Below are 72,089 nucleotides of genomic sequence, written 5' to 3'. Positions count from 1 at the left end.
CCACAGACATGGCGGAAACCTTTTTTGTAGGGTCACATTATTTATGAGTAGTTAGCAGTACATGGATATGACGTCACTTAAGACAATGGTGTTATGTATTAATGCGCCACTGCGATCATGAGAATATACAAACTGCATCGATCCGATGCTAAAAAGGTGCGATTTTAGGATGTGTAAGAAACAGATTACTGTACTCGTGCCTGTCAGACCGTACCATTGATCTTACAACTCGTTGTTACAAAGCTTTCGCTCGTTAGATACGTTTTGAAACAACTTGTCGTAAGAGCAATGGTATCTACACTCGTGTAGTAATCTCTATTTATCATGTGAAAAATATGGCTGAGGATCCTGTTCAAGGCATTTTTATGAAAAAGAAATACAGAGAATTGATAATTGATAAATCTGATATGGTTAGAATTGACAGGGTTAGGGTTAGGGTTAGGGTTAGAACTGATAAGTCTGCTGATAGTATGTGGCGAGTGGAGAAAACACTTAAGAAAAGAAAGAGAGATGGCCAGAAGGTGGGAAGGCATTCTGTAGAAGGGACGCTATGATAACATGAACACTACGCAGTATAGAAAAGACCACGTGTTATATCGAGGATAGATACGAGGCCTTCAACTCCCAGTAGTGTAAAGACCATTTGTTATATCGAGGATAGATACGGGGCTTTCAGCTCCCAGTAGTGTGAAGACCTTGTGTTATATCGAGGATAGATACGAGGCTTTCAGCTCCCAGTAGTGTGAAGACCACGTGTTATATCGAGGATAGACAGAAGGCCTTCAGCCCTGAGTAATGCTAATGTGTGTATTGCGAGAATTAAACACACTCGCTTTTACCGTGAATGTTTCAGCAGTTTTCATCAATGACACCGAGAACCCCTGTTATAATGTCAAAGTCTGTTTTTTTTCCCGATGGATGAAAACACGTCACTCGCTGTTAGTGTCCATGGCTTACAAATGAGAAGTTGTCAGACAAACCTCGAAGTAATTTCGCTGAATAAATGACATCTGTAATTATGGCGTCGGCATCAGCAGGAAGCCATGCGTCGTCCACGATGTCAACAAAGTTCCAGGAGTCCGTGCAGCGCGGTCGGCGGCTGACACAGATCTGTCATGGCCGTTGATGTGTTTATGTGGAAGTTCCAGATAGAATTGTTGCATTTCCCATCAGACACCGGGGCGCTAATGCACGCGCGGCCAGATCCTGATTGGGAAAACAGATGCCACTTGTTTCACATTGTACATCACATATTGTCTCACATTGTACATCACGTCCTTGTCTCACATAGTACATCACGTCCTTGTCTCACATTGTACATCACGTCCTTGTCTCACATAGTACATCACGTCCTTATCTCACATTGTACTGAAGTGATGTAGCATGTAAGACACTGACGTAATGTACCAAATAAGACTATGAAGTGATGTAGCATATAAGACATTGACGTAATGTACCAAGTAAGACTATGAAGTGATGTAGCATATAAGACACTGACGTGATGTAGCAAGTAAGACTATGAAGTGATGTAGCATGTAAGACACTGACGTGATGTACCATGTAAGACTATGAAGTGATGTAGCATGTAAGACACTGAAGTGATGTACCATGTAAGACACTGAAGTGATGTAGCATGTAAGACTGTGAAGTGATGTACCATGTAAGACACTGACGTGATGTACCATATAAGACACTGACGTGATGCACCATGTAAGATACTGATTTGATGTACCATGTAAGACACTGAAGTGATGTAGCATATAAGACACTGACGTGATGCACCATATAAGACACTGACGTGATGTACCATATAAGACACTGACGTGATGTAGCATGTAAGACACTGAAGTGATGTAGCATGTAAGACACTGACGTGATGTTCCATATAAGACACTGACGTGATGTACCATGTAAAACACTGAAGTGATGTAGCATATAAGACACTGAAGTGATGTACCATGTAAGACACTGAAGTGATGTAGCATGTAAGACACTGACGTGATGTACCATATAAGACACTGACGTGATGTACCATATAAGACACTGAAGTGATGTAGCATGTAAGACACTGACGTGATGTACCATATAAGACACTGACGTGATGCACCATGTAAGATACTGATTTGATGTACCATGTAAGACTGTGAAGTGATGTACCATGTAAGACACTGACGTGATGTACCATATAAGACACTGACGTGATGTACCATGTAAGATACTGATTTGATGTACCATGTAAGACACTGAAGTGATGTAGCATGTAAGACACTGACGTGATGTACCATATAAGACACTGACGTGATGTACCATGTAAGACACTGAAGTGATGTACCATGTAAGACACTGACGTGATGTACCATATAAGACACTGACGTGATGTAGCATGTAAGACACTGAAGTGATGTAGCATGTAAGACACTGACGTGATGTACCATATAAGACACTGACGTGATGTACCATATAAGACACTGACGTGATGTACCATATAAGACACTGACGTGATGTAGCATGTAAGACACTGACGTGATGTACCAAGTAAGACTATGAAGTGATGTAGCATATAAGACATTGACGTGATGTACCAAGTAAGACTATGAAGTGATGTAGCAAGTAAGACTATGAAGTGATGTACCATGTAAGACACTGACGTAATGTACCAAGTAAGACTATGAAGTGATGTAGCATGTAAGACACTGAAGTTATGTACCATATAAGACACTGACGTGATGTACCATATAAGACACTGAAGTGATGTAGCATGTAAGACACTGAAGTGATGTACCAAGTAAGACTATGAAGTGATGTACCATGTAAGACACTGACGTGATGCACCATATAAGACACTGACGTGATGTACCATATAAGACACTGACGTGATGTACCAAGTAAGACTATGAAGTGATGTAGCATGTAAGACTATGAAGTGATGTACCATGTAAGACACTGAAGTGATGTAGCATGTAAGACACTGACGTGATGTACCATATAAGACACTGACGTGATGTACCATGTAAGACACTGAAGTGATGTACCATGTAAGACACTGACGTGATGTACCATATAAGACACTGACGTGATGTAGCATGTAAGACACTGAAGTGATGTAGCATGTAAGACACTGACGTGATGTACCATATGAGACACTGACGTGATGTACCATATAAGACACTGACGTGATGTACCATATAAGACACTGACGTGATGTAGCATGTAAGACACTGAAGTGATGTACCATGTAAGACTATGAAGTGATGTACCATGTAAGACACTGACGTGATGCACCATATAAGACACTGACGTGATGTACCATATAAGACACTGACGTGATGTACCATGTAAGACACTGAAGTGATGTAGCATGTAAGACTATGAAGTGATGTAGCATGTAAGACACTGACGTGATGTACCATATAAGACACTGACGTGATGTACCATGTAAGACACTGACGTGATGTACCAAGTAAGACTATGAAGTGATGTAGCATGTAAGACACTGACGTAATGTACCAAGTAAGACTATGAAGTGATGTAGCATGTAAGACACTGACGTGATGTACCATATAAGACACTGACGTGATGTACCATATAAGACACTGACGTGATGTACCATATAAGACACTGACGTGATGTACCATGTAAGACACTGACGTGATGTACCAAGTAAGACTATGAAGTGATGTAGCATATAAGACATTGACGTGATGTACCAAGTAAGACTATGAAGTGATGTAGCAAGTAAGACTATGAAGTGATGTACCATGTAAGACACTGACGTAATGTACCAAGTAAGACTATGAAGTGATGTAGCATGTAAGACACTGAAGTTATGTACCATATAAGACACTGACGTGATGTACCATATAAGACACTGAAGTGATGTAGCATGTAAGACACTGAAGTGATGTACCAAGTAAGACTATGAAGTGATGTACCATGTAAGACACTGACGTGATGCACCATATAAGACACTGACGTGATGTACCATATAAGACACTGACGTGATGTACCAAGTAAGACTATGAAGTGATGTAGCATGTAAGACTATGAAGTGATGTACCATGTAAGACACTGACGTGATGCACCATATAAGACACTGACGTGATGTACCATATAAGACATTGACGTGATGTACCAAGTAAGACTATGAAGTGATGTAGCATGTAAGACTATGAAGTGATGTAGCATGTAAGACACTGATGTGATGTACCATATAAGACACTGACGTGATGTACCAAGTAAGACTATGAAGTGATGTAGCATGTAAGACACTGACGTAATGTACCAAGTAAGACTATGAAGTGATGAAGCATGTAAGACACTGACGTGATGTACCATATAAGACACTGACGTGATGTACCATGTAAGACACTGACGTGATGTACCATATAAGACACTGAAGTGATGTACCATGTAAGACACTGACGTGATGTACCAAGTAAGACTATGAAGTGATGTAGCATATAAGACATTGACGTGATGTACCAAGTAAGACTATGAAGTGATGTAGCAAGTAAGACTATGAAGTGATGTACCATGTAAGACACTGACGTAATGTACCAAGTAAGACTATGAAGTGATGTAGCATGTAAGACACTGAAGTTATGTACCATATAAGACACTGACGTGATGTACCATATAAGACACTGAAGTGATGTAGCATGTAAGACACTGAAGTGATGTACCATGTAAGACTATGAAGTGATGTACCATGTAAGACACTGACGTGATGCACCATATAAGACACTGACGTGATGTACCATATAAGACACTGACGTGATGTACCAAGTAAGACTATGAAGTGATGTAGCATGTAAGACTATGAAGTGATGTAGCATGTAAGACACTGACGTGATGCACCATATAAGACACTGACGTGATGTACCATATAAGACATTGACGTGATGTACCAAGTAAGACTATGAAGTGATGTAGCATGTAAGACTATGAAGTGATGTAGCATGTAAGACACTGATGTGATGTACCATATAAGACACTGACGTGATGTACCAAGTAAGACTATGAAGAGATGTAGCATGTAAGACACTGACGTAATGTACCAAGTAAGACTATGAAGTGATGTAGCATGTAAGACACTGACGTGATGTACCAAGTAAGACTATGAAGTGATGTAGCATATAAGACATTGACGTGATGTACCAAGTAAGACTATGAAGTGATGTAGCATGTAAGACACTGAAGTGATGTACCATATAAGACACTGACGTGATGTACCATATAAGACACTGAAGTGATGTAGCATGTAAGACACTGAAGTGATGTACCATGTAAGACTATGAAGTGATGTACCATGTAAGACACTGACGTGATGCACCATATAAGACACTGACGTGATGTACCATATAAGACACTGACGTGATGTACCATGTAAGACACTGAAGTGATGTAGCATATAAGACTATGAAGTGATGTAGCATGTAAGACTATGAAGTGATGTAACATGTAAGACACTGACGTGATGTACCAAGTAAGACAGTGACGTGATGTATTTTGTTTGGGAAATTTGGAAAACAGATTTCCCGCAAAACAGAATTCAAACAAAGCAAATGTCACACATCAGATTTCCCAGAAACCACGTGACATTATACGACAGCTCCTTATAGACTCGCGTTCACATTGTTAATTGCACGTGACTCTTGCTGTATTTTTGTCATGTGACATTGTTTTTGTATTCAGAACAGAAAGAAGTTAATTGTTCCGAACACATTCCATCAACTGGCTTTTGTTAATCAAGTCATCAGAGAAAACTTGGACGTCGGAGACAAACAAGGCTGTGGTCCATGTTGAGGTCGTGTCCTGCTGGTAATTAAGTTAGCGGCACCTGTCAAGCCAATCACCTACCGGACCAATCAGACGTGTTCCACACGAAACAATCTAAGAATCTGCCATCTTGTTCGACAGCTGGAAATAATTAAATAAATGAACATATATATTTTTCATAAAGACGAAAAAAATAAAGCAACTTGAAAGTAACATGGAGATCTGTGTCCACATGTATTGAACAGGCAATGGGTGTATTCTCCAGGGTCTGAGCTGGCGGTGAGCGGCAATTGGTGGGCAATGGAACATCTTGCATCATGGTACATCCCTGTCTTACATGGTGCATCACGTCCTTGTCTTACATGGTGCATCACGTCCTTGTCTTACATGGTACATCACATCCCTGTCTAACATGGTGCATCACGTCTTTGTCTTACATGGTGCATCACGTCCTTGTCTTACATGGTGCATCACGTCCTTGTCTAACATGGTGCATCACGTCTTTGTCTTACATGGTGCATCACGTCCTTGTCTTACATGATACATCCTTGTCTTACATGGTGCATCATGTCCTTGTCGTACATGGTGCATCACATCCCTGTCTAACATGGTGCATCACGTCCTTGTCTTACATGGTGCATCACGTCCCTGTCCTACATGGTGCATCACGTCCTTGTCTTACATGGTGCATCACGTCCTTGACTTACATGGTGCATCACGTCCCTGTCTAACATGGTGCATGACGTCTTTGTCTTACTTGGTGCATCACGTCTTTGTCTTACATGGTGCATCACGTCCTTGTCTTACATGGTGCATCACGTCCTTGTCTTACATGGTGCATCACGTCCTTGTCTTACTTGGTGCATCACGTCCCTGTCTTACATGGTGCATCACGTCCTTCTCTTACATGGTACGCCACTTCCTTGTCTTACATGGTGCATCACCAGGTGATGTATTGGATAAAGTAATACGTGGTGATGTATTGGATTAAGTAATACAAGGTGATGTATTGGATCAAGTATTACAAGGTGATGCATTGGATCAAGTAAAACAAGGTGATGTATTGGATCAAGTAATACATGGTGATGTATTAGATCAAGTAAAACAAGATGATGTATTGGATCAAGTCATACATGGTGATGTATTGGATCAAGTAATACAGGGTGATGTATTGCATCAGGTAATATAATGTGATGTATTGGAACAAGTATTACGTGGTGATGTATTGGATCAAGTAAAACAAGGTGATGTATTGGATCAAGTAATACCAGGTGCTGTATTGAATCAAATAATACCGGGTGATGTATTGAAACAAGTATTACATGGTGATATATTGGATCAAGTAAAACAAGGTGATGTATTGGATCAAGTAATACAAGGTGATGTATTGGATCAAGTAATACATGGTGAAGTATTGGATCAAGTAATACATGGTTATGTATTGGATCAAGTAATACATGGTGATGTACTGGATCAAGGAATACATGGTGATGTACTGGATCAAGTAATACAGGGTGATGAATTGGATCAAGTAAAACAATGTGATGTATTGGATCAAGTATTAACATGATGATGTATTGGATCAAGTAATACCAGGTTATGTGTTGGATCAAGTAATACATGGTGATGTATTGGATGAAGTAATACAAGGCGATGTATTGGATCAAGTAATACATGGTGATGTATTGGATCAAGTAATACATGGTGATGTACTTGATCAAGTAATACATGGTGATGTATTGGATCAAGTAATACAATATGATGTATTGGATCAAGTATTAACATGGTGATGTATTGGATCAAGTAATACCAGGTTATGTGTTGGATCAAGGAATACAGGGTGATGTATTGGATTAAGTAATACATGGTGATGTATTGGATCAAGTAATACATGGTGATGTATTGGATCAAGTAATACTTTATGATGTATTGGATGAAGTAATACATTGTGATGGATTGGATCAAATAATACATGGTGATGTACTGGATCAAGAAAAACATGGTGATGTATTGGATCAAGTAATACAATATGATGTATTGGATCAAGTATTAACATGGTGATGTATTGGATCAAGTAATACCAGGTTATGTGTTGGATCAAGTAATACAGGGTGATGTACTGGATCAAGTAATACATGGCGATGTATTGGATCAAGTAATACATGGTGATGTATTGGATCAAGTAATACATGGTGATGTATTGGATCAAGTAATACATTGTGATGTATTGGATTAAGTAATACAAGGTGATGTATTGGATCAAGTAATACATGGTTATGGATTGGATCAAGTAATACATGGTGATGCATTGGATCAGGTTATACAAGGTGATGTATTGGATCAAGTATTACGTGGTGATGTATTGGATCAAGTAAAACAAGGTGATGTATTGGATCAAGTAATACCAGGTGCTTTATTGGATCAAGTAATACATGGTGATGTGTTGGATCAAGTAATACATTGTGATGTATTGGATCAAGTATTAAATGGTGATGTATTGGTTCAAGTAAAACATGGTGATGTATTGGATCAAGTAATACCAGGTGATGTATTGGATCAAGTAATGCATGGTGATGTACTTGATCAAGTAATACATGGTGATGTACTGGATCAAGTAATACAAGGTGATGTATTGGATCAAGTATTAACATGGTGATGTATTGGATCAAGTAATACATGGTGATGTATTGGATCAAGTAATACATGGTGATGTATTGGATCAAGTAAAACAAGCTGATGTATTGGATCAAGTAATACAGGGTGATGTATTGGATCAAGTAAAACAAGGTGATGTATTGGATCAAGTAATACATGGTGATGTATTGGATCAAGTAAAACAAGATGATGTATTGGATCAAGTCATACATGGTGATGTATTGGATCAAGTAATACATGGTGATGTATTGGATCAAGTAATACATGGTGATGTATTGGATCAAGTAATACATGGTGATCTATTGGATCAAGTAATACAATATGATGTATTGGATCAAGTATTAACATGGTGATGTATTGGATCAAGTAATACCAGGTTATGTGTTGGATCAAGGAATACAGGGTGATGTATTGGATTAAGTAATACATGGTGATGTATTGGATCAAGTAATACATGGTGATGTATTGGATCAAGTAATACTTTATGATGTATTGGATGAAGTAATACATTGTGATGGATTGGATCAAATAATACATGGTGATGTACTGGATCAAGAAAAACATGGTGATGTATTGGATCAAGTAATACAATATGATGTATTGGATCAAGTATTAACATGGTGATGTATTGGATCAAGTAATACCAGGTTATGTGTTGGATCAAGTAATACAGGGTGATATACTGGATCAAGTAATACATGGCGATGTATTGGATCAAGTAATACATGGTGATGTATTGGATCAAGTAATACATGGTGATGTATTGGATCAAGTATTAACATGGTGATGTATTGGATCAAGTAATACCATGGTTATGTGTTGGATCAAGTAATACATTGTGATGTATTGGATCAAGTATTAACATGGTGATTTATTGGATCAAGTGATACATGGTGATGTACTTGATCAAGTAATACATGGTGATGTATTGGATCAAGTAATACATTGTGATGTATTGGATTAAGTAATACAAGGTGATGTATTGGATCAAGTAATACATGGTTATGGATTGGATCAAGTAATACATGGTGATGCATTGGATCAGGTTATACAAGGTGATGTATTGGATCAAGTATTACAATATGATGTATTGGATCAAGTATTAACATGGTGATGTATTGGATCAAGTAATACCAGGTTATGTGTTGGATCAAGTAATACAGGGTGATATACTGGATCAAGTAATACATGGCGATGTATTGGGTCAAGTAATACATGGTGATGTATTGGATCAAGTAATACATGGTGATGTATTGGATCAAGTATTAACATGGTGATGTATTGGATCAAGTAATACCATGGTTATGTGTTGGATCAAGTAATACATTGTGATGTATTGGATCAAGTATTAACATGGTGATTTATTGGATCAAGTGATACATGGTGATGTACTTGATCAAGTAATACATGGTGATGTATTGGATCAAGTAATACATTGTGATGTATTGGATTAAGTAATACAAGGTGATGTATTGGATCAAGTAATACATGGTTATGGATTGGATCAAGTAATACATGGTGATGCATTAGATCAGGTTATACAAGGTGATGTATTGGATCAAGTATTACGTGGTGATGTATTGGATCAAGTAAAACAAGGTGATGTATTGGATCAAGTAATACCAGGTGCTTTATTGGATCAAGTAATACATGGTGATGTGTTGGATCAAGTAATACATTGTGATGTATTGGATCAAGTATTAAATGGTGATGTATTGGATCAAGTAAAACATGGTGATGTATTGGATCAAGTAATACCAGGTGATGTATTGGATCAAGTAATGCATGGTGATGTACTTGATCAAGTAATACGTGGTGATGTACTGGATCAAGTAATACAAGGTGATGTATTGGATCAAGTATTAACATGGTGATGTATTGGATCAAGTAATACCAGGTTATGTGTTAGATCAAGTAATACAGGGTGATGTACTGGATCAAGTAATACATGGTGATGTATTGGATCAAGTAATACAATATGATGTATTGGATCTAAGTATTAACATGGTGATGTATTGGATCAAGTAATACCAGGTTATGTGTTGGATCAACTAATACATGGTGATGTATTGGATTAAGTAATACATGGTTATGTATTGGATTAAATAAAACAAGGTGATGTATTGGATCAAGTAAAACAAGGTGATGGATTGGATCAAGTAATACCAGGTGATGTATTGGATCAAGTAATACATGGTGATGTATTGGATCAGGTAATACAAGGTGATGTATTGGATCAAGTATTACGTGGTGATGTATTGGATCAAGTAAAACAAGGTGATGTACTGGATGAAGTAATACATGGTGATGTATTGGATGAAGTAATACATGGTGATGTATTGGATCAAGTAATACATGGTGATGTATTGGATCAAGTAATACCAGGTTATGTGTTGGATCAAGTAATACATGGTGATGTATTGGATGAAGTAATACATGGTCATGTATTGGATCAAGTAAAACAAGGTGATGTATTGGATGAAGTAATACATGGTGATGTATTGGATGAAGTAATACATGGTCATGTATTGGATCAAGTAATACCAGGTGATTACTGGATCAAGTAATACATGGTTCTATTTGCGGTATAAATGATGGAGCCCTTATCGAGTTTAGTACGGATCTCTACACGTGAATGGCAGTCGCGTGATCACCTCCCCACTTGGAATTGGAAACAACTTTTAATACAGTCAGTGCCTACAGACATTTTGTTGTAAGATATTTGATATGTGGTAAGAAATAAGATGATGATCAAATAGGATTCCCAACTCTTTGGCTCCCTTGACAGCTTCACTGGGAGTGCCCGCTCCGTGTGTGTCGCTATGTGGATTATAGTTTCCACACAATCCTGTGATTATGTTTACCTCAACCTGATATATTAAACTCATCGACAAACAATGATCCATAAACAGTCATTTGATACTTCAGATAAACTATTAATTGTAACACTAAACAACCTTACTACCTATGCTACCTTGTGTTTTGTTTGTTTGTTGTTTAACGCCACACTCAGCAATATTCCAGCTATATGACGGCGGTCTGTAAATAATCGGGTCTGGGCCAGACAATCCATGCAATTGGGATATGATGACATGCATCAACCAAGTCAGCGAGCCTGAGCAGACGATCCCGTTAGCCGCCTCTTACGACAAGCATAGTCGCCTTTTACGGCAAGCATGGGTTGCTGAAGACCTCTTCTATCCCGGATCTTCACGTGTCTGCTACCTTGAAGGGGCACCCTGATCTTGATCGTCAACATGATCCCTCACTAACCTGGAAATGCCTTTCTGTTAAAAAGTGTGATATAAAATTGGCAATCAGCCTCTCAACCATGAAACTCTTTCATCTTCCCAGGACGTATCGTACACATAAAGACATGGTGTGTAGTTGATGACAGCATTTTTCAGAAATGTTTCTCGTCTAACCAAATGGTCAATGGTAATTCTCCTGTTTTCAAAAAAGAAAATAATATTTGGAGCAAGATTATTGTGTTTCTAAGTACCCGATTAATGTGTTATTGACTACTCTTCTGGTGAGCACTACTGCTGGTTTATACTCTTCAAAACATGTAAGGCACTGGATAATTTTTGTAAATTTATTGTACCTAATAAAATCGATATATTTAATTTAATATCATAGATACAAATGTGAAATTTTGGATCTCGAAAGTCACATGTTGTCGTACAAGGTATTGAAGACTGTTCATTGTCATGTCACATAAGGCCACAAGGTGGCGCTGAACTCGGTGTCCCGTGTGACCGCCCCGGGCAGCAATCACGGCTCTGCATCTCCTCGGCACTGACTAGATAAGTGTATGAATGTCCTGCGGAATTCTGGGAGTATGTGCGGCGTGGTCTGACGTTGGCGTTCACGTCGATCTAGTTCATCACAGAGGTGTTCCATTGGGTTGAGATCTAGAGATCTCGACGGCCAGGGCAAAACGTTGATGTTGGCATTAAAAAGTTAGTCTATCGTGACACTTGCTGTGTGCGGTGGAGCGTTGTCCTATTGAAACAGCTGTCAAATTTCTCTGAACCACAACCATGTCAGATCTAGTGATGTAGGATGTAGCTGGGGTACGTGTCTAGTGAGTTGTTCCCCATACATATAGCTGGGGTACGTGTATGGTGAGTTGTTCCCCATTGATGTAGCTGAACACTTCATTTAGTGACTGTATATTTCTTGTGTTAGATTCAAGTTTCATTGATGTTCAGAAGGATATTCTTGTGTGCTTTGTTTACATTCACCCTGATAATAGCTCTTTGGTGACAGATATCCGAGGACTCAAAGGTATTGATTATTTAGAGTACTGTTTACTAGAAATGCTAAGAGATTACCCAGACGTTCATGTTATGATGGCAGGAGACTTTAACGCACGCATTGGTTTACTGCCTGACTATATATTATGTGATGACGATAATGATTACATTCCATGTTTACGTGACATGAACTATGAAAGTGACGTCTTCTCAATTCTAAGGAAATCGAGAGACGCTTACGTTAAAGACTTTGGAAAACAGCTTATCGCTTTCTGTTGCACATACGGGATTCACTTTCTAAATGGACGTTTTACCAGCGATGCACATGGATCATTCACGTGTTTTGCAAACACTGGGGCCAGCGTTGTCGATTATATTGTTGCTTCAACTGATTTATTTTATTCATTATCAGACTTTACTGTTCAGACACGTACTGAATCAGACCATTTCCCAGTTACCTGTAGTCTTAAGTGTAGACCTAATGTGATAAAACCTCCAGATCAAATAGAAAAAAGTGTTTCAATACCGAAATATATATGGCGCTCTGAGAATGTTGAACTTTTTTGTGTATCTTTGAAAGACAGATTACTTGAGATGCCAGTTGGAGATATATCTCAGTGTTCTACATCTTCTCAAAAAGCTGAACATTTGACATCTATAATTCAAGAGTGTGCTGAGGACAGTGGTATGGCTGTATGCAACAGTCGTAACACTAACATTAGCAGGTGTGCTTCTTCGCCGTGGTTTGATGCAGAATGTGAAAATATGAAACGCTACAAATACAAACAGTTAGACATGTTTAGAATTAGTGGAGATAAAGATACTTTAAAGAACTTTCATGTAGTCCGCAATAGATTCAGAGAAATATGCCGGCAAAAAAAGGATGTATTTGAAGAATCTGCTATTGTAAATATTCTTAACTCCTGTAATGATAAGAGAAATTCAAAAACATTTTGGTCCGAACTGAAATTTCACCTACGGAAGCCACCCGTAACAGCACCCAGTATTGGTGTTTCTCAGTGGACTGATTACTTTAAAACTGTTTTGAATATTACTGATAATGTAACTGATGTAGAGTTTGTTGCGTTCTGCAAAGCTGTTATTACAGAGCATCCAGTAAATAGCATGAATTGTCATGTGTGTAACGATGAGGGTGTTGACAGTTTGTTAAATCAAGATATAACGGCTGAGGAGGTTTCAGAAGCCATAGATTCCCTCAAATATGGTAAAGCAGCTGGTCCTGATGGTATTTTACCAGAGATGATAAAGTATGGCAGTGATGTTTTAATTCCACATCTTCTAGTTCTTTTTAACAACATTCTACGCAGTGGTAGTTTTCCAGATCAATGGTCTAAAAGTATTATCTTCCCTCTCCATAAGAAAGGTAATGTTCATGTTGTTAACAATTATAGAGGCATTTCCTTGATGGATATTTGTGGTAAGGTTTTTACCCAGGTTTTGAATAATAGATTAAAGCATTTTGTTAAGTTATATGATAAGCTCCCGGAATGTCAGGCTGGCTTCCGAAAAGGATATTCCACAGTGGATAACATGTTTATTCTTCAATCATTAGTGCAGAAATATTTGTCTAAGTCAAAAGGAAGATTTTACTGTATGTTCATAGACTTTCAGAAAGCTTTCGACTCAATTAACAGGGATCTTCTTTGGTTTGTTCTGCATTCAAAAGGAATTCACGGGAAACTATTTACTATCATACAGGACATTTATTCTAAAACTCTCGCTTGTGTTAAAATTTCAAAGAGTAGCATCTCAGATTATTTTAACAGTCTCAGTGGTGTACGACAAGGGTGCGTTTTAAGTCCTCTTTTGTTTTCGTTATTCATAAACCAGTTGGAAGAGGACATCCAGCAGTGTGGTGGTAGGGGGATATTTGTACACGAGGATTTACTGGAATTGGTTCTTCTCTTATATGTGGATGACTTGTGTATTTTTGCGGATTCAGTTCTTGAACTACAGAAGAAGATTGATGTTTTACACAAATTTTGTAACAAATGGGGTCTAAAAGTTAACATGGATAAAACTGATATCTTAGTTTTTCGTAATGGTGGTAAGTTAAGGAACTACGAGAAATGGAAACTGGGGCGTATGCCTGTCAAGGTTTCTACATATTACAGTTATTTGGGTATTATATTTTCAAACAGGCTGTGTTGGTCGAAAACAGTTCAGACATTAGTTTTGAAAGCAAGTAAAGCTTTAATTCCTATAAAACAGCTTAGTTATAAACTTCGAAATATCGCTCCAAAAGTGTTGTTTAAAATGTTCGACTCTCAGATTAAACCTATTATTTTATATGGTTCAGAGATTTGGGGGGTTCATAAATGGTTGCTACTCGAACGTTTCCAAGCAAAGTTTTGTAAATTTGTTTTGGGTGTCGGTTCCAAATCTACGAATGTTGCAGTGCTCGGAGAATGTGGTCGATATGGTATTTATATTGATTCTTACACAAGATGTTTAAGATACTAGTTTAAGCTTCTTAATATGTCTCAAGAGAGATTTCCAAAACGGGTTTACGATATGTTAGTTAGCTTTGATGCCGTTGGTAGGAATACATGGGTTTCGGCTATTAAGAATATGTTATATTCTCATGGCTTCGGACATGTGTGGGAATTTCAAGGTGCTGGTGATCCTGAATATTTTATAAGTGAGTTTATACTTAGGGTTAAGGACTGTCATGCACAAACATGGTATTCTGAATTGTCTGGACGCTCGAAATTAGAACTGTATTCATTATTTCAGACATCATTATCACCTGAACCGTATCTATTAAATGTAGTATCAAAAGAAAAGCGACGTATGCTTACCCTTTTACGTATTGGAGAACTGGGAATTATGCATAATACAGGAAGGAGGGATGGCACCGATAAGACACTCCGGTTTTGTCCATTGTGCAAGTTAAGGGCAGTTGAAAATGAAATTCATTTCATTCTTGTTTGCCCTATTTATGAAGATATTCGTTCAAAATATTTCCCATATTTAGACTTCATTACTATTAATAATCGTAAAGACACACTGGTTAGAATTTTAAACTCTTCTGATGTAAACCGCCTTGAGAACTTAGCCAATTATGTTAAAAATGCTATCTGTCTTCGTTCTTCTTACCTGTAAATATTATTTCATGCAGCACTTGATGTGAAACTAATTTGTATATATGTGTACGTGGGCCTGAGGCCTTATTACCAAATAAACTGATTGATTGAGTTGTTCCCCATAGATGTAGCTGGGGTAAGTGTCTGGTGAGTTGTTCCCCATAGATGTAGCTGGGGTACGTGTCTGGTGAGTTGTTCCCCATAGATGTAGCTGGGGTACGTGTCTGGTGAGTTGTTCCCCATAGATGTAGCTGGGGTACGTGTCTGGTGAGTTGTTCCCCATAGATATAGCTGGGGTACGTGTCTGGTGAGTTGTTCCCCATAGATGTAGCTGGGGTACGTGTCTAGTGAGTTGTTCCCCATAGATGTAGCTGGGGTACGTGTCTGGTGAGTTGTTCCCCATAGATATAGCTGGGGTACGTGTCTGGTGAGTTGTTCCCCATAGATATAGCTGGGGTACGTGTCTGGTGAGTTGTTCCCCATAGATATAGCTGGGGTACGTGTCTGGTGAGTTGTTCCCCATAGATGTAGCTGGGGTACGTGTCTAGTGAGTTGTTCCCCATAGATGTAGCTGGGGTACGTGTCTGGTGAGTTGTTCCCCATAGATATAGCTGGGGTACGTGTCTGGTGAGTTGTTCCCCATAGATATAGCTGGGGTACGTGTCTGGTGAGTTGTTCCCCATAGATATAGCTGGGGTACGTGTCTAGTGAGTTGTTCCCCATAGATGTAGCTGGGGTACGTGTCTGGTGAGTTGTTCCCCATAGATGTAGCTGGGGTACGTGTCTGGTGAGTTGTTCCCCATAGATGTAGCTGGGGTACGTGTCTGGTGAGTTGTTCCCCATAGATGTAGCTGGGGTACGTGTCTGGTGAGTTGTTCCCCATAGATATAGCTGGGGTACGTGTCTGGTGAGTTGTTCCCCATAGATATAGCTGGGGTACGTGTCTGGTGAGTTGTTCCCCATAGATGTAGCTGGGGTACGTGTCTGGTGAGTTGTTCCCCATAGATGTAGCTGGGGTACGTGTCTGGTGAGTTGTTCCCCATAGATATAGCTGGGGTACGTGTCTGGTGAGTTGTTCCCCATAGATATAGCTGGGGTACGTGTCTAGTGAGTTGTTCCCCATAGATGTAGCTGGGGTACGTGTCTGGTGAGTTGTTCCCCATAGATATAGCTGGGGTACGTGTCTAGTGAGTTGTTCCCCATAGATATAGCTGGGGTACGTGTCTAGTGAGTTGTTCCCCATAGATGTAGCTGGGGTACGTGTCTGGTGAGTTGTTCCCCATAGATGTAGCTGGGGTACGTGTCTGGTGAGTTGTTCCCCATAGATGTAGCTGGGGTACGTGTCTGGTGAGTTGTTCCCCATAGATATAGCTGGGGTGCGTGTCTGGTGAGTTGTTCCCCATAGATGTAGCTGGGGTACGTGTCTGGTGAGTTGTTCCCCATAGATGTAGCTGGGGTACGTGTCTGGTGAGTTGTTCCCCATAGATATAGCTGGGGTAAGTGTCTGGTGAGTTGTTCCCCATAGATATAGCTGGGGTACGTGTCTGGTGAGTTGTTCCCCATAGATGTAGCTGGGGTACGTGTCTAGTGAGTTGTTCCCCATAGATGTAGCTGGGGTACGTGTCTAGTGAGTTGTTCCCCATAGATGTAGCTGGGGTACAGATAATTGACGTGGGGATTGTGAGAGTATGCGGGAAGTACCAAACTTAACCAAGCTGTTCATAAAATGGCCTTGTCCGACATTGCCGAGGTCGGATTCTATTCAGGAATTATTATTATAATTAAAATTATAGTAACTGATTTTAAAGCTTGCACATTTTATCAACATCCTTAAAGGGGCTGTCCATACGTGATGTTGAGGAGAAATAAAAAGACGAGTGGGATTCGTTTATTGTACAATAAAACTTGGAGTACGGGGGAGTACGACACATACGGAGGAAGCGGGTGTACCAGTTAAAACACAGAGGGGTGTGTGAATGTAAGACTGACTCTAGTGTCTGAAGAAGTGACTATAGAACACACTAGACAGGCTGAAGTCATAACACAGTTATTACACAGACGGAAGGAGTTTGTGTTTGGGTTAGGAAGCCGTGGATGGAGCATTGTTAATGGTGTCCTACATCAGCTGATCCTGTGATCACCGCGTGCAAGACATGTTCCGTAGTGCCCGAGAAAACGCAGCGAGGTAACGCTGTTCTCATCTCCCGCCATCTTGGCGAGTTCCTTCGCCTGCAGCGGTATATGCACATTTCACACTTGATTAGCCATGGTGGTCACGTGATGTACTCCGGCTGCAAGCAGTACAATAACTAGAATATGACAGATTGGATTTAAAACTAGTTGGGAATATTAAAAGATGATAAGTATTACAGAACAACACAATGTAAAAATGGGCTAGAGATCGTCAGTCACTGAAGATTCAGTCGATGAAGCTGTCGTCAGTGGGAGATGAAGGTGTCGTCAGTGAGGGATGAAGGTGTCGTCAGTAGGGGATGAAGCTGTCGTCAGTGAGAGATGAAGGTGTCGTCAGTGAGAGATGAAGGTGTCGTCAGTGAGGGATGAAGGTGACGTCAGTGAGAGATGAAGCTGTCGTCAGTGAGAGATGAAGGTGACGTCAGTGAGGGATGAAGGTGTCGTCATTGAGGGATGAAGGTGTCGTCAGTGGGGGATGAAGCTGTCGTCAATGAGGGATGAAGGTGTCGTCAGTGAGGGATGAAGGTGTCGTCAGTAGGGGATGAAACTGTCGTCAGTGAGAGATGAAGGTGTCGTCAGTGAGAGATGAAGGTGTCGTCAGTGGGGGATGAAGGTGTCGTCAGTGAGGGATGAAGGTGTCGTCAGTGAGGGATGAAGGTGTCGTCAGTGAGGGATGAAGGTGTCGTCAGTGAGGGATGAAGGTAACGTCAGTGGGGGATGAAGCTGTCGTCAGTGAGAGATGAAGGTAACGTCAGTGGGGGATGAAGCTGTCGTCAGTGAGAGATGAAGGTAACGTCAGTGAGGGATGAAGGTGTCGTCAGTGGGGGATGAAGGTGACGTCAGTGAGGGATGAAGGTAACGTCAGTGAGGGATGAAGGTGTCGTCAGTGGGGGATGAAGCTGTCGTCAGTGAGAGATGAAGGTAACGTCAGTGGGGGATGAAGGTGTCGTCAGTGAGGGATGAAGGTGTCGTCAGTGAGGGATGAAGGTGTCGTCAGTGAGGGATGAAGGTGTCGTCAGTGAGGGATGAAGGTAACGTCAGTGGGGGATGAAGCTGTCGTCAGTGAGAGATGAAGGTAACGTCAGTGGGGGATGAAGCTGTCGTCAGTGAGAGATGAAGGTAACGTCAGTGAGGGATGAAGGTGTCGTCAGTGGGGGATGAAGGTGACGTCAGTGAGGGATGAAGGTAACGTCAGTGAGGGATGAAGGTGTCGTCAGTGGGGGATGAAGCTGTCGTCAGTGAGAGATGAAGGTAACGTCAGTGGGGGATGAAGCTGTCGTCAGTGAGAGATGAAGGTAACGTCAGTGAGGGATGAAGGTGTCGTCAGTGGGGGATGAAGGTGTCGTCAGTGAGGGATGAAGGTAACGTCAGTGGGGGATGAAGCTGTCGTCAGTGAGAGATGAAGGTAACGTCAGTGGGGGATGAAGCTGTCGTCAGTGAGAGATGAAGGTGTCGTCAGTGGGGGATGAAGGTGTCGTCAGTGAGAGATGAAGGTAACGTCAGTGGGGGATGAAGCTGTCGTCAGTGAGAGATGAAGGTAACGTCAGTGAGGGATGAAGGTGTCGTCAGTGGGTGATGAAGGTGTCGTCATTGAGGGATGAAGGTGTCGTCAGTGAGGGATGAAGGTGTCGTCAGTGAGGGATGAAGGTGTCGTCATTGAGGGATGAAGGTGTCGTCAGTGGGGGATGAAGGTGTCGTCAGTGAGGGATGAAGGTGTCGTCAGTGGGGGATGAAGGTGTCGTCAGTGGGGGATGAAGGTGTCGTCGGTGTCGTCAGTGGAGGATGAAGGTGTCGTCAGTGAGGGATGAAGGTGTCGTCAGTGAGGGATGAAGGTGTCGTCAGTGGGGGATGAAGCTGTCGTCAGTAGGGGATGAAGCGGTCGTCAGTGAAAGACCACTTCCATTGAAGACAACCTCCATGGATAAGACCACCTCCATTAATTAGACTACATCTATTGATTAGACCACCTCCATGGATTAGACCACATCCATTGATTAGACGACATCTATTATTAGACCACCTCCATGGATTAGACCATCTCCATTAATTAGACCACATCCATTGATTAGACCACATCCATTGATAAGACCGCCTCCATGGATTAGACCGCCTCCATGGATTAGACCACCTCCATGCATTAGACCACCTCCATTGGTTAGACCACATTCATTGATTAGACCACCTCCATGGATTAGACCACCTACATGGGTTAGACCGCCTCCATGGATTAGACAAGCCTCCATGGATTAAACCACCTCCATTGATTAGACCACATCCATTGATTAGACCACATCCATTGTTTAGACCACCTCCATGGATTAGAACACTCCATTGATTAGACCACATCCATTGATTAGAACACCTCCATTGATTAGACCACCTCCATGGATTAGACCGCCTCCATGGATTAAACCACCTCCATGGATTAGACCGCCTCCATGGTTTAGACCACCTCCATGGATTAGACCGCCTCCATGGATTAGACCGCCTCCATGGATAAAACCACCTCCATTGATTAGACCACCTCCATGGATTAGACCACATCCATTGATTAGACCGCCTCCATGGATTAGACCACCTCCATGGATTAGACCACATCCATTGATTAGACCACATGCATTGATTAAACCACCTCCATTGATTAGACCACCTCCATGGACTAGACCACATTCATTGATTGGACCACATCCATTGATTAGACCACATTCATTGATTAGAGCACCTCCATGGATTAGACCACCTACATGGATTAGACCACCTCCATTGATTAGACCACCTCCATGGATTAGACCACATCACACCCAAACTGTTGGACAGGGACAAATACGATGCCAAGATTAACGCTACGACAGGGAGTATACTCAACAACAAAAGTTCCTGTGACACCAATATTTTAGTGTATTTTTCAAACAAGTAAAGTTTGGTTTTCAATATTGTAGTTTATGTATGGAATCAAGTCACAAAAACGCAACTGCTACAGAAAAACATGCATTCCATGTAAAAGTTGACTTTTATGCACGCCCCATGCATTTCACTACCCAAGAATGGGCATAAAAACGTGCGTTAACGGGATTCCATATGCATTGTGTAACATCGTGCTGACAACAACCACTCGGAAAACAACAAAATTGCGCAATTATTACGACTACGCTGGACGGCCATGCAGTGGGGACAAGTTCTATTTACTGACGTGTCTCGTTTTCACCTCAGTCACAGCGATGGACGGATTCGAGTGTACCGACGTCGAGGTGAACGTTACGTCAATCATTGTGTCATGGAAGAAGATCGGTTCGGGGGCGTCAGCGTTATGGTATGGGGTGGGATTACAGCAAGACAGAGGACCCGTTTGATAGTGGTAGAGGGAAATCTCAATGAACAGCGCTACCGCGACGAGATCATCGGCCCTGTTGTTCTACCGTTTTTGCGTCGTCGTGGCCCAGGCATCACCTTTCAACATGACAACGCCCGGTCTCATATTGCTCAACTTGTTCAGGATTCTCTTCAACAAAACAACGTGAATGTCATCCCCTGGGCGGCTCGCTCCCCGGATCTATCACCAATCGAGCACATGTGGGATGAAATGGATCGGCGCATTCGACGTCAACCACGTGTTCCACAGACACACCAGGAACTTCGAAACATGCTCCAGCAGATATGGACAGATATCCCCCAGGCCTTTGTGCGACGCTTGGTCCTTTCCATGAGACGAAGATGTGTTGCTTGCATCGCAACCAGAGGTGGGCACACACGCTATTGATTTGTAAATTGACATTTTGTCATGTTCATGTTTGTTTATAAAATCACGCATTTTCTGAAGTCAATATGGCAACTTAAAACATTTGAACTCTTACAGGAGTCTTTTATCTGTTGCAAACCGAAATTGTTTCATATTTGGTAAAAAAACATACCTTGCATTAAATCTTATTCAATGTCACAGGAACTTTTGTTGTTCAGTATACTTCCTGTCTATTTGAAGAAAACTGCACACTGGGCTTTGGCTACATATGAATATCAATCTTATCAAGCGAGAGACGTTATCCGTATAGCGGTGCCCTCGGAGCTTTGTCTAGACAAGCGTTGTGAAAGTCACTGGTGATGTAAAACACCGCTCTGTAGTCGCTGAAGTCGGAGAAGTTGAGATAAACAACGTCGGCAACGTCGGCTCCGTCAGAGTCCGTCAGCTCATACACGGTTAATGACGTCAATATGATGTATCTCACCAAGCTCCTCACAGATGTGTCCGTTCGCGGAGCTCTCTATACTAAACCTTTTCAAAATGAAATATGATGGCATTCCCAAAGACATTAACAAAAGTATAAACGTTACTACATATGGGGTTAGAGGGCAAATTTCAAGTCTTGTAATGGCCGCGCCCACACTGGTGGCAGCGATGTTACCGAGAGTGTAACGAAGGTGTCACGCGCTGGGTAGGAGCTTGGTATCTCACATCAACAATGATGTGTATATGACGTCACGAATGGTGTGTATATGACGTCAAGAATGTTGTATATATGACGTCAATAATGGTGTGGATGACGTCATCAATATGATGCATTCACCATGGGCGCGTCGCTTAGAGTCAGGTACGTTCTAACCGTGCGATTTGTAGTAACAACTTGTAGCATACGATTTGTAGTAGCAACTTGTAGCATACGATTTGTAGTAGCAACTTGTAGCATACGATTTGTAGTAACAACTTGTAGCATACGATTTGTAGTAACAACTTGTAGCATACGATTTGTAGTAACAACTTGTAGCATACGATTTGTAGTGACAACTTGTAGCATACGATTTGTAGTGACAACTTGTAGCATACGATTTGTAGTGACAACTTGTAGCATACGATTTGTAGTGACAACTTGTAGCATACGATTTGTAGTGACAACTTGTAGCATACGATTTGTAGTGACAACTTGTAGCATACGATTTGTAGTAACAACTTGTAGCATACGATTTGTAGTGACAACTTGTAGCATACGATTTGTAGTGACAATAAAGATCGTAACAACTTTGGTTTTTCGTATCTCGCGAGATTTTCATGCATTTCTCGGCAACATGGATTCATCAAGTGATGAAGAGACGCTAGCGTTAATATCCGTCTATCTATATATTTGTAGATGTAGGAGCCAATGGCAGGGATGGAGATGCAGCTGTTTATGCTAATTCTCAGCTTTGCCATGCACTACAGCATAACACCCTAAACATTCCAGCACCCACCACCTTGGAGGGCCGTCGTGAATTAGTTCCCAGCGTTGTTGTGGGAGATGATGCCTTTCAACTAAAGCCTCACTTGATGAAGCCTTATCCCTTGAGGGATTTATCTCATGAGAACAAGATCTTTAATTACAGGCTATCAAGGGCAAGGAGAGTATCTGAAAATGCTTTAGGTTTTCTTGTCAGCAGATTCTTTGTATTTCACAAACCACTACAAGTGTCACCAGAAGTAGCCAGTTCGGTTGTCTTGGCAAGCATTGCTTTACATAACTTTCTTAAATCTAACTCTGATCCTATCTATAACAACCAGCATGATGCAGCTGATGATCAAGGTGTTGTGTGGGGTTTCATGCAGCAGGGTGGGAACAGAAATGCAAGCAATGCAAGGGAAGTACGAGATGAGCTGGCTGATTATTTTATGACTGAAGGTCAAGTTGACTGACAGTGGGATATGGTTGTGTAAACATGTGGAGGGTGAAGTAATTTAGGTGAAATGTAAATTGGGCCACAACGCTCTGGCACACATTACAGCGGAGAGGTTTGTTTTGTCAAGGTTATATATCAGTGTTCTACTTGCCATACATTGTTTGAAAAGCCACTATGATGGCTTGTTTAAGTATTTCAAGTAAACATCAATACTTTTGTCAAAAACAAAGTACAATTAATTTTGACAAATAACACTTATTTTATTTTCATTAACCAGAAGGTGATGTGCATTACAAAATAAGTGCATAAAATATTTTTGAAGTGTAAGAACCGGAGGAAAACATAAGAAATCAAAACCCCTTTATACATCATGGATACACATTCCATATATGGAATTAATAACAGATCGCAGTACTAAATTCCTAACATATCAAATAATGGATGAAAGATAAGTTCCATTGTATGCGAGTCACATACCTCACACATGAAGCATTGATGAAATATGTATTTGCATTGGACTAAGCATGTTCGGAATAATTGTGCCTCATTTTCAAACTCACAATACATCAATATTTGCCCTTTCACTTCTGAACACATAGAAAAATGAACATTTATATTTGAAACATAACTTGTGACAAGGTAATATTTCAGTTATCCGAAAATGAACAGATTTATAAAAACTGGATAATCTCTGAATAATGTTTTTTTCATTTTTATTTTTATTTGAAGGAGTAAATTATTTATTATGAAAGGAGCCTTGAAGAACTTTCAGCTTTATAGTGAATCTAGACTTGCTAAATGTAAAGATTTGTGAATCGGGACAGACTACTAATCAATCAAAAGACAAAATTATTTATTGAACATGCAAGGTAAGTACTTTACAATGAAATTGCTATGCCTCATTTTCAAACTGATACTCCATAATCAGGGTTTGAATTATTAATTTTAGTTCTTGTCTCCTTCTTAGGTTTTCTTCTCTCTTTATTTCCAACCCAACTTGCTGTCCAAAAAGTAAATCAGGGTCATTTAAAAAGTCATTCTTTTTCCTGTTCTTCTGATCAATTAAACTCAAGGTCTTATGCATGAGACTTTCCATGTCTGAACCTTCTGTTGACCTTCGCCTTTTTGACACGTTTCCTGCACTCTCAAGACGGCAAGAATTCTGCAAATACAGCAAATGAAGTTTGTATTGTACATTAAAGTAAATCAATTTAAATCATTTTTAATCGTTTAGTTAAACATGTATCGTAAAAATTCCAAGTTTGGCTTGAATACTCTGGCACATATTTCAGGCCAGAGTTTTGTATTGTAAAGGCCAAATAGTTGTTTCCTACTTGACATACATTGTTTGAATCTTTAATAAGTATATATTATATGTACAAATATAAGTATTGACAAATCACTCACTCTGTAACTTAATCTTAATATTGAAAACACTAACCACTTGTAACTTAATCTTAATATTGAAAACACTAACCACTTGTAACTTAATCTTAATATTGAAAACACTAACCACTTGTAACTTAATCTTAATATTGAAAACACTAACCACTTGTAACTTAATCTTAATATTGAAAACACTAACCACTTGTAACTTAATCTTAATATTGAAAACACTAACCACTTGACTGCAGCAATTGTCAGTGGAGTCTGTGGTGCACTCAGTGTTGCCAGGGCACTCAGTGTTGCCAGGGCACTCAGTGTTGCCAGGGCACTCAGTGTTGCCAGGGCACTCAGTATTGCCAGGGCACTCAGTGTTGCCAGGGCACTCAGTGTTGCCAGGGCACTCAGTGTTGGTGTCAGTATCAGCATCATTGATGGCTGCTGCTCTGCTGGGAATGGAAATTGGTTCCCTCATCTGAATGAAATGTAAATTTCATTTTAATTAACACAAATGGTAATTGGCAACATGATGATTATTGTTATTCATGAACGTGTCATACAGACCACATTCAATGCTTCATAATCATTGTACATTGCAAGAAATAATACAATTTAAATCCAATTTGTTACTTGATGTGCTTATTTCATATTTGTCATGTGAACTTAATTTCCATATCTAATCAGGATAGATAAATATACTATCTTATTATCATATATAAATAAAGGAATTGCACAACCCTCTAAAATTCATCAAAACACCAGCCAGTGTATGGTTCTTTCACTATTTATTCGGCATTTATTCAGATGAATCAAAGCCCAAAAACAGAAAATCACAAGCACCTTAAATTTATTATAATTTGTATCATTGTTGCAAAACTTAAAGGCGTAGATCTATCATAATAACATGATTTTTCGCCAAATCGAAATCGGTGACGTTTTGCGGAGGTGCCGGTTTTTAGCCTGCATATGCTATAGATCTATATATGCTATGGAACAACTTAAGGAGACAACCAGATCACTGACAATTACCAGATTGTTAGCAGAAGGTCTTTGCTGCACATGACATCTCAAGAATGGGTCGAGGACTGCGAAGAACTCCTACGGTGATTGATAAACGTCATCAACACCAGGTCCACCTCTCTCCGACTGCGTTATCTCACGTAGCTCACGGCCATAGTAAGTCCGAAGACTGGCAATTTTTGAAGCAATTTGTTCCACTGAAACACAAATTGTCAGACATTAGGAGGGTAAAGGAATTACGTACGGTTGTAAATCATTGCCAAAAATTTGTCATTATAATTTCATTACTCGTAGAGAAAAACTAAAACCTGCATGTAAACAAAACGCACATGTCGTCTGCTAGGTCAGTGTGACCGAGGCTGAACTCACCTGTTATTCCTCTCACGTGGCATGACATCTGCTGCGCGATCATTGACTGCGCCGCTAGCCTATTGTCCCGCTTGGAATAGGTGACATGTCGGACATTCCATAGGCAGTCCTGTGACAAGTAAAAGCTGATAAACCGCTCAATTTCTTCTCTGGAAAGATCAAGTTTCTTCAGTCGTGGCTCGGACATGATGTCAACACAAACAAAGGGACGTCACTCTGGGCGTCACAGATCTACGCGATATGATTGGTGGAGAGCTTGCGACTTGTAGTAAGAATAAGGACAAGTTCCATGTCTTACTACTCGGCTTCAACTAGTTGTATGCGATTAAAATCGTTACGATTAGAGTGTTCAGACGTTGCAACTGTGTTGCATGCTACAAGTTGTTACTACAAATCGCACCGTGAGAACGCACCTTTTGCAATGCACCCCACGTCAACAATGATGAGTGTTTGACGTCAACAATGGTATATAATTAAATTTTCGTTGTGTTCATGGAAAGTCCTGCATTCTGATTAGCTGAATTGGCCACGTGTTATTGCATTCATTTCCCAATGAATGTAAAAAATTAAGCCACGCCCACCGCTGCGCACTACTTTTATTACTGCGGAATGTCGGGGAATCCCAATATTACAGTCGAGGGAATTCCCTTTCTGCTCACGCGTATCGTCATGCACAGGACATTTAGCGACTTTCATGCATATTCATTGTCCAAACTACCCTTTGAAACCGAAGGCCGAGAATGAATGAAACAGGAAACGTGCAGGCTCGCTCGCCAGTTTTTTTTCCCGCTCGCCTAGGTTCAACTTTCATGTCTTCGTGTTTCATTTCTAACTAGCATTTCTCCAACTGTTTTACCGTAATCAGAGAAATAATGTTTGAATCACGCAGTAAATGACCATGTTATTTGAAACAGCCGCCTTCTCTCGGACATATTTCTTCCGGTTCGTTACAGTCTGACTGTTGCAAGTCTTTTCGCCTCTTGCCTTAATTGACAGGTCAAATGAACATTGTTTTAATCCCACTCTCCGTTGATTGGCTACTGACTGTGTAGGCGTGTCAAGTTATGTGCATAAATTAAACGATCACCTGATTCATGTCACGCCACTGTATGTAGTCCTACACCTGGAATGTTCATCAATGCCGTCATTTTTGTCTGTTTTGATATATGCAACTGTTTTGGGTTAAACTATTGTAGATAAAACATGTTTTACGTTGTCGAATTTAATTATAAGCATTGACTGTGTATTTTTTTCGGTTCATTGAGGTATGAATCGAAAAACCGATGTGCAAACTTTTGTAAGCATCCGCTACGCGGATTCATACAGTTTGCACATCGGTTTTTCGATTCATACCTCAATGAACCGAAAAAAATACACAGTCAATCCTTAATTAATTTTTTAATTTGAAGTTTACACGATAAACGGCTTTTCCATTGGACGAGAGGTCGGTCACATGACCGCGAAATTGACGTTCATAAGTGTATGAACGACACAATTTGACGTTCATACGTTTTTCACGAGACCGTGTTCTTGAAATGACACTGACGGACTACTTCCACATTCCTGGGGAAACCCCTGGGAATTCCCTTGCACGAAAACATACATAAGCGTTCTTTCTGATTATTTAGAACCTTTATTATATACATATGAATGAAAAACTGGAATTTATCAGTGACGATAGATCAAGTTATCAGTCACTAGTGACTGATATAAACAAGGTGCCGGAACTACTTTCTCCTGAATCAAAACATTACGTTTACGTCAGTTGCCGACTGTCTCAACCGCAGGTGCATAACTTCTCTTCAACTGACCACAGGAACTTTTTGACGAGTCCGATGTCTGGAAATAACATCTATGGCAATGTTAATATCAATCTTGCGCCGGACATGCTTCGCCAGACATTAGGCAAGACTGGCGACAGCGAGACGTACCGCCGAGGCAAGTAGAGCCCGCTTGAATTTTTCGGGAATTGAACTTTCCTAATTTAATTCACGACAGCAAGCAACAATGTTTCAGTTAAAATGTTCGGGGTTCTATAACTGTGTTTATGTCAACTTTCATACTTATCTGTGAGAAAATTTGATCAAATTTGGCGGATTTTGTAAGCCTGGAGAGCGCTCAGCTGATCGTTCGACATGGTCACAGTACTAACTGTTTATGTATTCCTACGCCAATAAAATAATCGCTGTTTGAAAATGATTTCTGTTTTCATTTTAAACAGGAATGTTTAATTATGACAAACAAAAATGTCCACGGAACTTAATACTCGATATGAAATAATATATTTCGCATAACATATATTAACAGGGCTATTTTATTCACGAACCATATTCTTTGCGCAAATCCCCTTTATAAGGCGGTGGTAAAGGGGCGACATGGAGAACTTAGTAATTTATCAGACACTGTTTTCGAAAAAATATATAAATTGAAATTAATAAAAATAAAACATGTATATAATAAATAGAAAATTCAATGTGTTTTCTCAAATACCACTTTTATCTCATCTCGTGAAGTGGGGAGAGTCTAATATTTTCACTCGTGGTGGTATTTGAGAAAATTCATTAAATATCCTCTATTTATTCTTGGTCTCAGCGTTTCAGTATACATTGAGAAATGTCAGAGAGCGTGACTGCATGATTGTTCACGAATATCCTTGCTGCGGCCTATCCCAATGAACAAACGAAGAAATGCACATCTAAACTATCATAGTATTGACTCGATCCGTGCCTAGGCTGACATTGACCGTCTCCAGCAATCTATGAATTTACCTTTGTGTCTGTTTGTCGCATCTTTCTTCACTTTTCAATGATCGGCCAGTTGATCAATGATGACTAACACATGTAACCGCCACAGGTTCATTAACAACTTCGGAAATCCTCCCGTCATGTTTATCGTGTCGGCCATTTTGACGTCTTGTACTTGATGTAAACGTATTACGACGCGCTGTCATTGTGACTGACTTACTGAGGTAGTTCTTTACAGACCTTTCTCATCTAATGGGGATGGTCACAATGCTGTCAAAAGTGTGAAATATGTTTATTACTCGCCCGTTGAAAATACCACTGTCCAATAACTATAAGCCGGTATTAAGCAGTGTTTACTTCCTAGGCGCGTGCTTATACCGCGGGAACTAGTTTTATCGACAAATATTGTACAGTTCTCAACATCCATGGGCTTATTCAATGACATGTAGAGATGATATAGATCACTGAGAAATTACGCCATAGAGTATTGTGACGTGTTGGGTTGGGGTTAGACCCCGATTATGTTTCTAGGTTTGTCAGGACCATGCCCGTGCTCGTGGTAAACGTCTCAGACCTGCATCACTTCGGGCTTTCCTCCCACATTAAGCTGACACGCCGTGATGAAACTGTTAACAACGGCGTTAAACCCAACTCACTCACTCACTTGTGATTTGGTAGCTTTTCGTTCAACGAAACGAACTGATAGAAAAGAAATTACTATGATCTTGTTGAGGGCTACGCTTGCTCATAATAGGCGCATCAACATGGTCATATAGAATTTGGTTGACTGATAAATATGCTCGAGTTGGTCCAAAATGAATGGTAGCGTTGCCTCGGGTCATGCAGTTCATAACCCGGGTCGGCAAAGTGCGAGGTGCACGTGCTTCATGAAGACTCGGGGAACATTTCACGTGCTGCACGAAGGGCCGAATCACACAGTGTTCACAGGTGGGCATATTCTGAATATCTTTGAAAATTCCTTTAACTAAACAATGTTTTTTAAGCATTTTAAGTTATATAAATGTTGGACATGGTTTAAGTATTGTAGACCACACGGGCCCCAGTGTCTAATCGTTGAAATGGTTAATTAAACGATAAGACACTAGTTTCTCGTGGTCAAACCTACACATATCACACATGAATAATTAGTATAATTAACTCGCTCATCAAGATCCTACACAAAATACCCCGAATATCACATATGTCTTCTGATCACAGGAAATATGTACTGTGATCTATGTTTCTCGATGAATGCCAGGACACTGCCAGATCCGAGAAAGATGGCGGACACAGGCAGGGGTGTTGAAGAGAGACGTACTCGCCGTTCTTGCTTGCGGCCAAGAACTCGGGCGTCGAGAAATCAATATCGCTCCTGTACGTCCAATTACCAATGTCAGCTATATCAAAACGTACTTCGAATAGCTGCATTAGTTACTAACGCTGTCGGCTTAATTGCGGGGGCGAGCTGGTGTGGATATGTGACCCCCTTCGTGACGTCATGTGACCCCTGCGTGACGTCGTGTGACCCCTGCATGACGTCGTGTGACCCCTGCGTGACATCATAGGTTATCATTAGACGGTAGTATAGCCGTTTCGTAAATAAATAAGCACTTTGTGGTAAAAGCATGACACTTGGCACTGTTGTTGGAAATGACATTCCAAATATTTTCAGAAATATTTTCGAAATTCAATATGGCCGCCATCGAGGAATGACACTCTAGACTTAAAGTATATCTCGTATGGAAATGACCCAGAACCTAAATATATATTATGGAAAATGAACATTTGGTAATGGATTTACCCAACGCTACATCTGTAAAGTAAATAACTATATTAAGGTAGACTATTTGTTTTGATTTAGGTAATCTAAAGTGTGAAAAACAAATTCCTTCTTTTTCAGCATATCTTTAAGACATACTTCATTAAAGCCAATTAACTATACCAATATTGTTTTCTCATGTGCTAAATAACAGAATACACGGATTTAAAGAAAATTTGTATTTATTGAAATATGCTTGTACATGGCTAATGTTTTTGTTGGCTAGTGACAATTAAATGTGATCACATTTGAAAAGTGGTGTACCGATCAAATGTGGGCCCCGTGAAGATCCGGGGTAGAACAGGTCTTCAGAAACCCATGACTTGTCTCCCCCCGTGAAGATCCGGGGTAGAACAGGTCTTCAGAAACCCATAACTTGTCTCCCCCCGTGAAGATCCGGGGTAGAACAGGTCTTCAGAAACCCATGCTTGTCTCCCCCCGTGAAGATCCGGGGTAGAACAGGTCTTCAGCAACCCATGCTTGTCTCCTCCCGTGAATATCCGGGGTAGAATAGGTCTTCAGAAACCCATGCTTGTCTCCCCCCGTGAAGATCCGGGGTAGAACAGGTCTTCAGAAACCCATGCTTGTCTCCCCCCGTGAATATCCGGGGTAGATTGGTCTTCAGAAACCCATGCTTGCCTTAAAAGGCGACTGTGTTTGTCTCTCGTACTCCCCGCTGCATCTCCGATGCTCTTGGCATGACAGAACATTGTGATAGTGTACTCCACAAAGGTCCACAGCCATGTGCTACTGATAATACCCATCCTCTCTCTGTTTCGACCTCCAGACTTCGTCCTCAGCAGTGGCCAGCATGACCCACAAAGCAGCGGATGTAGAGGAATAGAATCAACTAATCTACCTTTGTCAGTGAATAAGTCTTTGCGTGCCACGTCAATTTACTCTTGAACAGATACCGGCCCAATCATCCATTAAGACCACAAAACGCTGACTGCTGATGGTTGTTGTTTACCGCAGCACCCAGCAATATTCCAGCTATATGGCGGCGGTCTGTAAATAATCCAGTCTGGACCAGACAATCCAGTCAATTGGGATACGATTACATGCATCAACCAAGTCAGCGAGCCTGACCACCCGATCCTGTAATCGCCTCTTACGACAAGCATAGTCGCCTTTTACGGCAAGCATAGTCGCCTTTTACGGTAAGCATAGTCGCCTTTTACGGTAAGCATAGTCGCCTTTTACGGTAAGCATAGTCGCCTTTTACGGTAAGCATAGTCGCCCTTTACGGCAAGCATAGTCGCCTTTTACGGCAAGCATAGTCGCCTTTTACGGCAAGCATGGACTGCTGACAAAACCACGGCCACGGAATCCGACAAGGACATCATCGTTTGCCAGTTCCAAACGTAGGTGAGCCACATCTATTCTGTCAAACAATGCAATGACCAGGACAATGGCATCAGTATCAACTGTTCGACTGCAACTCCTATCCTGACCCTGTCTGGCAGCACGTGACGTGTGCAGGAGTCACGTGATGCAGGTCACTGACAACAGTTGGCCCTTTGTTGCACAGAACCTGTTGGCTGTAAATGCTTCAGATTTGTTTATCCTTACAGTTTAGTAAAATAACTTGTCCAACCAAGAGCTTAAACACGCCTGTTCCCGTCGGTTCTCACAAATGCCTCTCCTTTACAGACGTAGTGATAAATATATTCCCAAATGTTCATTTTTCTTAATATATTTAGGCTAGTCTCCAACCCCTCCCATGTTCCCGAAGCAAGAAAGTCCAGTTTCCTCCCTTGCCGAACTAGGCTGGAATTCCTGGGCACGATTGTTGTGCCTCCAGTGGCTTTTACGAGTAAGTCCCTTATAAGCCTCTCCTATGAACCAATCAGATTCCACTTTTCGTATCACTTGCATTTGCTTCAACCAAATGGCGGTGCCCGGTCAAGACAATCTGCTCGATAATCAAGATCTATATAGTGTGATAAAACGGGTTTTACATCGTGAAGTGCATCAAATCACATGAGCACCTTGATTAAAAACATGAAACGATTTGGAAAATATCTGTTGACAACGAGTTGGTGGTGTACATGCTTTGCAAATCTTGCAATCAACCGAAATCTGCACGACAGTTTACGAACTGGATTTCGATTTCGTTCCGCGATTTTGATTGGACTGTGCATAGCCTCGTAGGTGCAGCCAAAACTCCATAATACCAGCCTAGTTCGGCAAGGGTGGAAACTGGACTTTTATAGTCAGTTATCTCCCTTGGCTCAGGAAGACATTGCTGATTGAGGAGAGCCGACGCCGGTCCCATATGTGAGGCCGTCCTCCATGCATGGCTACATCTCGACAGGACGAGAGAGTCGAAGTGTGACACGGCTTGTGAGAAGGTCCTCCACGGCTACATCTCGACAGGACGAGAGAGTCGAAGTGTGACACGGCTTGTGAGGAGGTCCTCCACGGCTACATCTCGACAGGACGAGAGAGTCGAAGTGTGACACGGCTTGTGAGGAGGTCCTCCACGGCTACATCTCGACAGGACGAGAGAGTCGAAGTGTGACACGGCTTGTGAGGAGGTCCTCCACGGCTACATCTCGACAGGACGAGAGAGTCGAAGTGTGACACGGCTTGTGAGGAGGTCCTCCACGGCTACATCTCGACTGGACGAGAGAGTCGAAGTGTGACACGGCTTGTGAGGAGGTCCTCCACGGCTACATCTCGACTGGACGAGAGAGTCGAAGTGTGACACGGCTTGTGAGGAGGTCCTCCACGGCTACATCTCGACTGGACGAGAGAGTCGAAGTGTGACACGGCTTGTGAGGAGGTCCTCCACGGCTACATCTCGACTGGACGAGAGAGTCGAAGTGTGACACGGCTTGTGAGGAGGTCCTCCACGGCTACATCTCGACAGGACGAGAGAGTCGAAGTGTGACACGGCTTGTGAGGAGGTCCTCCATGGCTACATCTCGACAGGACGAGAGAGTCGAAGTGTGAAAGATTGCAGATGAATGATTGCAGATGCCAATAGGTGTGGACATATACAAGACTATACAATAACCGAATAACTGTGGACAATGTAACAAAATCATACAAACTACTAAATAACATAATAAAACATGTAAATAAAACCTACATAAATCGTTCTTATCGTTATTAAAACTAGAGGTGCCGTTTCGCTGGGGTTCCCTTATAGCCTACACCTCACCTGCAACTGTGCCAACTTGCCAAGTTTCATATTTTATCACAACGTGTACAATTGACCTAGGGCTAGGATGAGTCCAAATTTACTACCCGGGTACCCACCCCCCTACTACCCGACCCTACCCGGGTACCCACCGTAGGTCTCAAGAGATACAAAATGTTCGATTGGGAATAATTTTTACCACAGCACTTGCAAAACGTATTTAGATACATGTATTAAACGATCTGGTCATGCAAACTCTGAATTTGAATTAAGTTATATCTAAGGAATGGGTGCATAGTCAGAAAGAAATGCGAACATTAGTGACTTGTTGTGTAACTATAGTGTTCTAGATATTTTTTGTCATAAAACAATATATCACGTGACTAACCACGGGTCCGGGTGGTCGTGTGGGTACCCGGGTCCTATTTAGTACCCACCCGACCCGGGTGACCGAGTTACCCGTCCCAGCCCTAAATTGACCATATGTAACGAAACGGCTCCACTCCACCTAAAGGTGACAAATAAAACATGTGACAGGTTCTTGCAAAGTACCAATTTGATCAACTACTGGCAACTTGGCAACCGCCGAACCACGTGTTCACTCAAGCGTGACGACACGCCTGCACCCAGCTAGGCTCGCTACAGGGTAGTAGTACAGGTTGTCTCCTGATGACATTTTCAAATGTTCAATGACAGATGCCTTCGTTTTGTCTAAAGTTACCAACATCTGCCTTTTTATAAACAGTGAGCTACATTGGAGATCATAACGTTTCCCGAGCGCTCTTCGCTTGACAGGTTTTGGTATTGAGGTCAAGGACGAATTACTTACTCTCCTGGAAAGGAGAGCACAAAACTGGGTGAAAATGGCGGCGGTATATTTTGATGTGCCGTGGGTGAACGCAGTTGTATCAGCCGCACTATTGTAACACACGGAATACCGTTATCAACACAACCAACAAACGGGCGACATCTTCGTTGACGACTGTGGGCGACTGTCAGTAATGGAGTCGCCTGGAGCGGAGGTAGGTCCACATCAATGTATCGTGATGTTATACAATGTTAGAACTGGACAGTGTTGCTCACCTCGCTCTGTCGAGTAGGACATGGTCATGGTGGGGAAGGCGGGGTACAGGGCACGTGCTGGCTCATGGTGTTTGCTGTTGTTGTAATAAACACACGCATTCATATTTGTCAAACGGTAACACTCGCACGCACACAACACAAATACACACACACACACACATACACACACACATACACCAACACACATACGCACACATACATATACCAACACACATACACACACCAGCACATACACACACACATACACCAACACACATACACACACACACATACACCAACACACATACACACACACATGCACCAACACACATACACACACCAGCACACACACACATGTATACACATACACCAAAACACATACACACAGCAGCACACACACACATACTCCAACACACATACTCACACACACCAGCACACACACACCAGCACACACACATACACCAACACACATACTCGCTAACTCACACACACACTCACTCACCAGCACACACACATACACCAACACACATACTCGCTAACTCACACACACACTCACTCACTCACTCACTCACACACCAGCACACACACTCACACACCAGCACACACACTCACACACCAGCACACACACATACACCAACACACACACATACACCAACACACACACATACACCAACACACATAATCTCACACACCAGCACACACACACATACACGCCAGCACACACACATACACCAACATACATAATCTCACACACCAGCACACACACATACACCAACATACATACACACATATACACCAACATACATGCACACACACACACTAACACACATACACACACACATACACCAACACACATAATCTCACACACCAGCACACACACATACACCAACACACACTCACACACACAAGCACACACACATACACCAACACACATACTTACACACACCAACACACATACTTACACACACTAACACACACACCAACACACATACTCACACACACCAACACACATACTCACACACCAACACACATACTCACACACACCAACACACATACTCACACCACCACACATACTCACTCACACACACCAACACACATACTCACACACACCAACACACATACTCACCCACACCAACACACATACTCACACACACCAACACACATACTCACACACACCAACACACATAATCACACACACCAGCACACATACTCACGCACACCAGCAAACACACACCAGCAAACACACACAGACACCAACACACATACTCGCTTACTCACACACACACTCACTCACACACCAGCACACACACTCACAAACCAGCACACACACACATACACCAACACACACACACATACATCAACACACATACTCACACACACCAGCACATACACACATACACCAACATATACACACACACATACACCAACACACATACTCACACACACAAACACACATACTCACACCACCACACATATTCACACACACTTACACCTTTACACACATCAACACCAACACACATACTCACGCACACCAACACACATACTCACGCACGCACTAACATACATACTTACTCAGGACTGTTGGGTAGTCTAGTGGTCTAGTCTAGCACACACACATACACCAACATACATAATCTCACACACCAGCACACACACATACACCAACATACATACACACATATACACCAACACACACACACCAACACACACACACCAACATACACACACAGCAACACACACACCAACACACACACACACCAACACACACACACCAACATACACACACCAACACACATACTCACTCACACCAACACACACACCAACATACACACACCAACATACACACACCAACACACATACTCACTCACACCAACACACACACCAACATACACACACCAACACACATACTCACTCACACCAACACACACACACCAACATACACACATTAACACACACACCAACACACACACACCAACACACACACACCAACATACACACACCAACACACATACTCACTCACACCAACACACACACACCAACACACACACACCAACACACACACACCAACATACACACACCAACATACACACACCAACACACATACTCACTCACACCAACACACACACACCAACACACACACACCAACATACACACACCAACATACACACACCAACACACATACTCACTCACACCAACACACACACACCAACATACACACACTAACACACACACCAACATACACACACCCACACACACACCAACACACATACTCAAGCACACTAACACACACACCAACACAAAACGTGATTTATTTCATGTTAAAACATTTTTCTTTGATGACATCATTCTGGAGAATCAAACATGAACCAGCAGCTCGATGACGTCATACGTCAGATGATGTTAGTTTATAGAGAGAAGTGTCTGATGGGATGTTCCCCGTTGATGTAGCTGAACAATGTAGATAAACGCAATGGCCGACCCACTGCACTAGAAGTGGGAGAGATATGACAATAAGTTTTGGGAGAGATGATTGATGTGAAAATGGGAAGAATATCCAAGAAGTACCAAACCTGATCTGTTTATAAATGGACTTTGCTGAGGTCGGATTTTATTCAGGGAGTCATCATTATTGAAATACAAGTAAATATTTTTGAAGCGTGTACATTTTATTAGCATCCTTTAAGAGGTTGTACATAATATTGATATCTCATGTAAGAATTTATTGTGCAATAAAACACTGCAGGGAGAATAACCCACTCAGAACTGCACCTCTGATGATGTATGGAGTTATCATACCTTCATCGTGTTCATGTCAGAATGATGAGATCTGACTGGTCCAAATGATCTTGATAAAATACTATGTATCCCACCTTGGAGGGAGGTATATTAGTCAGCGTGGAGTTAACTTTGTATACCCCACCATGGGCAAAACGGGCTGCACATGGATTTCTGAGAGGCAGAATAAATCCTTTATACCCTGCTTCCAAGCTGCACGCTTTTCACAAGTCGATGAAAGTAACGTGTCATGGCACAAGTGAACCTCAGCTCAGTCCAACAGCTGTCACACTAAAACATGTCGGTAAGATACACTTGTTACAACTTATAATAATTATGTGATACAGATGTTTGATATGTAGTGATATATGTTACAATATGCCAGTCCATGTTTGGCAGAAAGACTTTAATCATGTTAATAATCTGCTAAACCAACAGATGAACAAGGAGATGGCAACAGAGTATAGTCTGGATGTACATAGAGGTTATCACGCGAGTGTGTTTGGGGATGGTAAATATCCTGCATTAGGAATAAACATTGTATTTAGCGAGCCTTGGCAAGCTAAATACATAGTGTTTATTCCTAATACAGGATATTTACCATCCCCAAACACACAAGTGTGATAACCTCTTTATCATATAATGTCATTCTTTAATTCTGTGCTTGAAAATCGCTTTCCCTCTCTCACAAACATTACCGAAACAGTGTGAGTTTTCCTAGAATGTGCGCATTAATATTTATTACGTCACAGGGTAAGTGATGTGTCAGTCGGACAGTGACAGTAGCCAATATAGTTCCAACTGAAATCTGTTTCTTATACAGTGGCGAAGCAACATATACGCAAAACAACAATTGTTTTTAATTGCCTTTTGCGGCAATCCATCCGTCTGTCCGCTAGAGTAACTGTCCTTTGTCAAAGGGAAGCTACTCTAACCCAAGTCTATGAGACGTCGCGACCACGGTCAGAGGTTGTTGACAGTCGGTCTGTCCTGTCATAACGTTAAGAAGTGCAGTCAGATGTACACACAGCGACAAAACGAAACAAGGTAAAGGTTTCAAGCCACAGAGGTCTACAAGCACAGATATGGCTACTGATCCCGCTTGGCTAGGCCTCGTGCCCTCGCAAAATTGTTTCGAAATTTATATATCCAAAGTTGCCAAAACTTATAAAATGCCTTAGCCTTAGCACAGTTAGACACTGATTTTCAGTATATTAGACTGTTCTTTTGATAATGATAGCAATTATCCCTATAGTTTATCCAGATTCCCGATGGTTAATTCTGACTCGATTGCCGAATGACGAGGGCGACGCCATGTTTGTTTATAAACAGTGAAAGTAGTCCCTACTTGACCTTTGATATTTGCATCTCTATCCGCATATGACCCCAACGGATATCGTTTTTATCCGTTGGCTTTATCCTGCCGAGAAACCTACCCATTGTATGATAACTACATTTACTGATTGTGGACAGTGTCTGCAGCCTGATGACTTGCCATCAGAGATCACCTTTTGTGAAGTATCATACGCAATAGATGCTCTGACAGTTGATAACCCTCCAGGAGATGACGGTATTCCTGCAGATGTCAAAGATACATGTATATTAATTCCATATCTCACTGTGCTGTTTTACCAAGTATTGATCACAGGTAACTTTCCATTATACACCCACACATGGGGAAGGCGTCACAGAACACCCGAATAACTACAGGGGAATCTCACTACTTACACCTCCAGGACAAGAGACTGACTGACTGGAAGATATTTACTTGATGTATTGAACAAGAGACTGACTACGTTCCTGGAAGATATTTACTTGATGTACTAAACAAGAGACTGACTACGTTCCTGGAAGATATTTACTTGATGTACTAAACAAGAGACTGACTACGTTCCTGGAAGATATTTACTTGATGTACTAATCAAGAGACTGACTACGTTCCTGGAAGATATTTACTTGATGTACTTAACAAGAGACTGACTACTTTCCTGGAAGATAAAGATATCATTGGAGAATACCAAGGTTGGGATGACAAAACGCCAGTCCACTGCCGACAACCAATTCATTTACATGCATTAGAACAAACACATTACACATGCAAAAGGTCAATTGTATTTGTGATTTAGACGATATGTATGACAGTCGTATCTTCCTGTATTCACCAAGTCTCACGTTCTGTCAGGGTGTGTGTAATATTCACTAACTCATGCAAGGATAATTCACTTCCTGAAGAATTGAAAGTAAAGATAGGTTTTGTATTCACTGGAGATTCTGACATATTTTCTTCCTTGTGGTTAGTTGTGGATCAAGCAATCACAGACAAGAGTGTACTCACCTGCCGATGTAGTTGGGATGTATCTGTGTGACTGATGTACGATATTCTGTGGTGCACTTGTTGGGAGTGGCTAATATCAGTATCTGCCACCGTGTATATTTCACTCACTCACTCACTCTACCACCCACTCACTCACTCACTCACTCACTCACTCACTCACTCACTCACTCACTCACTCACTCACTCACTCACTCTACTACCCACTCACTCACTCACTCTACTACCCACTCACTCACTCACCCACTCACTCTACTACCCACTCACTCACTCACTCTACTACCCACTCACCCACTCACTCACCCACTCACTCACTCACTCTACTACCCACTCACCCACTCACTCACTCACTCTACTACCCACTCACTCACTCACCCACTCACTCTACTACCCACTCACTCACTCACCCACTCACTCTACTACCCACTCACTCACTCACCCACTCACTCTACTACCCACTCACTCACTCACCCACTCACTCACTCACTCACACTACTACCCACTCACTCACTCACCCACTCACTCTACTACCCACTCACTCACTCACCCACTCACTCACTCACTCTACTACCCACTCACTCACTCACTCACTCTACTACCCACTCACTCACTTACCCACTCACTCACTCACTCTACTACCCACTCACTCACTCACCCACTCACTCACTCACCCACTCACTCACTCACTCACTCACTCTACTACTCACTCACTCACTCTACTACCCACTCACTCACTCACCCACTCACTCACTCACTCACTCACTCACTCTACTACTCGCTCACTCACTCACTAACTCACTCACTCACTCACTCACTCTACTACCCACTCACTCACTCACTCTACTACCCACTCACTCACCCGCCCACTCACTCTTCTACCCACTCACCCACTCACTCACTCACTCTACTACCCACTCACTCACTCACCCACTCACTCTACTACCCACTCACTCACTTACCCACTCACTCACTCACTCTACTACCCACTCACTCACTCTACTACCCACTCACTCACTCTACTACCCACTCACTCACTCACTCACTCACTCTACTACTCGCTCACTCTACTACCCACTCACCCACTCACTCACTCACTCTACTACCCACTCACTCACTTACCCACTCACTCACTCACTCTATTACCCACTCACTCACTCTACTACCCACTCACTCACTCACTCACTCACTCTACTACCCACTCACTCACTCACTCACCCACTCACTCACTCTACTACCCACTCACTCACTCACCCACTCACTCTACTACCCACTCACTCACTCACCCACCCACTCAATCACTCACTCACTCACTCTACTACCCACCCACTCACTCACTCACTCTCTACTACCCACTCACTCACTCACCCACTCACTCACTCACCCACTCACTCACTCACTCACTCACTCTACTACCCACTCACTCACTCACTCTACTACCCACTCACTCACTCACTCTACTACCCACTCACTCACTTACCCACTCACTCACTCACTCACTCACTCACTCACTCTACTACTCGCTCACTCACTCACTCACTCACTCACTCACTCACTCACTCTACTACCCACTCACTCACTCACTCTACTACCCACTCACTCACTCACTCTACTACCCACTCACTCACCCGCCCACTCACTCTACTACCCACTCGGACCGCCTCCGTGGTCTTGTGGTAGAGCGTCCGCCCGGAGAGCGGAAGGTCCAGGGTTCGATCCCGGGCCGCGTCATACAAAAAGACGTTAAAAGATTGTACTTGTTGTTACCCTGTCTGGCGCTCGGCATTAAGGGGCTAAAACAAGGACTGGTCGGCTCGGAGTCAGTATACTGTGTCTGAGTGGGGTATTCATGTTAAACTGCGGCATGGTATCTCAGTGAGCTAGCACTATAAATCGGCATCAGTCCGGACTAGTACAAGCAGCCACACACACACATACACGTGCATGCACGTCGCTATATAAGTGCAATAATCTTGGACGCGACGTTAAACCCCATTTCACCTCACCTCACCTCTACTACCCACTCACCCACTCACTCACTCACTCTACTACCCACTCACTCACTCACCCACTCACTCTACTACCCACTCACTCACTTACCCACTCACTCACTCACTCTACTACCCACTCACTCACTCTACTACCCACTCACTCACTCTACTACCCACTCACTCACTCACTCACTCACTCTACTACTCGCTCACTCTACTACCCACTCACCCACTCACTCACTCACTCTACTACCCACTCACTCACTTACCCACTCACTCACTCACTCTATTACCCACTCACTCACTCTACTACCCACTCATTCACTCTACTACCCACTCACTCACTCACTCTATTACCCACTCTACTACCCACTCACTCACTCACTTACTCACTCTACTACCCACTCAGTCACTCACTCACTCTACTACTCGCTCACTCACTCACTCACTCACCCACTCTACTACCCACTCACTCACTCACTCACTCTACTACTCGCTCACTCTACTACCCACTCACTCACTCACTCACTCACTCTACTACCCACTCACTCACTCACTCACTCTACTACTCACTCACTCTACTACCCACTCACTCACTCACTCACCCACTCTACTACCCACTCACTCACTCACTCACTCACCCACCCACCCACCCACTCACTCACTCACTCACTCACTCACTCACTCACTCACCCTGTTACCACTTGTGTATATGAAAGGTCACCAACCACCTGCATTAATTAGGATGTTGAGTGTATGGGACTAATTAGACCATGGTTTGGCTCAGGTCGGCCTCCCAGTCCATGCTCCATCACTGAAACAATGGCCTCCCAGTCCGCTTTCACGGGGGACCAGGGCCAGTTCCATCATTGTCTGAAAATAACCTGTTCTGCTCCACTGGTGCTACAATGTTCCGCCTTGTTGCCATGGTAACATAAGACAGTTCTCATGATGATCGTACTCTTTGGCCCCTGGCTGCATCAATGAACGCTGAGTGCACGGCCCAGTGCATGCTGGGTACACGGCCCAGTGAATGCTGGGTACATTATGCCTAACAAGCTCACAGTTGTATATCGACTCAACCCTGCTGACATCACCCTATTTTCTACAGCACGATACAGGACATATCACGATACAGCACGATACAGGATATATCTCTATACAGCACAATACAGGATATATCTCTATACAGTTCTACAGTTATACACTCATATAGTTTACCATGTAGGGTAATTACACAAGTGTACAGTTTATACTGACACATTCCACCATGTGGGGTAATTACACAGTGTACAGTTTATACTGATATATTCCACCATGTGGTGTTATTACACAGTGTACAGTTTATACTGATATATTCCACCATGTGAGGTAATTACACAGTGTACAGTTTATACTGATATATTCCATGATGTGGGGTAATTACACAGTGTACAGTTTATACTGATATATTCCACCATGTGGGGTAATTACACAGTGTACAGTTTATACTGACACATTCCACCATGTGGGGTAATTACACAGTGTACAGTTTATACTGATATATTCCACCATGTGAGGTAATTACACAGTGTACAGTTTATACTGATATATTCCACCATGTGGGGTAATTACACAGTGTACAGTTTATACTGATATATTCCATGATGTGAGGTAATTACACAGTGTACAGTTTATACTGATACATTCCACCATGTGAGGTAATTACACAGTGTACAGTTTATACTGATATATTCCACCATGTGGTGTAATTACACAGTGTACAGTTTATACTGATATCTTCCACCATGTGAGGTAATTACACTGCGTACAGTTTATACTGATATATTCCACCATGTGGTGTTATTACACAGTGTACAGTTTATACTGATATATTCCATCATGTGAGGTAATTACACAGTGTACAGTTTATACTGATATATTCCACCATGTGGTGTTATTACACAGTGTACAGTTTATACTGATATATTCCATCATGTGGGGTAATTACACAGTGTACAGTTTATACTGATACATTCCACCATGTGGGGTAATTACACAGTGTACAGTTTATACTGATACATTCCACCATGTGGTGTTATTACACAGTGTACAGTTTATACTGATATATTCCATCATGTGGGGTAATTACACAGTGTACAGTTTATACTGATATATTCCACCATGTGGGGTAATTACACAGTGTACAGTTTATACTGATATATTCCATCATGTAGGGTAATTACACAGTGTACAGTTTATACTGATACATTCCACCATGTAGGGTAATTACACAGTGTACAGTTTATACTGATATATTCCATCATGTGGGGTAATTACACAGTGTACAGTTTATACTGATATATTCCACCATATGGGGTAATTACACAGTGTACAGTTTATTCTGATATATTCCACCATGTGGGGTAATTACACAGTGTACAGTTTATACTGATATATTCCACCATGTGGGGTAATAACACAGTGTACAGTTTATACTGATATATTCCACCATGTGGGGTAATTACACAGTGTACAGTTTATACTGATATATTCCATCATGTGAGGTAATTACACAGTGTACAGTTTATACTGATATATTCCACCATGTGGGGTAATTACACAGTGTACAGTTTATACTGATATATTCCACCATGTGGGGTAATTACACAGTGTACAGTTTATACTGATATATTCCATCATGTGGGGTAATTACACAGTGTACAGTTTATACTGATACATTCCACCATGTGAGGTAATTACACAGTGTACAGTTTATACTGATACATTCCATCATGTGGGGTAATTACACAGTGTACAGTTTATACTGATACATTCCACCATGTAGGGTAATTACACAGTGTACAGTTTATACTGATATATTCCACCATGTGGGGTAATTACACAGTGTACAGTTTATACTGATATATTCCATGATGTAGGGTAATTACACAGTGTACAGTTTATACTGATACATTCCACCATGTAGGGTAATTACACAGTGTACAGTTTATACTGATACATTCCACCATGTGGGGTAATTACACAGTGTACAGTTTATACTGATATATTCCACCATGTGGGGTAATTACACAGTGTACAGTTTATACTGATATATTCCATGATGTAGGGTAATTACACAGTGTACAGTTTATACTGATACATTCCACCATGTAGGGTAATTACACAGTGTACAGTTTATACTGATACATTCCACCATGTGGGGTAATTACACAGTGTACAGTTTATACTGATATATTCCACCATGTGAGGTAATTACACAGTGTACAGTTTATACTGATATATTCCATGATGTGAGGTAATTACACAGTGTACAGTTTATACTGATATATTCCACCATGTAGGGTAATTACACAGTGTACAGTTTATACTGATATCTTCCACCATGTGAGGTAATTACACTGCATACAGTTTATTCTGATATATTCCACCATGTAGGGTTATTACACAGTGTACAGTTTATACTGATATATTCCATCATGTGGGGTAATTACACAGTGTACAGTTTATACTGATATATTCCATGATGTGAGGTAATTACACTGCATACAGTTTATTCTGATATATTCCACCATGTAGGGTTATTACACAGTGTACAGTTTATACTGATACATTCCACCATGTGGGGTTATTACACAGTGTACAGTTTATACTGATATATTCCATCATGTAGGGTAATTACACAGTGTACAGTTTATACTGATATATTCCACCATGTGGGGTAATTACACAGTGTACAGTTTATACTGATATCTTCCACCATGTGAGGTAATTACACAGCATACAGTTTATTCTGATATATTCCACCATGTAGGGTAATTACACAGTGTACAGTTTATACTGATATATTCCACCATGTGAGGTAATTACACAGTGTACAGTTTATACTGATATATTCCATCATGTAGGGTAATTACACAGTGTACAGTTTATACTGATATATTCCACCATGTGGGGTAATTACACAGTGTACAGTTTATACTGATATCTTCCCCCATGTGAGGTAATTACACTGCATACAGTTTATTCTGATATATTCCACCATGTAGGGTAATTACACAGTGTACAGTTTATACTGATATATTCCACCATGTGGGGTAATTACACAGTGTACAGTTTATACTGATATATTCCATCATATGGGGTAATTACACAGTGTACAGTTTATACTGATATCTTCCACCATGTGAGGTAATTACACTGCGTACAGTTTATACTGATATATTCCACCATGTAGGGTAATTACACAGTGTACAGTTTATACTGATATATTCCACCATGTGGGGTAATTACACAGTGTACAGTTTATACTGATATATTCCACCATGTGAGGTAATTACACAGTGTACAGTTTATACTGATATATTCCATCATGTAGGGTAATTACACAGTGTACAGTTTATACTGATATATTCCACCATGTGGGGTAATTACACAGTGTACAGTTTATACTGATATCTTCCACCATGTGAGGTAATTACACTGCATACAGTTTATTCTGATATATTCCACCATGTAGGGTAATTACACAGTGTACAGTTTATACTGATATATTCCACCATGTGGGGTAATTACACAGTGTACAGTTTATACTGATATATTCCATCATGTGGGGTAATTACACAGTGTACAGTTTATACTGATATCTTCCACCATGTCAGGTAATTACACTGCGTACAGTTTATACTGATATATTCCACCATGTAGGGTAATTACACAGTGTACAGTTTATACTGATATATTCCACCATGTGGGGTAATTACACAGTGTACAGTTTATACTGATATATTCCATGATGTGAGGTAATTACACTGCGTACAGTTTATACTGATACATTCCACCATGTGGGGTAATTACACTGCGTACAGTTTATACTGATATCTTCCACCATGTGAGGTAATTACACTGCGTACAGTTTATACTGATATATTCCACCATGTGGGGTAATTACACTGCGTACAGTTTATACTGATATCTTCCACCATGTGGGGTAATTACACTGCGTACAGTTTATACTGATATCTTCCACCATGTGAGGTAATTACACTGCGTACAGTTTATACTGATATCTTCCACCATGTGAGGTAATTACACTGCGTACAGTTTATACTGATACATTCCACCATGTGGGGTAATTACACTGCGTACAGTTTATACTGATATCTTCCACCATGTGAGGTAATTACACTGCGTACAGTTTATACTGATATCTTCCACCATGTGAGGTAATTACACTGCGTACAGTTTATACTGATATCTTCCACCATGTGAGGTAATTACACTGCGTACAGTTTATACTGATACATTCCATCATGTGGGGTAATTACACAGTGTACAGTTTATACTGATATATTCCATCATGTGAGGTAATTACACTGCGTACAGTTTATACTGATACATTCCACCATGTGGGGTAATTACACAGTGTACAGTTTATACTGATACATTCCATCATGTGGGGTAATTACACAGTGTACAGTTTATACTGATATATTCCATCATGTGAGGTAATTACACAGTGTACAGTTTATACTGATATATTCCACCATGTGGGGTAATTACACTGCGTACAGTTTATACTGATATCTTCCACCATGTGAGGTAATTACACTGCGTACAGTTTATACTGATATCTTCCACCATGTGAGGTAATTACACTGCGTACAGTTTATACTGATACATTCCACCATGTGGGGTAATTACACTGCGTACAGTTTATACTGATATCTTCCACCATGTGAGGTAATTACACTGCGTACAGTTTATACTGATATCTTCCACCATGTGAGGTAATTACACTGCGTACAGTTTATACTGATATCTTCCACCATGTGAGGTAATTACACTGCGTACAGTTTATACTGATACATTCCATCATGTGGGGTAATTACACAGTGTACAGTTTATACTGATATATTCCATCATGTGAGGTAATTACACTGCGTACAGTTTATACTGATACATTCCACCATGTGGGGTAATTACACAGTGTACAGTTTATACTGATACATTCCACCATGTAGGGTAATTACACAGTGTACAGTTTATACTGACACATTCCACCATGTGGGGTAATTACACAGTGTACAGTTTATACTGATACATTCCACCATGTAGGGTAATTACACAGTGTACAGTTTATACTGACACATTCCACCATGTGGGGTAATTACACAGTGTACAGTATATACTGATACATTCCACCATGTAGGGTAATTACACAGTGTACAGTTTATACTGACACATTCCACCATGTGGGGTAATTACACAGTGTACAGTTTATACTGACACATTCCACCATGTAGGGTAATTACACAGTGTACAGTTTATACTGATATATTCCACCATGTGGGGTAATTACACAGTGTACAGTTTATACTGATACATTCCACCATGTAGGGTAATTACACAGTGTACAGTTTATACTGATATATTCCACCATGTGGGGTAATTACACAGTGTACAGTTTATACTGACACATTCCACCATGTGGGGTAATTACACAGTGTACAGTTTATACTGATACATTCCACCATGTGGGGTAAATACACAGTGTACAGTTTATACTGATATATTCCACCATGTGAGGTAATTACACAGTGTACAGTTTATACTGATACATTCCACCATGTAGGGTAATTACACAGTGTACAGTTTATACTGATACATTCCACCATGTGGGGTAATTACACAGTGTACAGTTTATACTGATATATTCCACCATGTAGGGTAATTACACAGTGTACAGTTTATACTGATACATTCCACCATGTAGGGTAATTACACAGTGTACAGTTTATACTGATACATTCCACCATGTGGGGTAATTACACAGTGTACAGTTTATACTGATATATTCCACCATGTAGGGTAATTACACAGTGTACAGTTTATACTGATACATTCCACCATGTAGGGTAATTACACAGTGTACAGTTTATACTGATACATTCCACCATGTGGGGTAATTACACAGTGTACAGTTTATACTGATATATTCCACCATATTGTTAAGATACAGGGCATGTAATAAGTTGCTATGGATATTGTTAAATTATACAGGGCATATAATAAGTTGCTATGGATATTGTTAAGGTACATGGCATGTAATAAGTTGCTATGGATATTGTTAAGGTACATGGCATGTAATAAGTTGCTATGGATATTGTTAAGGTACATGGCATGTAATAAGTTGCTTTGGATATTGTTTAGGTACAGAGCTATAAAGAAAGTCTACTAGAGGGCCTGATGTGATGTGTGTACATGCTATAACGTGTTTGATGTGTGTACATGCTATAACATGTGTGATGTGTGTACATGCTATAACGTGTGTGATGTGTCTACATGCTATAACGTGTGTGATGCGTGTACATGCTATAACATGTGATGTGTCTACATGCTATAACATGTGTGATGTGTGTACATGCTATAACATGTGTGATGTGTGTACATGCTGTAACGTGTGTGATGTGTGTACATGCTATAACATGTGTGAGGTGTCTACATGCTATAACGTTTGTGTGTACATGCTATAATATCTGATGTGTGTTCATGGTGTAACATGTGTGATGTGTGTACATGCTATAACGTGTGTGATGTGTGTACCTGCTATAACATGTGTGATGTGTCTACATGCTGTAACGTGTGTGATATGTCTACATGCTGTAACGTGTGTGATGTGTCTACATGCTATAACGTGTGTGATGTGTGTACCTGCTATAACATGTGTGATGTGTCTTCTTGCTGTAACGTGTGTGATATGTCTACATGCTATAACGTGTGTCTACATGCTATAACGTGTGTGATGTGTCTACATGCTATAACATTTATGATGTGTCTACATGCTATAACATGTGTGATGTGTCTACATGCTATAACGTGTGTGATGTGTGTACATGCTATAATGGGTGTGATGTGTCTACATGCTATAACATGTGTGATGTGTCTCCATGCTATAACATGTGTGATGTGTGTACATGCTATAACATATGGTGTGTGTACATGCTATAACGTGTGTGATGTGTGTACATGCTATAACGTGTGTGATGTGTCTACATGCTGTAACGTGTGTGATGTGTGTACATGCTATAACGTGTGTGATGTGTCTACATGCTATAATGTGTGTGAGGTGTCTACATGCTGTCACATATATCTGGGGGTGTAGTTGTGTGTATCAGGTATCTGAAGGTATACCTGTGCAGTGTGATGGATCCCTCTGTTGCGTGTTCTAACATCATTATCATTGATCAGATTGCTCCCGTTGCCTGGGCCTGCCTCATAAACAATTTACTAGTCTCTAATTGTTCATGTTTTCACATTCAGACTCTATCGGCCGCTTACCACATCCCCAAGGGTTGGTTCACCTCTATATATAGCCAGACCCTCTAGTGCATCTCCTTTATAGCCAGAGCCCAGACCCTCTAGTGGATCTCCTTGATAGCCAGACCTTCTATTGCATCTCCTTGATAGCCAGACCCTCTAGTGGATCTCCTTTATAGCCAGACCCTCTAGTGGATCTCCTTTATAGCCAGACCCTCTAGTGCATCTCCTTTATAGCCAGACCCTGTAGTGCATCTCCTTGATAGCCAGACCCTCTAGTGGATGTCCTTTTTAGCCAGACCCTCTAGTGGATCTCCTTTATAGCCAGACCCTCTAGTGGATCTCCTTGATTGCCAAACTTCTAGTGCATCTCCTTGATAGCCAGACCCTCTAGTGCATCTCCTTCATAGCCAGACCCTCTAGTGGATCTCCTTTATAGCCAGACCCTCTAGTGCATCACCTTTATAGCCAGACCCTCTAGTGCATCTCCTTGATAGCCAGACCCTCTAGTGCATCTCCTTCATAGCCAGACCCTCTAGTGCATCTCCTTCATAGCCAGACCCTCTAGTGGAACCCCTTGATAGCCAGACCCTCTAGTGGAACCCCTTGATAGCTAGACCCTCTAGTGCATCTCCTTCATAGCCAGACCCTCTAGTGCATCTCCTTCATAGCCAGACCCTCTAGTGGAACCCCTTGATAGCCAGACCCTCTAGTGGATCCCCTTGATAGCCAGACCCTCTAGTGCATCCCCTTGATAGCCAGACCCTCCAGTGGATTTCCTTTATAGCCAGACCCTTTAGTGGATCCCCTTGATAGCCAGACCCTCTAGTGCATCCCCTTGACAGCCAGACCCTCCAGTGGATTTCCTTTATAGCCAGACCCTTTAGTGGATCCCCTTGATAGCCAGACCCTCTAGTGCATCTCCTTGATAGCCAGACCCTCTAGTGGATCTCCTTGATAGCCAGAGTTGCATGACATCCAATAAACTGTGGTGTTTATCACAAGGCCTCCAATAAACATTATTTATTACAAGGCTTCCAATAAACAGTATTTATTACAAGGCCTCCAATAAACAGTGTTTATCACAAGGCCTCCAATAAACAGTGTTTATCACAAGGCCTTTAATAAACATTATTTATTACAAGGCCTCCAATAAACAGTGTTTATCACAAGGCCTCTGATAAACACTGATATTGATCAGAAGGCCTCCAGTGTTTATTACATACCAAAACTTTCAATAGACATTGGCATTCATCCCATAAGACCTTCAATAAACAATTGTGTTTATCATGTACCAAGGCCACCAATCAACATGGTATGCACACCGGCTTGCACGTATATACCTCCGAAAACACAAAACAGTGTTGAAGTCACTACTTGATTGTATGGTATTAGACACCAGTAAGAGACTGTGGTATAGCGAGGTTCCCAGTATGATACTTACAGCAGTATAGTGAGGAGTGGCTCTCAGTGGGAGACTTCAGTATGCCAGAAGGGAGTCCCATTCATAATCAGGCTTCACAAATATTCTCTTTCTCTGAATGTGATATGGGGCGACTTTTCTGTTTCTCTGTGAGAGGGAGTGTGCTGTGATTGGCTGCACCTGGGTTCATGGGTAACTGGGTCATGACTTAGATACAGTAGAAGCAGGTGACATGGAGGAAGACACACCAGCATCTTGTAGCTACCTTGAGGTAAGCCAACCCCCTTCCGACACCGACACAGGTGTAGTTTCCCCCCTCGCCTCCCCCCTTGGGGTGGTAGTCAGGTAGACGCCATGGTGTCTGTGCTACTGCTCTGCTGTGCAGGTATTGGAAGAGTCTCTCTGGTGGGCTGCTGCCATAATAGTGATGGCGCAATCAATAGGTCGAGTATAAGCCACTTGTTAACCTCACAAGCTCTTGCAGTACTTCAACTCTGTCATGTGAAGCATGGCTATATATGTGGAGATCTGTGTGATATAGATTACAAGCAGCACATATGTGTGATATAGATTATGTGCAGCACCTGCTGTGTGATATAGATTATATGCAGCACCTGCTGTGTGATATAGATTATATGCAGCACCTGCTGTGTGATATAGATTATATGAAGCACCTGCTGTGTGATATAGATTACAAGCAGCACCTGCTGTGTGATATAGATTATATGCAGCACCTGCTGTGTGATATAGATTATATGCAGCACATATGTGTGATATAGATATAGATTATGTGCAGCACCTGCTGTGTGATATAGATTATATGCAGCACCTGCTGTGTGATATAGTTTATATGCAGCACCTGCTGTGTGATATAGATTATATGCTGCACCTGCTGTGTGATATAGATTATATGCAGCACCTGCTGTGTGATATAGATTAAATGCAGCACCTGCTGTTGGATATAGATTATATGCAGCACCTGCTGTGTGATATAGATTATATGCAGCACCTGCTGTGTGATATAGATTATATGCAGCATCTTCTGTGTGATATAGATTATATGCAGCACCTGCTATGTGAAATAGATTATATGCAGCACATATGTGTAATATAGATTATGTGCAGCACCTGCTGTGTGATATAGATTATATGCAGCACCTGCTGTGTGATATAGATTATATGCAGCACCTGCTGTTGGATATAGATTATATGCAGCACCTGCTGTGTGATATAGATTATATGCAGCACCTGCTGTGTGATATAGATTATATGCAGCACCTGCTGTGTGATATAGATTATATGCAGCACCTGCTATGTGATATAGATTATATGCAGCACCTGCTGTGTGATATAGATTATATGCAGCACCTGCTATGTGTGACACTTTGGGTCTGTCTACTAGAGTGTTGATGACTCGGGCCTTGAGTATTGATGACTCGGGCCTTGAGCATGTTGAGTATTGATGACTCGGGCTTTGAGTATTGATGACTCGGGCCTTGAGCATGTTGAGTATTGATGACTCGGGCCTTGAGTATTGATGACTCGGGCCTAAAGTATCGATGACTCAGGCCTTGAGCATGTTGAGTATTGATGACTTGGGCCTTGAGTATTGATGACTCGGGCCTTAAGTATTGATGACTGAGGCCTTGAGCATGTTGAGTATTGATGACTCGGGCCTTGAGCATGTTGAGTATTGATGACTCGGGCCTTGAGCATGTTGAGTATTGATGACTCGGGCCTTGAGTATTGATGACTCGGGCCTTGAGCATGTTGAGTATTGATGACTCGGGCCTTGAGCATGTTGAGTATTGATGACTTGGGCCTTGAGCATGTTGAGTATTGATGACTCGGGCCTTGAGAATGTTGAGTATTGATGACTCGGGCCTTGAGCATGTTGAGTAATGATGACTTGGGCCTTGAGGATGTTGAGTATTGATGACTCGGGCCTTGAGCATGTTGAGTATTGATGACTCGGGCCTTGAGCATGTTGAGTGTTGATGACTTGGGCCTTGAGTGTTGATTACTCGGGCCTTGAGTGTTGATTACTAGGGCCTTGAGCATGTTGAGTATTGATGACTCGGGCCTTGAGTGTTGATGACTCAGGCCTTGAGTGTTGATGACTCGGGCCTTGAGCATGTTGAGTATTGATGACTCGGGCCTTGAGTGTTGATGACTCGGGCCTTGAGTATTGATGACTCGGGCCTTGAGCATGTTGAGTATTGATGACTCGGGCCTTGAGTATTGATGACTTGGGCCTTGAGTGTTGATGACTCGGGCCTTGAGTGTTGATGACTTAGGCCTTGTGTGTTGATGACACGGGCCTTGAGTGTTGATGACTCGGGCCTTGAGCGAGAGATCAGACAGTGACAGAGATCAGACAGTGACAGAGATCAGACAGTGACAGAGATCAGACAGTGACAGGGTTCAGACAGTGACAGAGACAGTGACAGAGATCAGACAGTGACAGAGATCAGACAGTGACAGAGACAGTGACAGATCAGACAGTGACAGAGATCAGATAGTGACAGAGACAGTGACAGAGATCAGACAGTGACAGGGATCAGACAGTGACAGAGATCAGACAGTGACAGAGATCAGACAGCGACATGGATCAGAAAGTGACAGGGATCAGACAGTGACAGGGATCAGACAGTGACAGAGATCAGACAGTGACAGAGATCAGACAGCGACATGGATCAGACAGTGATCAGTCAGTAAACCATAGGGATGTCCTGATGCATCAGTAGATAATTCTCATCATACGATATGAAATACATGTAAATTTATATCGATACAAAATTTTATTGAAATTGGTATCCATTTGTTTGCGTATCGATTGATTTTTTTTTTTTAATCGAAATGTCATCACATTTTCTGAATTTGACATACAAAAACCTGTTAGTGTCTGACACTTGTTAGATGAGGTTGATTCTGTTTTATCCAAGTATTATTATTTTACAAAATAATCTGCTGTTAGTGATTAGAACACATAATTGTGAATGTGATACAATTAAACAGTTTGCTTCTAAATTTACAAATAAAAAGTCGGTCTTGCTGTATTGAGATACATATCTTATCTTATCCTCAAAATCGAGATACGTATCATATCGTTAGGTAAACGACAAGAACGGCAATGAACAATTTCTCCAAATCATGCTCGTTCATCACGACAGCATCCCGATCCACAGAACATGGCTCTTACGATTTTGAACTGATACAGCTGAATCTGTTACGACATAGTCACGATTGTAATCCGACCAGAACCAGATTATCCTACAAATACACACACACGTGTATCCTCCCTGAACAGTTGTGTGGCACAAATACACACACACGTGTATCCTCCCTGAACAGTTGTGTGGCACAATTATACACACACACGTGTTTCCTCCCTGATCAGTTGTGTGGCACAAATACACACACACTTGTTTCCTCATCAGTGTTGCCAGTCTATAGGTTCTCATAAGTGTTGTCAGTCTATAGGTTCTCATCAGTGTTGTCAGTCTGTTGGTTCTCATCAGTGTTGTCAGTCTATAGGTTCTCATCAGTGTTGTCAGTCTGTAGGTTCTCCTCAGTGTTGCCCGTCTGTGGGTTCTCCTCAGTGTTGCCCGTCTGTGGGTTCTCATCAGTGTTGCCAGTCTATAGGTTCTCATCAGTGTTGTCAGTCTATGGGTTCTCATCAGTGTTGTCAGTCTATGGGTTCTCATCAGTGTTGTCAGTCTATAGGTTCTCATCAGTGTTGTCAGTCTGTAGGTTCTCATCAGTGTTGCCAGTCTATAGGTTCTCATCAGTGTTGCCAGTCTATAGGTTCTCATCAGTGTTGCCAGTCTATAGGTTCTCATCAGTGTTGTCAGTCTGTTGGTTCTCATCAGTGTTGTCAGTCTATAGGTTCTCATCAGTGTTGCCAGTCTATAGGTTCTCTTCAGTGTTGCCAGTCTGTGGGTTCTCATCAGTGTTGTCTGTCTGACTATGGGTTCTCATCTCTGTTGTCAGTCTGTGGGTTCTCATCAGTGTTGTCAATCTATGGGTTCTCATCAGTGTTGTCAGTCTATAGGTTCTCATCAGTGTTGTCAGTCTATGGGTTCTCATCAGTGTTGTCTGTCTGACTATAGGTTCTCATCAGTGTTGCCAGTCTATAGGTTCTCCTCAGTGTTGCCCGTCTGTGGGTTCTCATCAGTGTTGTCAATCTATGGGTTCTCATCAGTGTTGTCAGTCTATGGGTTCTCATCAGTGTTGTCAGTCTATGGGTTCTCATCAGTGTTGTCAGTCTATGGGTTCTCATCAGTGTTGTCAGTCTATCGGTTCTCATCAGTGTTGCCAGTCTATAGGTTCTCATCAGTGTTGTCAGTCTATGGGTTCTCATCAGTGTTGTCAGTCTATGGGTTCTCATCAGTGTTGTCAGTCTATGGGTTCTCATCAGTGTTGTCAGTCTATAGGTTCTCATCAGTGTTGTCAGTCTGTAGGTTCTCATCAGTGTTGTCAGTCTGTGGGTTCTCATCAGTGTTGCCAGTCTGTGGGTTCTCATCAGTGTTGTCTGTCTGACTATGTGTTTTCATCAGTGTTGTCAGTCTATAGGTTCTCATCAGTGTTGCCAGTCTATGGGTTCTCATCAGTGTTGTCAGTCTATGGGTTCTCATCAGTGTTGTCAGTCTATAGGTTCTCATCAGTGTTGCCAGTCTATAGGTTCTCACCAGTGTTGTCTGTCTGTAGGTTCTCATCAGTGTTGCCAGTCTATAGGTTCTCATCAGTGTTGTCAGTCTATGGGTTCTCATCAGTGTTGTCAGTCTATAGGTTCTCATCAGTGTTGTATGTCTATGGGTTCTCATCAGTGTTGTCAGTCTATAGGTTCTCATCAGTGTTGCCAGTCTGTGGGTTCTCATCAGTGTTGTCAGTCTATGGGTTCTCATCAGTGTTGTCAGTCTATAGGTTCTCATCAGTGTTGTCAGTCTATAGGTTCTCATCAGTGTTGTCAGTCTATAGGTTCTCATCAGTGTTGCCAGTCTATAGGTTCTCATCAGTGTTGCCAGTCTATTGGTTCTCGTCAGTCTTGCCAGTCTGTGGGTTCTCATCAGTCTTGCCAGTCTATAGGTTCTCATCAGTGTGACTGAGATCTGTCAGCAGTGTTGTCAGTCTATAGGTTCTCATCAGTGTTGTCTGTCTATAGGTTCTCATCAGTGTTGCCAGTCTATAAGTTCTCATCATTGTTGTCAGTCTGTGGGTTCTCATCAGTGTGACTGAGATCTGTCTGCAGTGTTGTCGGTCCAGATCAAGTACTGTTTATTTGGTGATCCCGACATTTAGAACTCTAGCATGACATAAATTGATTTGACTTTCTCAAATATCGCTTGACATTTGGAAGTCCATTAACTTACTTTACTGTTGACAAATCCTTCCTGACTCTAGGAGTTACTGTTTCTCTCTTCTCCTGTTGCTAGGCAACCATGTATTATGAAATCATGATGACTTGTGACTTGATATTGGAAACAGCTGCAACATTTGCTTTCTGTTCAAGTGATTGTCTGTCTGGAGATAAATGACAGTTATCCACTACAGATTGACTGTCTGGAGATAAATGACAGTTGTCCACTACAGATTGTCTGTCTGGAGATAAATGACAGTTACCCACTACAGATTGTCTGTCTGGAGATAAATGACAGTTACCCACTACAGATTGTCTGTCTGGAGATAAATGACAGTTGTCCACTACAGATTGTCTGTCTGGAGATAAATGACAGTTATCCACTACAGATTGTCTGTCCAGAGATAAATGACAGTTATCCACTACAGATTGTCTGTCTGGAGATAAATGACAGTTATCCACTACTGATTGTCTGTTCTGGAGATAAATGACAGTTATCCACACCAGACTCAACCCAGATTCTTGTACTTTGCCTTTCCCAAATGGGACTCTAGTACCCAAATGTACTAGAATCTGTACTTGATGGAGAAAGTGTTTTTCTCAAACATAACATTTGTAACATTTGACCACTTTCTGAATGGTATTGTGTAATCATAGATAACACTTGTTCTGCTTCCTCAGACCAGTCAATATGACAAATACTGTACAGACATATTCTAACTTACCGTGCATTATTATTTAATGCATTTACTGCTTTCTTTTTACACAAATATGACGCTGTGTGAGGTCCAGACGAAGAAAAAGCTATTCTAACCAGTTGTGAGGCAGACCCTCCCCAATCTTGCCCCACCCACAACGCACACCAGTCTCGAACCTTACTCAATCTTGACCCACCTCAATCTTGCCCCCCCCCCCCCCCCCAACACACACACCAGTCTCACTCCACCTCAATCTTGCCCCACCACAATCTTGCCCTACCCCTGTCTTGCCCCACCTCAATCTTGCCCCACCCCCATCACAGCCACCACTCTTGCCCCACCCCTGTCTTGCCCCAGCCCAATCTTGCCCCAACCCCATCACCCCCACCACTCTCGCCCCACTCCTGTCTTGCCCCACCGCAATCTTGCCCCCACCCAAAACACCCACCAGTCTGGCCCCACCCCTGTCTTGCCCCACCCCAATCTTGCCCCTCTCCAACACACCCACCAGTCTGACCCCACCCCTGTCTTGCCCCACCCCAATCTTGCCCCACCCCCATCACACCAACCACTCTCGCCCAACCCGTCTTGCCCCACCCCAATCTTGCCCCACCCCCATCACACCCACCAGTCTGGCCCCACCCCTGTCTGGCCCCACCCCAATCTTGCTCCACCCCCATCACACCCACCACTCTCACCCCACCCCTGTCTCGCCCCACCCCAATCTTGCCCCCCCCCCCCCCCCCCCCCCCCCAACACACCCACCAGTCTGGACCCACCCTGTCTTGCCCCATCCCAATCTTGCCCCCCCCCCCCCCCCACCCCCCCGTAACACACCCACCAGTCTGGCCCCACCCCTGTCGTTCCCTGCAGGAAGACTTCTCTGTGGTCAGCAGCAGGCCTGCTGGGTTGAGTTAGCCACACGGGAGGGAGACGACATCCTGGTGGAGTATTGATCAGTGCAGCTGCAGCTGGTGCACACAACCCTCCAACCTTCACCTCTTTATGACCCCCTTATCCTCTGACCCCATCCCTTAATCAGGGTGTGGAAATTAGGAGGTACAGATGCAGACATGTATTGATCTCCCCGCTTGCTGTGTGCAGAATCACGTTTACATGAGGGTGTCATCAGACTTGGGTGTCTGTCTCCGTCTGTCATGTGATCAGTGCCGACATAGATCTCATTTGACTCCTGTGTGTAATGAGAGGAATACACTTTAACACAGTTATACCACACTGTAACACAGTTATGCCACACTGTAACACAGTTATACCACACTGTAACACAGTTATACCACACTGTAACACAGTTATACCACACTGTAACACAGTTTTACCACACTGTAACACAGTTATACCACACAGTAACACAGTTTTACCACACTGTAACACAGTTATACCACACTGTTATACCACACAGTTATACCACACAGTAACACAGTTTTACCACACTGTAACACAGTTATACCACACTGTAACACAGTTATACCACACAGTAACACAGTTTTACCACACTGTAACACAGTTATACCACATTGTAAGTTTTACCACACTGTAACACAGTTATACCACACAGTAACACAGTTATACCACACTGTAACACAGTTATACCACACCGTAACACAGTTATACCACACAGTAACACAGTTATACCACACCGTAACACAGTTATACCACACTGTAACACAGTTATACCACACTGTAACACAGTTTTACCACACTGTAACACATTTATACCACACTGTAACACAGTTTTACCACACCGTAACACAGTTATACCACATTGTAACAGTTTTCCAACACTGTAACACAGTTATACCACACCGTAACACAGTTATACCACACTAACATGGCTATATCACACTGTAACACAGTTATACCACACTAACATGGCAATATTACACTGTAACACAGTTTTACCACACTGTAACACAGTTATACCACACAGTAACACAGTTATACCACACCGTAACACAGTTATACCACACTGTAACACAGTTATACCACATTGTAACAGTTTTACCACACTGTAACACAGTTAAACCACACTGTAACACAGTTTTACCACACTGTAACACAGTAATACCACACCGTAACACAGTTATACCACACCGTAACACAGTTATACCACACTGTAACAAAGTTATACCACACAGTAACACAGTTATACCACACCGTAACACAGTTATACCACACTGTAACACAGTTATACCACATTGTAACAGTTTTACCACACTGTAACACAGTTAAACCACACTGTAACACAGTTTTACCACACTGTAACACAGTTATACCACACCGTAACACAGTTATACCACATTGTAACAGTTTTACCACACTGTAACACAGTTAAACCACACTGTAACACAGTTATACCACACCGTAACACAGTTATACCACACTAACATGGCTATATCACACTGTAACACAGTTATACCACACCGTAACACAGTTATACCACACTAACATGGCAATATTACACTGTAACACAGTTTTACCACACTGTAACACAGTTATACCACACAGTAACACAGTTATACCACACAGTAACACAGTTATACCACACCGTAACACAGTTATACCACACCGTAACACAGTTATACCACACTAACATGGCTATATCACACTGTAACACAGCTATACCACACTGTAACACAGTCATACCACGCTGTAACACAGGCATACCATGCTGTAACACAGGCATACCACGCTGTAACACAGGCATACCACGCTGTAATACAGGCCTACTACACTGTAACATAGTCCTACCAGAGGCTGGGGGGAGGTTGAGGCAGGTGGTGTCTGACATACATACACATACTACACTGTAACACAGTTATACCACACTGTAACATACATACACATACTACACTGTAACACAGTTATACCACACTGTAACATACATACACATACTACACTGTAACACAGTTATACCACACTGTAACATACATACACATACTACACTGTAACACAGTTATACCACACTGTAACATACATACACATACTACACTGTAACACAGTTATACCACACTGTAACATACATACACATACTACACTGTAACACAGTTATACCACACTGTAACATACATACACATACTACACTGTAACACAGTTATACCACACTGTAACATACATACACATACTACACTGTAACACAGTTATACCACACTGTAACATACATACACATACTACACTGTAACACATGGCTGTCCGTCTGCTCCCCTGTACGACGCGTGAATAATGTATTGACGACCAACTCTCTCACAGTGCAGCACTATTGAATGCCTCTTGTATTAACCTGAATTCTCCTTTATGGTGGGCTGCCGACAGTCAATACACGAATATACAGCAAGTGCTAGTAGGTTGCACACAAGGAGGGCGTATCATTGTCAGATGTGTGTCCAACAGTCAGATGTGTGTTGAAAAGTCAGATGTGTGTCAAACAGTCAGATGTGTGTCAAAAAGTCAGATGTGTGTCAAACAGTCATGTATGGCTAACATATGGGACAGCCGGTGGATGGGATCAGCCAACGTTTGAAGTCACGCGGAACGCCATGTAAACTGTGTGTGAGAGTGTTGTGACAGCTGGCCACGCTTCGCTGGCTGCATTCCCTCCGCGGTAAACAAGATGGATTATACTAACGTCATGCCGTATGAAACCTGGGACTTTGACATGGCCTCCACGGCAAGTACCCCTGCTCGCTGTAACTGAAGACATGGATAATGATAATGTTGATGATAATCAGTAATGATAACTAATCCTTTCATGGTAGTCCGTAATTCATCCCTACACACTTGACAGGCATAGTGACATACCATGATAGGGCAATATACAGTGTGTGACATACCATGATGGGGCAATATAAGGTGGGTGATATACCATGATGGGGCAATATAAGGTGGGTGACATACCATAATAGGGCAATATACAGTGTGTGACATACCATGATGGGGCAATATACTGTATGTGACATACCATGATGGGGCAATATAAGGTGTGTGACATACCATAATAGGGCAATATACAGTGTGTGACATACCATGATGGGGCAATATAAGGTGTGTGACATACCATGATGGGGCAATATAAGTTGTGTGACATACCATGATTGGGCAATATACAGTGTGTGACATACCATGATGGGGCAATATAAGGTATGTGACATACCATGATAGGGCAATATAAGGTGTGTGACATACCATGATGGGTCAATATAAGGTGTGTGACATACCATGATGGGGCAATATACAGTGTGTGACATACCATGATGGGGCAATATAAGGTGTGTGACATACCATGATGGGGCAATATAAGGTGTGTGACATACCATGATGGGGCAATATACAGTGTGTGACATACCATGATGGGGCAATATAAGGTGTGTGACATACCATGATGGGGCAATAGACGAAATGTGACATACCATGATGGGGCAATATACAGTGTGTGACATACCATGATAGGGCAATATACAGTGTGTGACATACCATGATGGGGCAATATATGGTATGTGACATACCATGCTGGGGCAATATACAGTGTGTGACATACCATGATGGGGCAATGCACAGTGTGTGACATACCATGATGGGGCAATATACAGTGTGTGACATACCATGATGGGGCAATATAAGGTGAGTGACATACCATGATGGGGCAGTATAAGGTGTGTGACATACCATGATGGGGCAATATAAGGTATGTGACATACCATGATGGGGCTATATAAGGTATGTGACATACCATGATGGGGCAATATAAGGTATATGACATACTATGATGGGGCAATATAAGGTGTGTGACATACCATTATGGGGCAATGTACAGTGTGTAACATACCATGAAGGAGCAATATACAGTGTGTGACATACCATGATGGGGCAATATAAGGTGTGTGACATACCATTATGGGGCAATGTACAGTGTGTGACATACCATGATGGAGCAATATACAGTGTGTGACATACCATGATGGGGCAATATAAGGTGTGTGACATACCATGATGGGGCAATATAAGGTGTGTGACATACCATGATGGGGCAATGTACAGTGTGTGACATACCATGATGGGGCAATGCACAGTGTGTGACATACCATGATGGGGCAATATAAGTTGTGTGACATACCATGATGGGGCAATATAAGGTGTGTGACATACCATGGTGGGGCAATATAAGGTGTGTGACATACCATGATGGGGCAATGTACAGTGTGTGACATACCAAGATATGGCAATGTACAGTGTGTGACATACCAAGATATGGCAATGTATAGTGTGTGACATACCATGATAGGGCAATATTAGGTATGTTATACCAAGATATGGCAATGTACAGTGTGTAACATCCCAAGATATGGCAATATACAGTGTGTGATATACCATGATGGGGCAATATACGGTATGTTATACCATGATAGGGCAATGGACAGTGTGTGATATACCATGATAGAGCAATATACGGTATGTTATAGCTATACCACACTGTAACACAGTTATACCACACTGTAACACAGTTATATCACACTCTAACACAGCTATACCACACTGTAACTCAGTAATACCACAGTGTTACACAGTTATATCACACTGTAACACAGTGATGTGTGTTGGACACCATGAGGCCCAAGAAGATCTGAGTGAGAATAGGTTATTTATATAGGTTATTATTTAAAGACCCCCATCATATAGCTAGAATATTGCTGAGTGCGGTGTTGAACAAACTAACAAACAAATAGACAGCTCGATGTGTGTCCTGTGTCAGATGATCTGATGATTCTGTCTGTTATAGGACTGTGGGCAGCTGTCGGACGCCTCAATGTGTGGCGACCCCACGGTGTCGTCCATGTCTGGAAGTAAGAAGGACAAGACCTGCTTAGTGTGCGGAGACCGCGCCCTTGGCTACAACTTCAACGCCATCTCCTGCGAGTCTTGTAAGGCTTTCTTCAGAAGGAATGCACACAAGGTGAGAGAGTGACCTTACACACATGCAAACAAGGTGAGTGACTTATCACACATGAACACAGGTGAGAGAGTCACTGAACACATGAACACAGGTGAGAGAGTGACTTAACACACATGAACACAGGTAAGAGAGTGACCTTACACACATGAACACAGGTGAGAGGGTGACTTAACACACATGGACACAGGTGAGAGAGTGACCTAACACACATGAACACAGGTGAGAGTGACTTAACACACATGAACACAGGTGAAAGAGTGACTTAACACACATGAACACAGGTAAGAGAGTGACCTTACACACATGAACACAGGTGAGAAAGTGGCTAAACACACATGAACACAGGTGGGAGGGTGACTTGACACACATGAACACAGGTGAGAGAGTAACTTAACACATGAACACAGGTGAGAGAGTGACTTGACACACATGAACACAGGTAAGAGAGTGACTTAGCACAAATGAACACAGGTTGGAGGGTGACTTGACACACATGAACACAGGTGAGAGAGTGACTTGACACACATGAACACAGGTGAGAGAGTGACTTGACACACATGAACACAGGTAAGAGAGTGACGTAACACATGAACACAGGTGAGAGAGTGACCTGACACACATGAACACAGGTGAGAGAGTGACTTATCACACATGAACAGAGGTGAGAGAGTGACTTATCACACATGAACACAGGTGAGAGAGTGACCTTACACACATCAACACAGGTGAGAGAGTGACTTGACACACATGAACACAGGTGAGAGAGTGACTTGCCACACATGAACAGAGGTGAGAGAGTGACGTTACACACATGAACAGAGGTGAGAGAGTGATGTTACACACATGAACACAGGTGAGAGAGTGACCTTACACACATGAACAGAGGTGAGAGAGTGACGTTACACACATGAACACAGGTGAGAGAGTGACCTTACACACATGAACAGAGGTGAGAGAGTGACTTGTAACACATGCACACAGGTAAGAGGGTGACTTAACACACATGAACACAGGTGAGAGAGTGACCTTACACACATCAACACAGGTGAGAGAGTGACTTATCACACATGAACACAGGTGAGAGAGTGACAACACACATGAACACAGGTAAGAGAGTGACTTGACACACATGAATACAGGTTAGAGGGTGACTTAACACACATGAACACAGGTAAGAGAGTGACCTTACACACATGAACACAGGTGAGAGAGTGACTTATCACACATGAACACAGGTAAGAGAGTGACTTAACACACATGAACACAGGTAAGAGAGTGACTTGACACACATGAATACAGGTTAGAGGGTGACTTAACACACATGAACACAGGTAAGAGAGTGACCCCTTACACACATGAACACAGGTGAGAGAGTGACTTATCACACATGAACACAGGTAAGAGAGTGACATGACACACATGAACACAGGTTAGAGGGTGACTTAACACACATGAACACAGATAAGAGAGTGACCTTACACACATCAACACAGGTGAGAGAGTGACTTATCACACATGAACACAGGTAAGAGAGTGACTTGACACACATGAACACAGGTTAGAGGGTGACTTGACACACATGAACACAGGTAAGAGAGTGACACATGATGTTGTTGATGTTGCACAGAGTGACACATGATGATGTTGATGTTGCAGACAATCCGGGGCCGGTGTGAAGGCAAGTGTGACGTGAACATTGAGTCGCGGTCATTCTGCAAACGCTGCCGGCTGGCCAAGTGCTACACTGTGGGCATGAGGAAGGACATGATCCTCAGTGAGTTACCTCCCCTGCCTGGGCTGTGCCGTGTCTTTGAACCACATTCATATAATACCTTTCTAGTTTATATATGATCAGTGTCATTTGACCAACATGAAGTTTTAGTCTGTTGCGTTTACGAGTATTGCTTCTCATTAGTCGGGTGTCTACGCTTCAAGTGGTGATCTGTGAGAGTGAGTATGGTTTTACGCCGCCTTTAGCAATATTCCAGCAATATCACGGCGGGGAACACCAGAAATGAGCTTCACACATTGTACCCATGTCGGGAATCGAACCCAGGTCTTCAGCGTGACGAGGGAACGCTTTTAACCACTAGGCTACCCGACCGCCCCTGGTCTGTGAGAACTGACACGTAGCTTCTGGTTGTGTTGCAGGTGACGAACAGAAGAAGATGAGGAAGACCAAGATCATCATGAACAAACTGCGTCGCCAGGGTCAAATGGCGCCAGAAGACACATACTCGGCATCGGAGAGTGACCTGACTGGTTCGCCCCGGGGAGTGGTGACCCGAGCTGACTGCTGGCCAGAGTCATCCAAGGACTTTGAGAAATACCGGAAACTCAAGGTGGAGGATAGCCCGGGTGCTTGTTCTCACGGCAGCAGTCAGGACGAGCGCGTCATCAAGTATCCCCCATGGGCGGAGTGTACCGAGGTGGTCGATGACGCCATCAAGCAGATGAAGGAAGCTGACAGAAGTCTGCTGCAGGAGTTGATGAAGGCTCACGAGAGTAGCCAGTTTCTGTCTGGCACCAGCACCAGTCTCAAACTCATTCCATCAAATCCCACAGAGTTTGTGAACGTAGCAGAAGGGTTTGTTCGCCGTGTAATCAAGGTTGCAAAAAATATTGCTTTCTTTAAGGAACTGTGCAAAGACGACCAGATTGCGTTGTTGAAGGGGTCGGTTGTTGATATCATGATGTTGCGGTCCGCAGTCAATTATGATCCCTTCACAGAATCCTGGAGCCTGAGCACCATGAACTGCCTCATCCAGGGCAGCACCAGCGACAACATCGGCGACCGCATCAGCGCTGAGGTCCTGAAGATGGGCAGCTCGGAGTCCGCCAGCCTCTTCTTCACGTATTCCAAGTTCATCAAGTCTCTGATGAGCACGATCCATGGCGACCTCCTCGTGTTGAAGGTCCTCATCATCATGTCCCTGTTCTCGGCCGACCGCGGCTCCCTCGTCAACCAGGAACAGGTGCACGGCTTTCAGGAACAGTACGCTCACATCCTGCAACAATACATCCTCATCAGGTTCCCCGACGAGAAGACGCTGTTTGCGCGTGTTGTTATGAAGCTCACCGACCTTCGCAACATCAATGAAGTTCACACCAAAATGTTGCTTAAAATGAAAGTGGAGGATATTGAACCACTTCTTCTGGAGATATTTGATCTGCCGTTGTGATGAGGAGAAAGATATTGAATCATTTCTTCTGGAGGTTTTTGATCTGCCCTTGTGCTGGGCAGGATATTGAACAACTTCTGGAGGCTTTTGATCTGCCCTTGTGCTGGGCAGGATATTGAACGACTTCAGGAGGCTTTTGATCTGCCCTTGTGCTGGGCAGGATATTGAACGACTTGTGGGGTTTTGGATCTGCCCTTGTGCTGGGCAGGATATTGAACGACTTGTGGGGTTTTGGATCTGCCCTTGTGCTGGGGGCAGAGGAAGGGAGCCACATGTGAATCAGGGTTAGTGACGTGTTGTGAGGGGCACCTAGGGGTGGGCTGGGTGGGTTGTGTAGGGCGGGGCACAGCCCAGTGACGGGGCAGTCTAGAAGAAATGAATCGGTAGCAGGGTCGCAATAACCCTGACCCTTATCCTGACCCTGACAGGTAGCGATGTGTTGTGAGGCCCAGCAACTGCTTGGAACACTCTGCTGGTTGCAGGGATCACCCTGTGTGTTTACTCTGGGGCAGTGAGGACTAATTGTTACACTGGAGATGACAGCACATAGAACCCCAATCTGCCTTTCAGTGATCGATGCTCAAGCTCATCTTGCCTGGACGACAGCTGAGATGGCAAACCTACAGGAGAGCTTAGATCTTAGGAGATATTAGGAAGCTTAGATGGGAGGTCTACATGACCGTGTATATAAGTGATATGTTGGGGTACCAGTTTTCCTGGGACGTCCGCCTCATTTTGCCATACAGTTATCCGTCGATTGTGGTTGTATTTTCTGGGAAATGTGTAAATAGTGTTTCTGTGGAAGAAGACGGGTCATACAGGTGGAGTTTGGAAGTTTTTTCATTCCTCATCGACACAAATGGCCAGATTAGATTATTTTTTGTTTATTCCGGGAGAAGGTACCACAAAATATTGCAGAGTCTGGTCTCGTTAGTCGTTCTGTTAAAAGTGTTGTATGCACAATAGACTAGCAGTAACTTGCCTCACTACAGCTCACACAGAGGACAATAGACTTGCAGTAACTTGCCTTACTACAGCTCACACAGAGGACGATAGACTTGCAGTAACTTGCCTCACTACAGCTCACACAGAGGTCAAGAGACTAGCAGTAACTTGCCTCACTACAGCTCACACAGAGGACAATAGACTTGCAGTAACTTGCCTCACTACAGCTCACACAGAGGACAATAGACTTGCAGTAACTTGCCCTACTACAGCTCACACAGAGGTCAATAGACTAGCAGTAACTTGCCCTACTACAGCTCACACAGAGGACAATAGACTTGCAGTAACTTGCCTCACTACAGCTCACACAGAGGACAATAGACTTGCAGTAACTTGCCCTACTACAGCTCACACAGAGGACAATAGACTTGCAGTAACTTGCCTCACTACAGCTCACACAGAGGTCAATAGACTAGCAGTATCTTGCCTCACTACAGCTCACACAGAGGACAATAGACTTGCAGTAACTTGCCTCACTACAGCTCACACAGAGGTCAATAGACTTGCAGTAACTTGCCTTACTACAGCTCACACAGAGGTCAATAGACTAGCAGTAACTTGCCTCACTACAGCTCACACAGAGGTCAATAGACAAGCAGTATCTTGCCTCACTACAGCTCACACAGAGGACAATAGACAAGCAGTATCTTGCCTCACTACAGCTCACACAGAGGTCAATAGACTTGCAGTAACTTGCCTTACTACAGCTCACAGAGGACAATAGACTTGCAGTAACTTGCCTTACTACAGCTCACACAGAGGACAATAGACTTGCAGTAACTTGCCTTACTACAGCTCACACAGAGGTCAATAGACTAGCAGTAACTTGCCTCACTACAGCTCACACAGAGGTCAATAGACAAGCAGTATCTTGCCTCACTACAGCTCACACAGAGGACAATAGACAAGCAGTATCTTGCCTCACTACAGCTCACACAGAGGTCAATAGACTTGCAGTAACTTGCCTTACTACAGCTCACAGAGGACAATAGACTTGCAGTAACTTGCCTTACTACAGCTCACACAGAGGACAATAGACTTGCAGTAACTTGCCTTACTACAGCTCACACAGAGGACAATAGACTTGCAGTAACTTGCCTTACTACAGCTCACACAGAGGTCAATAGACAAGCAGTATCTTGCCTCACTACAGCTCACACAGAGGTCAATAGACTTGCAGTAACTTGCCTTACTACAGCTCACACAGAGGACAATAGACTTGCAGTAACTTGCCTTACCACAGCTCACACAGAGGTCAATACCTGAAGTTGTTCACGTTAAGGTTCCAGGGTTGAGGGATCCGTAATCCAATTTTCTTGAAAAGTGGCATATCACACGGCTGGTTTACACAGATATCACACAGTTGGGACGTTATCACACTTGTATAGTTGTGTATATTTAGGTATGTTATTGGGCTTACTCTTGCCAGGCCAGAATCCTCCAACTGAAAGAGACGATGGTTGTTCTTCTATCTCTGCTATGCATGCAGCAGACCGAGGGAGGATGTAAATATATGATTGCCATCACACTAGTGCCATGTCTTATAACCAATACTGTGCCATGAGATATATATATATATATATCCTAATACTTGTTACATACTTAAAAGTTTACCATTGTTGACTTGTTCAGCTTAATGAATTATACATGTCAGGGGCTAGTGATACTTGTTTGGTGTCCATATCAAGGGTATTATCTCCCCTTTGTTTAGTGAAGTTGTTCGCTGTGTTATCCCCGTCAGTCGCCACAGATACAGCTAAGGGAGACATCTTCGCTGCGCAAATGCCCCCAACAAGAGAAGGCAAATGAGATTGCTTTATTTTAACCTCCATCAAAACGACACTGGATTCAAAACAGATTTTCCCTCAACCAAGTGGAGACAACTCAGGTTCCTATAGATTTTTCGTCATGAAGGGGAGACCACTCTTACTTATCCCCTTAAATCAGGTTTTATTGCAAGATTTTCATGTCAATTTGTGTTGACTGGTAATTCAGAATATATTTTTTTCTGATTTTCTGATTTTTGTTTCTAGTTGACTCATCTTGTTGTTTCTGCATTGGCCAATGAAATCACTCCCCAGGAATGTATTGTGGTGTAGACAACGAAGAGTGATATTCTGGACAGCAGTGTCGTGCTACTTGGCAAGTCCTGCAATTTCACTTCATGTTAAGAAAACACTAACGGTCAAACCGGTGGTCACTGGTCCCGACTTGTCAAACCGGTGGTCAGTCGGAGCATTGACTACCTAGTTCAGTTCCCACAAGTTGAGGGGGGCACAGTCATCAAAGGCGCCGCAATTCACTGTGCAAAGTTGCGTCCCTTGAACACGCCAGAAACCTATGATTCTGGGTTCGAATCCCAGTTCTTCCCGATTATATTTCTAGGTTTGTCAGCACCATACCCATGCTCAGCACGTGGGTTTCACCGAAGTGGTAAGCGTCTGAGACCTGCATCACTTCGGGCTTTCCTCCCACATTGAGCTGACATGCCGCGATACAACTGTAAAACTGTTTACAGCGGCATTAAACCCACTCACAAGTTAAAGGTGTGCATCCACATTGGTGCAACGATGTTTCTTTGTTATGTATTTGTGGTTTCTGTAATGGTGTTAATTGTTTCTAACTTGAAATATTATTTTCTTAGAATTTATATTATAACTATTTATACTTGAGTTACACACTAACATTCCCCATGTAGCATCACAAACTAGAAAACCATCAATCAGTTCGGAGTCAACGCTGATGGTGATCCCTGGTAACTCACCAATCATTGATCAGTCCTGCATCCTACTTCTTGGGCTTATTCTTACTGGAGTGACCTTTGTATTAATTTATATGAAAATACGTTCGTTAGAAAGTACTATTGTTACAGGAGACGTGAGTGGGTATTTATTGCCTTTGTTTCATGACATTGTCCTTTGTTTGTTAATGACCTGTTATTTAATGATGCTTTGTTTCCTTCACTTTGTTCAGTATTTTCATGTGATGACACATAATGTTCCTCTGAAGATCAGGACATATTGATTGGTTGTCTTAGCAGAGAATTCAAAGTAATGTCCATAAAACACAGGCTTAAAATGTTTGTGGAAAGTCCTTGAACCTGGTTAAGTGAAACCCAACAAAACCCTCACCGAGCAACGTGTAAACTCACAATACCCTTCCCAAGTGACATGTAACCCCACGAAACCCTCACCGAGCAACGTGTAAACTCACAATACCCTCCCCGAGCGACATGTAACCCCACGAAACCCTCCCCCAGCGATGTGTAACCCCAGGAAACCCTCCCCAAGCGACGTGTAACCCCACGAAACCCTCCCACAGCGATGTGTAACCCCACAGAACCCTCCCCGAGCGATGGGTAACCCCACAATACCCTCCCCCAGCGATGTGTAACCCCACAGAACCCTCCCCGAGCGATGTGTAACCCCAGGAAACCCTCACCGAGCAACGTGTAACCCCACAATACCCTCCCCAAGCGATGTGAAACCCTCTCCAAGCGATGTGTAACTCTACGATACCCTCCCCCAGCGATGTGTAACCCCACAGAACCCTCCCCTAGCGATGTGTAACCCCACGATACCCTCCCCCAGCGATGTGTAACCCCACGATACCCTCCCCCAGCGATGTGTAACCCCACAGAACCCTCCCCAAGCGATGTGTAACCCCACAGAACCCTCCCCAAGCGGTGTGTAACCCCACGCCTCCAATGGCAAGAAAGGGTTGCTGAAGACTTATTCTATCCCGGACCTTCACGGGTCTATTGCTGACGTGGGTAGTTCAGGACTGTGTTAGGGTGATTCTGCAGTGGTCACGGTGGTCTTGTTTAGTGCAGGAGCTGGTGCTTCACGGGGGTTGTTCTGTGCCGT

General features: G+C 42.4%; 2 protein-coding genes across 3 annotated transcripts; both read left to right on the top strand.

Moving 5' to 3' along the window:
- The first annotated feature begins 34,825 nt into the window (after window positions 1–34,825).
- Window positions 34,826–67,519, top strand: LOC139441856 (thyroid hormone receptor beta-like). Of its 2 annotated transcripts, none has more exons than XM_071222599.1 (4): window positions 34,826–35,137; window positions 63,863–64,036; window positions 65,693–65,810; window positions 66,188–67,519. In XM_071222599.1, exons 1-4 carry the CDS (start codon window positions 35,117–35,119, stop codon window positions 67,216–67,218), a joined length of 1,344 nt encoding a protein of 447 aa, XP_071078700.1. In that variant the 5' UTR covers window positions 34,826–35,116; the 3' UTR covers window positions 67,219–67,519. The 2 variants fall into 2 exon arrangements, with proteins under 2 accessions (XP_071078700.1, XP_071078699.1); XM_071222598.1 differs by lacking the exon at window positions 34,826–35,137 and adding an exon at window positions 61,440–61,756.
- Window positions 67,520–67,561: 42 nt separating this feature from the next.
- On the top strand, window positions 67,562–69,215 carry LOC139441851 (uncharacterized). Its single transcript, XM_071222594.1, has 2 exons — window positions 67,562–68,896; window positions 68,940–69,215. The coding sequence occupies exons 1-2, from the start codon at window positions 68,174–68,176 to the stop codon at window positions 69,213–69,215; spliced, it is 999 nt and encodes a 332-aa protein (XP_071078695.1). The 5' UTR covers window positions 67,562–68,173.
- The last annotated feature ends 2,874 nt before the right edge of the window (window positions 69,216–72,089 follow it).

This window comes from Haliotis cracherodii, unplaced genomic scaffold, assembly GCF_022045235.1.
Source record: "Haliotis cracherodii isolate W230 unplaced genomic scaffold, xgHalCrac1.p SCAF_46, whole genome shotgun sequence".
In the NCBI taxonomy this organism is placed as follows: domain Eukaryota; kingdom Metazoa; phylum Mollusca; class Gastropoda; order Lepetellida; family Haliotidae; genus Haliotis; species Haliotis cracherodii.
This window is presented reverse-complemented; position numbering and strand designations above follow the sequence as displayed.

Excerpts from the sequence above, each read along its gene's own strand:
- LOC139441856 (XM_071222598.1), top strand. The coding sequence starts at position 61,700 with ATGGATTATACTAACGTCATGCCGTATGAAACCTGGGACTTTGACATG. Across the intron at positions 61,757-63,862 it reads ACTTTGACATGGCCTCCACG|GACTGTGGGCAGCTGTCGGA; the intron begins GCAAGTACCCCT and ends TGTCTGTTATAG. Across the intron at positions 65,811-66,187 it reads GAGGAAGGACATGATCCTCA|GTGACGAACAGAAGAAGATG; the intron begins GTGAGTTACCTC and ends GTTGTGTTGCAG.
- LOC139441851 (XM_071222594.1), top strand. The coding sequence starts at position 68,174 with ATGCACAATAGACTAGCAGTAACTTGCCTCACTACAGCTCACACAGAG. Across the intron at positions 68,897-68,939 it reads TCACTACAGCTCACACAGAG|GACAATAGACTTGCAGTAAC; the intron begins GTCAATAGACTT and ends CAGCTCACAGAG.